The sequence below is a fragment of the Budorcas taxicolor genome, chromosome 9 (assembly GCF_023091745.1).
Source record: "Budorcas taxicolor isolate Tak-1 chromosome 9, Takin1.1, whole genome shotgun sequence".
In the NCBI taxonomy this organism is placed as follows: domain Eukaryota; kingdom Metazoa; phylum Chordata; class Mammalia; order Artiodactyla; family Bovidae; genus Budorcas; species Budorcas taxicolor.
This window is the reverse complement of record NC_068918.1, coordinates 87,239,640-87,308,982: the sequence shown is the minus strand read 5'-3', so window position 1 is coordinate 87,308,982 and position 69,343 is coordinate 87,239,640. Positions and strand designations below refer to the sequence as shown.

Genomic DNA, 69,343 nt, shown 5'->3' with positions numbered 1-69,343 from the left:
TGTCCAAACATCATGAAAACTCCACTTGTGAGAAAGAGTATTTTTGGAGCATTGCCTGGGGTCATGGAGTTTGTCCATCCCTCTGGATGTTCTAAATATTACCCTGGGTTCAGCCCTGCATTCTTGGCCAGCATTGTCTCGGCCCTTCATAAAACTGTACTTTCTAAATTATCCTTTGGAGATATTCATCGGCTAACATTTAGAGGCTCTATAAAAAAAAGAGAGAGAGACATAAAAAGATGGAGACTGTGTTCACGTTGGAGCTGGCTAGCAGGCTTCCCACCGTAACTCGAGTCTCCTGTCAGAGATTTCTGCATCCGGAGGGACTGAATTCCTTCTGAGCAGCAGCCAATTTGTTTATGTCAATAGAACACCATAAAGTGTGCAGTTAGGGGTTTTCTTTTCCTTCTAGGAAGCTTGAAGACACGTCTTTGACCTGCCTTTCCTAATGGCCCACAGGGCTACTTAAAAGAATGTCTGAAATTACAAATTTAGTCCAAGGTCAAATTTGGGCACATTAAACTTCTACCCATTGTCCTTTTTCTGCCAATGACTGTGGGTTTGGGCAAACAATGTTTTTCCACCTACAATTTTTTCAAGGAGACTGAAAATATCAGTCATTTTCAAATGACAAAAATTCACATATTGAGAGTACCACAAGCAGCTAACCTGAATAGCTGGGACTTTGGACCCATGCAGAAGAGTTCTCTAACTTCTGTGATTTGTTGTTGCTGTTGTTCAGTTGCTAAGTCACGTCCAACTCTTTGCGACCCCGTGGACTGCAGCACACCAGGCTTCCCTGTCCTTCACCATCTCCTGGAGTTTGCTCAAACTCATGTCCATTGAGTCAGTGATGCTACTGAACCATCTCATCCTCTGTCGGCTCCCTCTCCTCCTACCTTCAATCTTTCCCAGTATCAGAGTCTTTTCCAATGTGTTGGCCCTTCGCATCAGGTGGCTAAAATACTGGAGCTTCAGCTTCAGCATCACTCCTTCCAATGAATATTCAGGACTGACTTCCTTTAGGATGGACTGGTTGGATCTCCTTGAAGTCCAAGGGACTCTCAAGAGTCCTCTCCAACACCACAGTTCAAAAGCATCAATTCTTTGGTGCTCAGTGATTATACCTATTAAATTATTTTATTAGAGTTACTTGTTTATATGTCTGTTTACCTCCAAACACTTAGCCCCTGGAGGCAGAGACAAAGTCTTACTCATCTGGCATAGGCTGAGTGAAAGAGTAAGTTAAATAAATCAATTATGTATAAAGTTAGTACCACGGTTTTATTTTTATTTATGTTTTCATAACTGTATGTGTTTCCTCGTTTGGGGCTGTGGTGGGTCTTCACTGCTGCCTGGGCTTTCATCTAGTCTTGGAGACTCCTCTCTAGTCGCTGCGTGCGGGCTTCTCCTTGTGGTGGCTTCTCTCGTTGTGAAGCCTGGGCTCGAGGACACGTGGGCTCAGTAGTTTCAGCCCTCAGGCTCTAGAGCACAGGTTCAATAATTGTGGTGCACAGGCTTTGTTGTTCCCAGGCATGGGAGATCTCCCCAGACCAGGGATTGAACCCGCGTGTCCTGCACTGGCAGGCAAGATTTTTTTTGCTGTAAATAAAATGTTTATAAGATTTCCTATTAAGTGTTAGGAAGCTTTAAATATCTCTTCCTCAATTGCACCAGTTGTTTTGCCAGTCATTCTTCATTGTCTCTTAAAGGATCATGCATCATGATCAGATATTAAGTAGACTCATTGTTATCCAGGTCGTTTATAGTGAAGTCGCTCAATCGTGTCTGACTCTTTGTGACCCCATGGACTGTAGTCCGCCAGGTCCCTCTGTCCATGGGGATTCTCCAGGCAGGAATATTGGAGTGGGTTGCCATTTCCTTCTCTAAGGGATCTTTCTGACCCAGGGATTGAACCCAGGTCTCCTGCATTGCAGGCAGATTCTTTACCACTGAGCTCACCAGGGAAGCCTGGTACCACAATTTTAAATACTGCTTGTTTTCTAATTCTTTGTTGAATGTTAGTCCAGTTTCCCAGCTGGACTGTACCCCACTTGGAAAAGGAACCACACCTACATTCCCTGAGAACACCAGGGCTGAGCACAGACAGGTGGTTTGACAAATACCTGGCTTCACGTCACTGAGAGGGAAACTTTGAAGCTCTCGGGTGATGGTTTGCTGAACTAATCTGTCTCCACTGATTACAATTAGCACCTAGCAAATGCCTCTGAATATAACATGATGCCATGCTGCTGACTTCTGTTTCCTTAGGGTTTTGAGGGGGTCCTTGGGCATTAGGCCTGCGGTAATTTACAGGGTAAGGGCTTGCGACTCTCTTTTGCAAAACCAGAGTGCCTTATCGTGGCCTACTGTGTAACTGCCAGGCAATCTAGGTGGCAGGTCACAAAGGTGAAAATGGATCCAGCTAGCCTTGCTCCCATTGTTTGAAAACAACCCATATGACAAGCTCATTATTGGTAAGTCAATATGTGTATGTTGCCCCCAAGTAGGACACTCTGCGGTGTCTGCAGCCAGAAGAAAACAATAGTTAAATGTCTCCTGCAACCACGGCCGGGTTAGACCTACTCAGCTGCCCTGTGCTTGGTTATAAAAATTGTATCAGACAAAAACACAAGTGTCCAGCTTAAAGTTGGGACAGATTAAGGCTGATTTTATTTATTTTGCCTAACTCACACCAGAGGTCTGAGGTCATGGTGCAGGCAGGGTCGGTTCCTCCTGAGACCTCTCTCCTTGGCATGCAGACAGCCATCTTCTCTCTGCCTCCTCACGTCACTCTGCGTGTGTCCACGTCCTAATCTCTTCCCATAAGGACCCCAGTCATCTGGATCAGGGCCCACCCTGATGACCTCACTGTAACTTAACCACCTCTTTAAGAGCCTTGTCTTCACATACAGTCACATCCTGGGGTGCTGGGGCTTCGACACATCAATCAGGGGGATGTAACACAGCTCGCAACAGTGACCAGTCAGGTAAGGCCCTAAACTCAGCTCGTGACAGTGACCAGTCAGGTAAGGCCCTAAACTCAGCTCGCAACAGTGACCAGTCAGGTAAGGCCCTAAACTCAGTTCACGACAGTGGCCAGTCAGGTAAGGCCCTAAACTCAGCTCACGACAGTGGCCAGTCAGGTAAGGCCCTAAACTCAGCTTGCAACAGTGACCAGTCAGGTAAGGCCCTAAACTGTCGTAGGAGAGGCCTCTGGGCAGGGGCGGGGGGGTGGGGTGTTCAGCAGCTGACCGCCTTGATCCTGTCCTGCAGGCCCTGGCTCCCCAGCAACACCCTGTGTCCCAACAGCCCCCAAGCCCTCCCTCTGGCCCCCAGCCTTCACCTGTTCACCTCTGAGCAGTCCCAGGACGCATCAGCAGCTCCTCACACAGTTCTTGTGTTTATCCCTGAAAGTAGTTGCCGCTGGGTTAGGATTCCGCATCTCCACTCCTTCCAGATGGAGATGGGCAACCTAGGTTCCCCCCACGTGAGATGTCTCCCAGGGGCATTAAGGACACACAACCGTCCGGCATCTTTGGGAAGTTTCATTAAATCTCCCCAGTCGAGGCCACCTTGGGAGCAGTTGGTGGATGGTTCTAATCTCCACCCTTCCCTGGCTGAGGACCATGCTGCGTGCATCACCCCTGTGTGAGAGGATTCTTCTAGCAGGAGGCCCATACCCTGAAATGTTAGGATTCTGGCCCAGGGGGAGCCCAACCCACACAGGACACGTGGCCTGGGCAGACACATCAGTGCATGCCCAGGCTCACGCTCCCAAGTCCCTCCGATAACCAGGGTGGACAGACAATACCTGTGCCGTGCTGTCTCGAACCGTCAACTCCTAAGTGTCCCTAAAGTCAATATCGCCCTCTGGATATAGCAGTCTAGAGGCGTTCAGCGTGACCACATCCTGCCCTCTTGGACCAAGAATTCTCAGCAGTCTGCAATCATCACTGATGCATCCAGAACAATGAGCATTTATCAAGAGGAAAGGCCACCCTGGACCAGGGCTGTGCAGCACTCAGGTCAACACCGCCTTCTATTCTACTCTAGTTTGCAGTGAAATGTTGAGGCTCCTCGGAGACACAAGCTTCCTAAGGCCCTCAGCTCTGGACCATCCCACCTACATCCTCCTCCATCTCCTGCCCTGGCTGAAGCAGGCCAGAGCTGCCTGGTGCCGTGGAGGGCTCAGTTTTGCAGTGGGGCTCTCTCCCTGGTGGCTCAGACAGTTAAGAATCTGCCTGCAATGCAGGAGTGTCAGTGTTATTCGCTCAGACTTGGGATTGATCCCAGGTCTCCTGTGTTGCCCTGGAGAAGGGAATGGCAACCCACTCCAGTATTCTTGCCTGGAGAACTCCATGAACAGAGGAGCCTGGTGGGCTACAGTCCATGTGGGGCCACAGAGTCGGACACGACTGAGCACACAGAGACAGCCCCCACCTCAGACCGTCAGCATCTGCTTTGGTTTCAGTGAGCAGTCATGTGAGGGGACCACGGCCAGTCCTTACCACAAAGACAGCCCTATCCTCATCCTCTTGCAAGCAGTTTCTAGGGGCCCTACTTGAAGACTTAGGAAATCTAATGTGGGTTCAAGTTTCACGATCAGACAGACTGATACACAAAACCTTCTCTCTGGAAGACCTCTATTTTGGTAATTTTTATGCTAAAATATACATAACATGAAATGTACCATTTTAACCATGTTTGAGTGTACAGGTCATTGGCGTTAAGTACATTCACCTTGTTGTGCAACCATCCATCTCCAGAATGTTCTTCATCTTCGCAAACTGAAACCCTGCCCCTTACACAAAGGTTCCCCATTAGCCCTTTTCCCCAGGCCCTGGCTGCCATCCTTCTACTTTCTCTTTCCATGGATTTGACTGCTCTAGCGACCTCACACACATGGAATCATACAATACGTGTCCTTCTGGGTCTGCACAATGTCCATCCTGGCATGAGGTCTTCAGGAGCACCCATGTTGTCGTGCGTGTCAGAACTCCACTCCTTTCAAAGGCTGCATAGTGTTCTGTGTGTGGAGGGGAAGGTGTGTGCAGGACGTTTGATTTCTTCATTTTGGAAAATGTCCTTTTTAAGAATGCTGCATTGTAAGTCAAAACCCAAATACCCTTTTTCCTACCCAGTTCTCAGGCACATACCTGCAATCAATAACCTGGAAGGCTTCACTTAAAACTACACAGAAAGGGGGCCTTCCCTGGTGATCTACTGGTTGAGAATCCACCTTGCAATGCAAGAGACACTGGTTCAATCCCTGGTCCGGGAACATGCCACATGCCGTGGAACAACTAAACCCAATCGCCCCAACGACCGAGCCAGCCCTCCAGAGCCTGGGAAAGCAACTACCGAGCCCACGTGCTGCAACTCCTGAAGCCCGTGAGCCCTGGGGCCCAAGTTCCACAAGAAGAGAGGCCACCACAAAGAGAAGCCCGTGGACCACAACTAGAGGGGAGCCCCTGCTCGCCACAACTAGAGAAAGCCCATATGCAGTAACGAAGACCCACCATGGCCAAAAATAAAAATAAATTTAACAAAAAAGAAAACCACACAGAAGCTACTTCGCAGGCACTTCTAGCCCCTAAATTCCACGTGTGCCCAGGGAGCTGTTATCAGTCTGGTTTCTTAACTGGCAAACAACAGAAACAGACTCCAGCTAATCTGAGTAGAAAGGCGATTTATTAAAAGCACATTCACCAACTCACAGAATCTCCAGGAGGACAGAAAAATCCAGGCTAAGTTAAAGATGCCAAAAACAACTGCGTGATGCTAAAATCGTGCGGCAGAATTAGCTCCATCAAGACACGCCACTGCCTCCGCCAAGCCCTGGCGATTCCGTTCTTCCCTTGCCCTCACAGCCCTGATGCTGCTGCCCTGGGCTCTGGGTCCTCCCCTCGGCACCTGCCCCCACCAGAGGGGACTCTCAGTGTCCAACCTCCTTGTCACCAGCAGCCGAGGCAAAGCCCAGGCAGGCTGAATCTGGCTGACTGCTCTCCAAGGTCAAATCTCTCAGCCCACTGGAAGGGAGGCTGGGAAGGGGCACCCTCATGAGGCAGGGAACCCTCCTGGGGTGGGAGGGGGGCGGCCAGGGACCCAGATTCTGCAGGGCCAAAAAGAGAAACAGGGATTCAAGTCAGGCTGATGGCTTCTCTAGCCCTTGCCCCATCTCAACACAGATAACAGTGGTCCCCAACTGTCTTATACTGCCCTAGGCCTGAGAAGTGGGCCCCCTACCCCAAGCTCCACATTTTAAAGGCTCCAGTGACCCGCCCCATCAAGTCCCAGCCAACAAAGTTCACAGCCACAGGCCCTGGGCCAGCCTGAAGCCATAGGCCGTGCTCTAAGCGCCCAGGACCCGGGTACTCCGGGTCAAACAGCTCTGAGCCTGCCTCCACGGCCCGGCCCCACCTCCACGAGGGTCAACCGTGCTGCCAGGAGCCCTCATGTGGGGCGAAGGGCATCTACACGGTCGTGCATAAGGCCTCTCAGGGTCAGGGAAGGGGCCCAACGCAGGGAGAGAGGAGAAGGCTGACCACAGGTCAGGGCCCAGCTCCCCAGTGTGGCCGTGTTCCAGCCCAGAACTCCAAGGAGTCCACCAAGTCTCAGCTTGAACCCAGCTGGCCTTCCAGTTGTTACTGAACTATATTTGTCAAGGTCGAACAATAGAACACATTATATTGGACAGTTTGGTACCTTGTGTTTTTTTGATGTGGTTAAATATGCATGACAGAAAATGTACACTTGAATTTAAGTGTACAGTTCAGCAGCACTAACCGCAACCAACAGTACTGTGCAGACGTCACTATTTCCAGTGCTTTTTCATCTTCCCAAACTGACACTCTGTACCCACTGCACACCAAGTCCCCACTGCTTCCTCCTCCGGGCCCTGTAACCTCTACTCTGCCGAGTTTCACTGCTCTGGAGACCTCATGTAAGTGAGGGACACCTCATGTAAGTGAGTCACACAACACTGGTCTGGAGCTGGCTTATGTCACTTAGCATGATGTCTTGGTTCTTGTTCGCCTTTCTGCTGTGTGGCAAGTGGAACCTGAGTTCTCTGACTAGGGATGGAACCCGCTCTCCTGCAGTAGAAGCGCGGATTTTTAACCACTCGACCACTACGGAGGTCCCAGCTTGATGTTCTCCAGGTCCATCCAGGCTGTACCATGTGTTGGAATGTCCTTTTCTTCTTCTTTTGCCCCCTAGAAGGCCCTTTTCAAGGCTGAATCATATTCTATGGATAGCCCTCATGGTGTTGAGCCATTTGGCAGTTGTTCCCAGGTGGACGAGTTTGAGCAAGCTCCAGGAAACGGCGAAGAACAGGGAAGCCTGGCGTGCTGCAATCCATGGGGTCGCAGAGAGTCAGACAGGACTGAGCGGCAAAGCAACACAGTCCTGGAGGCCAGAAGCTTGAGATCCAGGCGCACTCAGGGCCTGCGGCCCACGGAGGCTCTAAGAGAAAGGCCTCGTCCAGCTTCTGGGCCCCCAGCACCCTCTGCTCCCTGGCCCTGTCTGTGGCCTCGTCCCGTGTCTGTCTCTTAGGAGCAGACCCTCAGGGATTCAGGGCTGTACTTTAATCCAGGGTAACCTCAGCTTGACCCTCAGTTACATCTGCAAAGACCTTATTTCCAAATAAGTTCACATCGCGAGGCTCTGTGTGGACGTGACTTTGGGAGGGACACTGTTCAACACACTCTAAGAAGGAATTCCCCTCCCAAAGCTCCATCCCACTAGCAACACAGAGCCAGCCCATTACAAAGGAGCCGCTGAGGTGAGTGGTCACTGGGGCGCCCCAGATTCACAAGTCAAGAGCGACCTGGACAGGGCCCCGTGAGCAACGAATCAGGTGTAGCTTGATTCCCTGACTCAGATATGGAGAACTACATCCCTTTTGAATTTTCCAGAGCCGAGCGTGAACTCCCAGAACCGCTTTGTTCTGGAAACATCCTTAATTTTGGCGCCTCGACTGTACTCATCGCTTCAGGTTTAAATAGCTTCTTTCGGGTATTGAGGTAGTTAAGATGCTCAGCTCAGCCATTTCAATGCCCACCCAGTCCTTTCCTCCCTCCCGCTCTGCAGAGTGGATACAGCGCTGCATGTAAGGGCGGCTCTGGGACCTCAGGGTGTCAGAAGGGGGTGTGAGCGCCCCCCTCTCCGGCCTCTGAGAGGCAAACGAGGTAGGATTCACATTCAAGAACGGTGTGAGGGGAGATGCCTGCAAGAGACGAGAGGGGAAGAGAGCAGCCGCTGGGAGGCGCCAGACCCCGGTCGAGTCTCACCCTGAGCGAAGGGGCGGGAGGACGGCGGGCGGACGCGTCTGATCCGCCTGCAGAAGGCCCGGCGGGGCATCCTGCAGCGCCAGCTGGCTGCCAGGGGAGACCCCGACGGGGAAGCCGCTCAGGTTTAGCTAGGAGCAGCCTCAGGGAGGCGGGCCTGGGGCGCACACGGAGGTGAACCCCCGGCCCCGGACAGTGCCCTCCCCACAGCCCTCCCCTGAATGCTGGCTCCGCAGGGCCCCCTCCTGGCCTGGCTCTGGGACGTCTCCCTGCGGCACCCTACCTCCACGCCCAGCGCTGGTTCTCACCCTGCACAGTAAAGCAGGAGGTCATCCCCAGGCTGCCACGTGACACCCGCCCCACGGCAGCCGCCCCCCCCCCCCAGCCAGGGAGGAAGCAGCGTGGGGCCACCTCTCTGGGGGACCCTACCCTTGGGGTCTGTTACAAGTGTCCCCCAATCTGCTGCCCCCCACCTTCCCATACCCTGGGCCAGCTCTGCTAGGACTTCCTGGCCGGCACTAGCCCCCGAGAGTCTGCAGCCTGTCTTAAAACCAATCCTCTAGCCTATGGTCCCCCAGACCTGCGGGCGTTCACGGCCCCGCCTTAAAGTTCCCCTAGAAGCAGCCCCATCACTGTCTGAGCCGTCCCTTTCTAAGCGGATTTCAACTCCAGCCTGGACAACGGTGTCTGTCCTAGGGAGGGGATGAGGGAGGCACAGGTAACAAGCGCTTCTGAGAACAAAATACATCCAAACATTATTTCAAACAATAGCATCCCTCCTCCCTCCCGCTGGGAAAAATGACGTTTAAACGCCTCCTTGGTCAGCAGTGGGAAGCCCTTCTGGGCTTCTTACTCTTTGGTGCCATCAAGTGGTGATTCAGGTTATTACAAAATGGAGATCATTCTAATGAACATTTTTATTCTTCTGTTGCCCTGTTTCTATAGGATGTTGGATTTTTATCTCTTCAACAGTTATTTTAAGGGAATTTTCCCCAAAAGACAAGGGAAGATTCCTTTACCTTGTATGTGTGCGCTTAATTGCTCAGTTGTGTCCGACTCTTTGTGGCCCCATGGACTGTGGCCCACCAGGCTCCTCTGTCCATGGGATTTTCCAGGTAGGAATACTAGCGTGGGTTGCCATTTCCTTCTCCAGGGGATCTTCCCGACCCAGGGATCGAACCCACCATGTCTCCTGTGTCTCCTGCATTGCAAGTAGATTCTTTACCCACTGAGCCATCACCCCAAATTAAATTTTAAAAGTCATGACAGACATTCTGAATTTCTACGAGGCAGCACTCAAAGGGATTTTAATGAAGTTCCTTTGTTTTCTGCCCAAGATAACATCACAGTATTTAGGCACCACCCACACTGCTCCTCCAGCCTTGTGGGTCTCTGCCCTTGAACTTGTTCCGAAGGTCAAGTAGAGATTGGAGCTGACGCCCGCAACCACCAAAAAGTTCAGAATGATCTTCAAGGCAAATGTGGATGCCAGAGGACTTAAACAAAATACTGGACAAAACAGATCAGAAATTTCACATGTATTTATCAGAAGACGCAAAACCAGAGTATCTGGCTCCAAACGAGCGTGTGGCGATCTTAAAGGTAAGACTGGCTCATTTCCTCTAGGAGTGGAAAGCGGAGTTTTCAGGTCTTCAGGTAAATAAGACTCTACATGGCCAAATAAGCCCACAGTTCTGGTTGTACATCAGTCCCCTGCCTTCTCATCCCCAGCTCTCCTGGGGATCCCTGTCTGCTCAGACCCGTAATATTAGTCCTGTTTCCACAGCAGTTATATTGCTGCAAGGAGTCGGGAGGGTACCCAGTGAAGTCCTATAGACACGAAGTTGTAAGAAATGTCCATCCATAAATATTTACTACTTTGTTTTTTTCCCCTTTTTGGGGCTGTGCCATGTGGGATCTTAGTGGTCTGATCAGGGATCGAACCTGGGCCCCCTGCAGCAGAAGCACAGAGTTTCAACCACTGTACCACCAGGAAAGTTCCTTACTGTACTTAATTACATAAAACATTCTAGAGGACTTGCATGAATTCTCATAACAAATGATAAAGATAAAATTAAGATCTTCTAATATGGTCAACTAGTATTTGTTAAGGGAGCCAAGAACATATAATGGGGAAAGGGCTGTCTCAACAAAAGGTGTTAGGAAAACTGAATACAGCAGAAAAATGAAATGAACCCCTTATCTTACACCACACACAAAAAGCAACTCAAAGGGGGTCAGACTTAAACCTAAGACCTGAAACTATCAAATTCCTAGGAGAAAAATATAAGGAGGAAGCCTCTCAACATTGCTCTTGGCAATGATTTTAGCATATGACACCAAAAGCACAAACGAAGAGGAAAAAAAAAACCAACACGTGGGGCTACATCACATTTAAACATTTCTGTGCAGCAAAACGGACAATCAACAAAACGAAAAGGCAACCTACAGAATGGCAGAAATACCTGTACAACCATGGACAGATCTCCCTCACTTTAGGTTTTAAGCCACTTTGCTTTTACAAAAGGCCTACATTAGTACCTGATTTTCCTAGCTGAAAGGAACCAAGTTTTTTCATTTTTATGGCAAAAGATAAAAAGCAGAGACAGCATTCAGTATCTGTTTTGCAGCAAGACGTCCTAGGGGCAGCGTCACCTCAAGAGCAAGACTGGCGTCACCAGGCTCCTCCCCCAGGAGCTACACTCTAGCACCTCAGCACCCCACTCTATGGTTCGCACTGTCTCTGAGCACCTGTGCTTTATCCCTATCTATCCAGACATTTTACGAGCAACATGTGTCCTCAGGTAACTGCTTCTTCACTTTGCTCCATTGGGGCTTTCAGAAGGTTTCATAGGAAAGCTCTGCTTTCAGAGAGTGGGGGAAATCTGTATCAGATAAGGGGTTAACACCCAAAAATATATAAAGAACTGACATAACTCAATGAAGAAAAAAACAAACAGTCTAATTTTAAAACAGGCAGAGAAACCAAACAGACATTTTTGCAACGAAGACTTTCAAATGACCAACAGGTACATGAGAAGTGCTCAGCACCGCCGATCGCTGTTTGTTGTTTAGTCGCCAAGTTGTGACGGACTCTGTCCTCTGTCCACGGGATTTCCTAGGCAAGAATACTGGGAGTGGGTTGCTATTTCCTTCTTCATAGGATTTTCCTGACCCAGGGACTGAACCTACACCTTCCGCATGGCAGGTGGGTTCTTTACCACTGAGCCACGTCAGAGAAATGCAAATCAAAACCACTCACAATGAGAGAATCCCCTTGTCAGTCCAGGGGTTGGCATTCAGAACTTGATGCTTTCACTGCCAGGGCCTGGGTTCAATCCCTGATCAGTGAACGAAGATCTTCCAAGCCAGTGGCACAGCCAAAAAACAAACCAACCAACCCACAATGAGATAAACTCACATCTGTAAGAATGGCTATACTCAAGAAGACAACAGGTTGTATTGGCAAGGATGAGGGGAAAAGGGAACCCGTGTGCATTATTGGTGGGACTGTAAACTGGTTCAGTCACTATGGAGGACAACGTCGAAGTTTCTCAAAAAATTAAAAACGAAACTACTGTATGATCCAGCAGTCCCACTTCTGGGTATATATCCAAAGGAAACGAAAACAGATTATCAAAGAAAGATATGCACACACAAAAAAAAAAAAGAAAGAAAGATACGCGCACACACACACACAAAAGAAAAAAAGATATGCACACCCGCCGTTCCTGCAGCATTATTCCCCGCAGCGAAGACACGGAAACAGTGGAAGTATATCAGCAAACGAGTGGGTAAGGAAGACGTGAGATACACACACACTCATATGTACACGCAGACTGGAGGGGAGAGTCTGGTTTGTTTCTCGCTTTGGTTCTTTCCTTTGATGATGGGGAAGGCGCGGCACAAGGTGCACCGACGTGAAGAACTAGCTGAGCTGAGGAGAGGGCGGGGGCAGGAGCCCCAGAACTGCCCCCCAACGCCCTAAGGCTCTGCCTGGGGACACAGGCTGGGAGGTGGTACGAGCAGGGCGCTTCCTGGACTCGGCACCTCCAGCGCGGCACCCGTGGAGAAGCCTCAGGGAAGTTAGTAAAGGGAAGCTGATTGAGGTCATGGGTTGAGCAGCTCAGATTCCACCACCGAAGCCTCCTCCAGGAGGGACAGCAGACCATGCAGCCAGCCAGGGTCCCCATGGACGGTCGGACAGCAGGACGCTGACTGCAGCATGGAGGCCCTGCTGAGGGTGTCCGAGGCACGGACTCCGCAACAACTTGTGAAGAGACCAAGAGTTAAAGAGCAAATGAGTAACGTCTGATAAAACCACTACAGGGTCTCTTGCTCCAGAACTAAGACAGCTCAGTGCCCTGACGCCAAGAGGTCAACATGGCCACTGCACAGGCTCAGCTGAGAAATCTGTTTTCACTTCTCAGGTTTGCTTATTGCCTACACGGCTCACATCCATGAGACGGGGTCCCAAGAGCTCATAAACAGTGGGAATTTTCTGTAGCATACACAAAGGAATATCCAACAGGAAGACAAAAACAAAACAAAAACCCCCCGGGACTTCCATGGTGATCCAGTGGCTAAGACTCAGTGCTATCAATGCAGCGGGCCTGGGTTCGACCCCTGGTCAGGGAACTAGATCCTATGTGCTGCCAACTAAGACTCCCTGCATGCCACAGTTAAGACCTGGTGCAGCCAAATAAATTAAAAAAAGAAAAAAATTCCCCTAGGATGCTGTGTGGACAGATGGACAAAGCCCCCTTCCCCCCGACCGACCAAGGGAAGCGTTTCACTGGTCTGAACACAAGAGCTGCCCAGAAGGCTGTAGGGACAGCAGCCCATCGGTCAGCATGTCACTCACACCCCAGGACGACAAGGGTCTTCTGGAATGGCAGCTTTCAAACTCTTCTTCTGGGTGACTGCCATCTCTAAGACTTCTGCTTTTGCAGAGGAAAAAACCTCTTTCGCACAGAGCTCAAGGCTTTGCTGAATAATGAGGTCAAGATCAAGGCTGAGCACACAGCACAGCCAAGTTCAACCCTGTTCTCTGGAACAGCTCCCGATAAAGCCAAGTGAAGTGCACGGCACTGCTGAGGCAGGAAAAGAATCTGATCCTACCTGTCTCGGGACACACACCTGCGCTACAGGTCACTTTGTTTCCAAAGTGAATATTAATGCTTTAGGGTTTATAACGTTTTATCTCAAACGTGGACCATAAAACCTTAGTCTGCTCTACCCCTATTTATCTGAGGGGAAACTTCTTAGCAAAACATCAGGGGCCATGTGTAATCTTATAAATGGGAATCCAATTAGCAAACAAAAACTAAAGGACTATCACCGTAAACATCCGAAAGACACGTTCTAACATCTTAGGCATCATAGAAGTTCAATAAACATTTGCTGAATTAGTGAACAAATGAATGAGAAGGAAAATCAACCTGCCTTTCCACTCACTAGAGCTGAACTACACAAATCTAATGACACGATGTCCTATTTACTTATTCTACATAGTATTTTCCATGATTCTGATATTAACTGTTCTCTTTTCTAACCTATGAAATACTATATTCTGCAACTTAAACATAAAATTTTAACTACAAGTAGCACATTTGTAGGCTGGAGTCTTTTCTCCTCAGTAAAAGCTATTTTTGACCCAGCAAACAAACAAACAAACAAAAAAACCCAAAGCAAAACTCCAAAATAAAAACAGATCAACACCTGTGCAGTGGACACTTGGCTTTACTTTTCCCCTTTACTAAAACTGAGGCTATTTCTTAGGCCTAAATCCCGGTTAACTGATTGGCTAATGATTTCTCTCCCAGAGATAACAGAGCCTTTGGCTCGCTCAGGGGCCAGCTCCGCTGGATGCCTAGCTGTCTGTTCAGAAGACATTCTGGAACGTGAGCTTAAACGCCCAGGAGACATGACTTCTCCTCAGTCATTTATAGAAAGAAACGTTTGGGCCACAAAGAAAGCACTTATAGGTGATAATATTTACAGACTTTTTCACGTTGAAAACAGAACACAGTTCCCTGTGAGGACGGTACCGATCCATCTGCACGATGATGTGAGGCAAACAAACAGGGGGTCACGTGCAGACAGGACGGAGCTGCAGGCGGCCTCGCTGCCCTCAGGGGCCAGCTCCTCCCAGGAGAAACGCGATGAAGGCCCAGGTGGTAATGACGCCGCAGACTCTGCAAGACAAGAACCCGGCTCAGCGGCCTGGCCCGCGCGGAGGCCCCGGCGGGAGAGCCTGGCGCGGGCTCCGCCCCCTCTCCCCTCCCACCTCCGCCGCCCACGTTCTCTCGAGGCTGGAATGGCCCTGGGACGCAGAGGGCATCGTCCCTGGTGGCTTACGTTGGAGGAGGAAAGGCAAAGGGTCTGCTGAGCAGCCAAGCATTTTTTCTCTCTCCAGAATTTTCAGCATTTATTTTAATGGGACTTTGTATGAAGATTTCATTTAAACTTAGTTGTCAACAAACTATCTTGCCTGTTTTGCTAGTTTCATTGCCTATTATGGAAACATTTGCCCAGGCTTCCATCTCTTAAGATTATATTATTTTCCCATGGTTATATTATTTAACATATCTTTAATTTCATATGTGTAGATGCTCAAAAGGAACATCTACAAATATGATATCTTTTTCATATGACATCTATGACATCTACAAAAAAAGACATCTTATTTCAAAATAAGAAAGGTTTAATTTATAAACAAGCAACAAGTAGTATTAATGCATACACAAGCCACAGCGAATAGTTTCTTGGGATTATAACATAAAGAACTACTTATACGCCGACGGTGCGGCTTGCATGGAGAAGGGAATGTCAATCCACGGCAGTAGTCTTGCCTGGAAAATCCCATGGGCAGAAGAGCCTGGAAGGCTACAGTCTATGGGGTCGCAAGAGTCGGAGACGACTGAGCGACTCCACCACCACCATCAATCACCATGCGGTTGACACAGAAGGAGTTTTTATGCCAACTAGACGACGACGTGGTTTTCAGTGGATCTGGCCCCTAACAGGAATCTGAAACCTTTGAAGCTCAGTTAAGAGCAGTCCCATCTTCCCAGTTGCTCAGGCACCACACCCTGGATTTAAACTTGACCTTGCTCCTGTCTGTCGGCTCCCACTTCCACCACTCCCATCACTCCTCTGTCACCAAGGGGCCCAAGCTGCAACGGAACCATGTATCCTGGTGGCCTGGCTTCCTGAAGACTCCTGCCCTGTGTCCCCCAGTGTCTTAGTGAGGAGCAATGCACCACTGCTCTGCCAGGACTGTCGATGGAGACCCAGCTTCCCCAGGTCCTCACCCAGCGCCCTCTGCTCCATCGGGACCTGTCAGCCTTTGCGGCCTCGCCTCCTGCTCCTTCCGCCCTGTCTCAGTGGCTTCTCGCTACCCCTCAACAACACTAGGAGACCCCACTCAAGGGCCCCCCTCCCCACCACCCCCTCTGCCTGGACGGACGCTGGTCCTTCCACTGTCTGTGGGCTTGACTCACTCCCTTCCCCTCCTCGCCAGTCTTCCACGAGGGCCCCCACCTTCCCCTTCGAAGAGCAACCTCCCCCCAGGCCACCCCTCCTGCCTCCTGACCCTGCTCATTTCTCTTTCATCATCTACCAGACCACTCAATTCATCTGTTCATTGTCTGCTACCTCCCACTAAATCTTGAGCTCCATGAGAACAGGGGCTTGGGTTTCACTCACCAATGAAGCCCTGGAACCTAGGACTGCTACTGCTGCTGCTAAGTCGCTTCAGTCGTGTACGACTCTGTACGATCCCATAGATGGCAGCCCACCAGGCTCCTCCATCCCTGGGATTCTCCAGGCAAGAATACTGGAGTGGGTTGATACTTCCTTCTCCAATGCATACATGCATGTTAAGTCGCTTTAGTCATGTCCGACTCTGTGCGACCCCATGGACAGCAGCCCACCAGGCTTCTCTGCCGAGAGGATTCTCTAGGCAAGAATACTGGAGTGGGTTGCCACTGCATTGCAGATGCTTGAGCAATTATCTGCTATTCCCTACAGGAGGGGCTTCCCTAGTGGCTCAGATGGTAAAGCATCTGCCTCTAATACGGGAGACCTGGGTTTGATCCCTGGGTCGGGAAGATCCCCTGGAGAAGGAAATGGCAACCCACTCCAGTGCCCTTGCCTGGAAAATCCCATGGACAGAGGAGGCTGGTGGGCTACAGTCCATGGGGGTCACAAAGAGGTCCACCGTGCTCGTCTACGACCCCTTCACAACACACCCCAGCCAGCAAGCTGTGTCGACTCATTGGGGATCACCAGCCCCGTGAGGCAGGCTCTGTGCCGGCCACTTACTGTAGCAGGCAGTTGACGTTCGGGGAGTGTCTCCAGTAGCGGTACAGGGAGATCCGCAGTGTCGGGTGGCACTTGTACTCCTTCAGGATGCTCCGAGTGCTGCCAAGGGAAGGGCGCGGTCAGGGACACGGGGGCCGGGCCTGCTCCCTGGGGGCTGGGGCGGGCCGAGAGCCCAGGCACCTACTCCTTGAACTTATTGGTCATGAGCAAGAACTGGCTCCGCGTGAGCCTCCTGACGTCGAATTTGCAGAAGTTCTGAAACTCGCGGTAGACCTGCTGCTCGCTGACCCCCGGCCACTTCCTGACGGTGAGGATGAGGATGGGGGGGCGGATGCTAGGGGAGTCTGGGCCCGCAAAGTTCTAGAAGACAGGGAGGAGAAGCAGAAGAGATTTCCCACAGCTCCTAGGGAAGGACCACCCACGCAGCTTGTTCTAGAAGGCAGGGAGGAGAAGAGATTTCCCACAGCTCCTACTGAAGGAAGGACCACCCACCCAGCTTGTTCTAGAAGGCAGGGAGGAGAAGAGATTTCCCACAGCTCCTATGGACTGACCACCCACCCAGCTCGAACATCCTGAAAGAGAAACTAGGAAAGGGCCTGTCTGCCGGGGGTGGTGGTGGTGGGAGAGCAAGAAGGAACAAGCAAGGTCACCTTGCTTCTAGCAGGGAAACACGAGAAAAAAAATAACAGGCTCAGTGTGAGCACCCTTCTTGACTCTGAGTCTGGCTGCTGTCAGAAGCCCTAAAGAGAGCCCAGAGGAGCATGCTGCGTCCTAGCACGAGCCTGTCTCCCTCCCCTACAAAGGGCAGAGTGAAGTCTACTTACGATTTTGGGGACCCCGGCTCGGATAAGATTCACCTGGTTCACATAGGGCGCCAGGACATCCAGGTAGAGCGGGAAGCTGGGCTCGGGGATGGGAACAGCGCTGCAAGGGCAGAAAACGCTGCAGCACTCAGCCTACCGGCGCCGTGCCTGGCCCTCAGCCGCAGCTGGGGCCTGGGGACAGTGGGAAGGCGCTGCCCAACACCACCCTCCTACCCCTCCTTGTAAGCCCTAGGGCTTCTGTTGCTGGACGTTCCCCCCATGACCAGCAAGCTCTCAGCATAGCCCCAGCCCAGGGGGAGCATCCAGGGGTCAGCATCTGCAGGCGACACTTTGGTGAACACCTCTGGGCTGACGAACACCAGCCACAGGTCAGAGAATGAGAGGCAGGTCCCCTCTGTCGCCCCTCAAGAGGGCATCACCCCCCACTTTGTCCAAAGGGCCGTCCCTCCCCCCACGGCCTGTTTCCGTCACCAGCCCCCACCACACGCCCGAGAAAGCACGGGTCGTGGGGTCAGGCAGGCCTGGGCTGCCACAGAACCCCTCTACACCAAGGAGGATGGTTAGGTGGTAAGGAGTAAAAGAAATGAAGGAAGCAAGGCCCAGGTACCAGGGCACCAAAAGGCTCCACTGCTCCCCGCTGTCAGGGTGCAGGGAAGACAGAGATGGGGGCAGGGAGGGGGTGGATTTCTTAAGCTATCAATGTCTCACTTAAGCTACAAGCTTCACACCGGTGTGTCACGGGCTATTTTATGTATAGTGCATGCATGCTTAGCCGCTTCAGTCGTGTCCAGCTCTCTGCGGCCCTGTGGACCATGGCACGCCAGGCTCCTCTGCCCATGGGATTCTCCAGGTGAGAATACTGGAGTAGGTTGCCAGTATGGTGAAAGTGAAGTCGCTCAGTCGTGTCCGACTCTTTGTGAACCGTGGACTGTAGCCCACCAAGCTCCTCCGTCCATGGGATTCTCCAGGCAAGAATACTGGAGTGGGTTGCCATTTCCTTCTCCAGGGGATCTTCCCGACCCAGGGATCAAACCCAGGTCTCCCACATTGCAGGCAGACGCTTTAACCTCTGCACCACCAGCTGCTGCCAGTTATGGTACCCTCTACCAAAATGGACAAGTGCAGGGAGTACCCAGATGAACAGGGTACAGTCTGAAAACGTTTAGGTCAGCCCCAGAGAACACAACTTTGTTTGGCTCCTGCCCTGGGCGTGCTCTATCCTACCGAGCACACATGTGCGGCAAGGGTGGTGCTGCTGAGCATGAGGCACACGTGTGCAGCTGGTGCCCATGAGCCGAGCCCTGCAGGCGTCTGGGAGGCTGAGGCCCTGAGAACACGCCAGCTCCGATTCCAGTTTGGGGTTTTAAGAACCTCCCCTGCAGGTGCCTTATTCCAAGTCCCTGGCCTCTCCTGCAGCCTGACTGTGAACCAGGCATGGATTATCTGTCCCCTGGATCGGCTCTGTTTTCTCAGCTCACTGTGATTCACGTGGTATGAGGAAATAGGAGGGTAATCGATGGAGCAGGCACAGTGCTGGGAGCGCTGGGGCAGGGGCTGGAACCCGAGCCTCGCCCACGGCCTGGCCTGACAGGGGCTTTTCCCAAGGCCGGGACAAGAGGCAGGAGGGCAGGGGCCAGCCCAGGGGTCGGGGGGAAAGGCCGCCCATGGAGGCGAGCTGCCCGCCGCTCATGAACGTGTTGTTTACACAACACATGTGTCCTGCTCTGGGAGAGCGTGAGTGCCCCGAGGCCCCGGCTTATCCCCGACCACGGACCGGTCACGGGATGAGAGCAACACTCACCTGTGTACCTTCCACAGGAGCAGGTGCGCCACTTTCAACAGAACTGGAAGAGAAGAAGCTAGCAACGTGACACACACCAAGGCGTGCCCGCCCACCTTACGTGATACACAAAGTCAGGCTTTACTTCCAAGGGGCCGCCCACCTGGAAGTAAATGGCGGGGAGCCCAGGGATGGTGAGGGATTATTGCAAAGATGACACAAGCTCCCCCCAACTTTGGAAGGGGGTGGCGGTGCTCACCTGACCCGCACAGGAAGGCGTCGTACGCTGCTTCGTGGGGGTACTTGGTCTCCACTGCAGGGTTTCCCCAGAAGCACGAGGGACAGCGGTTACAACACAGCCTGGGAGAGGGCACGCCCCCAGGCCCACACCCACATCGGCTGTGCACACACAACCCACGCACGGCTATTCCTCCAGAGACCATGACCCTTGTCCCAGCCTCACGCCACCCTGACCTAGATACCCCCACACACACGGTGGCAATAGCGCCCACAGAAGCAGGAAGCAGAGGGCTTCCCGACAGACCCATGGCCCCCGGGACTGCTCCTTTCGAGGGAGGGGTTACAATGTGGACAGGGCGCCGGAGAAGCCCCACCCGGCCCCCCCCCCCGCCACTTCTGCGTGGGGACCCGCCTGAGCGCCAGCATCTCAAAGCCGTGCCGACCACGTGGGAGCCCGGCCAAGGGGACCTACCGTACTTCTCACACCTGCTGGCATGAATGATCACCGGCCCGGAGTTCTTGGTGGGGTTCAAGTCACTACGAGAGAAGAAAATGGTCCCTCTGTGTGCTCCCCTCACCCTCTCGAGTTAACAAAAAGTGCCCTCTGTACTGGGACTAGGGGGAGAAGTTGGGAAAGAACCTGCCTGCCAGTGCAGGAGACACAGATACATGGGTTCAGTCCCTGGGTCAGGAAGATCCCCTGGAGAAAGAAATGGCAACCCACTCCAGTATTCTTGCCTGGAGAATCCCATGGACAGAGGAGCCTCGTGGGCTACAGTCCATGGGGTCATAATGAGTCAGACATGACTGTGCACACGTGTGTACACACATACACAGTAAGTACCAGGACTCCTTTTAAATCACAACAAACTGTGCTTCTAATAGAAAGTAAAATTTAAGCAAACAAAAACCAGGGATCTAGGCATGGGCAAATGGGTCTCAGTAACCCAGCAACAGGACAGATGAAAGAACAGCAACTGAGAAGCTGCACCTGCACCCTTCTGAGCATCTATCAGACATGTGACCCCAGCCAAGGCGCCAGAACCAACTCCAGGCCAGCTCTGCCCTCGGGGCCTTACTGTCCAGCGCACCCTAGGAATGCAGTGCCCAAGGTGCTGGTCTTACAGGAGAGCCTTGAACCCCAGGAACTCGGTGGGGCTGAGTGGAGAGCGGACAGCATCAGGTGTTGGGGCGGAGAGAAGAGCAGGCGGTGATGTGAAAGAAAGGGAGGGCCCTGACCCATGATGCCGAGACGTTGAGTGTGGCCGCAGCCTGCAGTGAAAGCAGGGGGTCGGGAAAGAGCTCGGGTGATGCGTAGCGGCATCAGGAACCACAGAAGACAGACCAGAGACATGGTCCAGTCAAATTCATGTTGTAGAAGATCACTGCAGTGGTGATCACTCAGCACAGGAAATAAAGTAGGTCAGGGGCACCCAGCTACCAGGTAGGAGCCCCCGACACCACAGAAATGAAAGGTAAAGGCCTCAGTGAAGGCAATGACTCTTGAGGATGCCAAAAAAGAAACAGAGTGTAGGACATTCAGGGAGTAAAACTCACAGGACTAGACTAGAAGATACAGGAAGTCCGGCTCCAGGACACGTTCCAGGGCTCGGTCCTGGCATGTGGGTGAACAAGGGCAGCACTCAACAGAGAAATCTTCCTTTCATTTGATTCCCAACAAAATCTACTGGCGTCTCTCTATTCGCTTAGCAGCTGTGAAGCCCAGTTTCCTCATTTGCCAAGCAGCATGTGCCTAGGGCGCAAGGGGGCTGTGGAGCTGCCCCGGCAGTGGACGTCCCGCTAAGTATGGACGACACGCAGGGCACAGCCCCAGCTCCCCTCCCACGTGCGAGCTCGTGTAACCCTCAGGGCCAGCGTGGGCATTCCGTGCAATGACTCCCTCTCTTCAGGTGGTAACACTGAGGCACGCAGAGGTTAAGCCATTCTCTCAAGGTCATGCACAAAGCCAGTGAGCCACAAAGCTGGGGTTTAAGCCCAAGAGGTCTAGATTCAGCGCCTGCAAAGATGCCGTCAGCCCGGCACTGGGGTGGCAAAAATTGCTGCAGACACAGCAGCAGGCTTGACGGACGGACAAGGGGACAGGGGGGCCAAGCAGAAGGTGCCTGCAGGCCTCGTGGGGCAGGAACAACAAAGGACAGCAAGCAGGAGTCTGGAGCCCCAGTGGGACAGACGCGGTCGCTGAGGCCGCTGAGGCTGACGAGGTGGACTCAGTCACCCAGGACACAGTTAGGAGGAAGAAGAGAGCTGCGGAGGGGCTCTCGAGAGATGAAGGGATGACAGGGGAGCGCGCAGAGAAGAGAGGAAAACCCTCACGAGAAAATAAGGGTGATGCAGGAAGGGTCTCGACAGAAGGGAAGGGGGAGTGGGGCCCACTGTGTCAGACGCCAGCGAGGCCCTCCCCTCGCCCTGGTCCAAACGCCTCTGTGCATCGTCCCACCGGATGGGGAAACTGCGTGCCCTGGAGAGAAGACAAGTGGCCTCAGAGGGCAGGGGCCTCTGAACAGACTTGCTGTAACGAGAAGGACAAGGACCGCAGTGGAGGGGTGGGGACCAAGGAGAGCGTCATACTTTCTAAGCTAGAAGAAGGGATGCTGAAGCTGAGGACGACGGAGGGAGGGGCTGGGACATGGCAGGCGGTGGGGGTGAGGACGGTGGGGGCGGGGCCGAGGGGACCAGGGGCGGGGCCAAGGAGGGCGGGGGTGGGGCCAGGAGGGCGGTGGGCGCGGTGAAGAGGGAAGGGGTGGGGCTAGGAGGGCGGGCAGGCCGTGGGAGGACAGCCCTTCCTCCCCTGCAGGACACGGGAGGGGATCCGATGTGATGGGAGAGAGGGTGCTGAAGGTGACAACACCGCAGACAACGTCTGCAGGGGAGGAGGGGACGTTGAAAGATTCCCCTCTCTGGCTTCACGAGGACCAGGAGGTCCGTGTGAGAAAGCAAAAAAAGATGAAGCCTAAGAGGCCAGAGGAGACTGTCACGTCAGAAGTAAGTGATGCTGCGAGTAGAGGAAAGAGCACCTCCTGGAAACTCGTGAGACGCCAGTGGGGACCGGGCCAGGCACTCATGGGCATGGCTGGACGACGGTGACCAACAAAGACTGGTTCTTCCCTAAGAGGTCCCACTTCAACTGCCCCCAGCCACCCTCTGTGCCCCAAACCTAGGCAGCGTACTAAAAAGCAGAGACTTTACTTGGCCGACAAAGGTCCGTCTAGTCAACTATGGCTTTTCCAGTAGTCATGTATGGATGTGAGAGGTGGATCATAAAGAAAGCTGGGTGCTGAAGAATTAATGCTTTTGAGGTGTGGTGTTGGAGAAGACTCTAGAGAGTCCCTTGGACTGCAAGGAGATCCAACCAGTCCATCCTAAAGGAAATCAGTCCTGAATATTCATTGGAAGGACTGATGCTGAAGCTGAAGCTCCAGTAATCTGGCCACCTGATGTGAAGAACTGACTCACTGGAAAAGACCCTGGTGCTGGGAAAGATTGAGGGCAGGAGGAGAAGGGGATGACAGAGGATGAGATGGTTGGATGGCATCACAGACTCAATGGACATGGGCTGAGCAAGCTCTGGGAGCTGGTGAAGGAAGGGGAAAGACACCAGCTGGGGAGGGAGGAGCCGGCAGAGCAGCCCCCAGCCACTCCTCCTCCTTGCAGATAACATGTTCCCACCGCACACGTCTGCGGTATGGCCAGGCATGAGGGAAAACTGGACTGCCATTCCTGTGGGAAGGTCAGGAACCTGGCCAGGTACCAGGTTCATTCAGTCACTCAGGAGTTTAATGTGCACCTACTGTGCCTCGCACTGTTTAGGCCCAAGAGAAAGAGTGCAAAGGAAGAATAAAACCTGTTCCCATAGAGCTTATCACGCCAACAATCAAACAGATCACAGGAGAAATAAAACCCTGACCAACAGAAAACACCACGGTTCATGGGGTCGCAAAGAGTCAGACACGACTGAGCAACTGAACTGAAATCAAACAGCTCTAAGTTCCCCGCCAGGCCCTCTCCCCTCTAGAACAGGGTTCCTCAGCTCAGCACCAGTGACATCTGGGACTGGAGAATTCTTTGTGTTGAAGGTTCTCCTATGCATCCTGGCCTCTGCTCACGGGGTGCCAGGAGTGCCCTGAGCTGAAACAACCAAAATGTCTCGGTGCTGCCAAAGGTGCCCTGGGGAACAAAACTGGCCCAGCCGGGAACCCCTGCTCTCTAAGCACCCCCCGAAAACAGCCTCCTTACCTGTTCAGGACTTCATAAACTTCTGAGAGATTTGAAACCCTTGGGAAATTGAGTTCCTGTAATTATGGAAAACAAATGAGGTAGAGTAAGACAGTTGAGGTTTTGTTTTCTCTCTGCTTAATGGACTTCCCAGGTGGCTCAGTGGTAGAGTCCGCCTACAGTGCGGGAAACGAGGGTTCAGTCCCTGGTTTGGGAAGATCCCCTGAAGAAGGATATGGCTACCCACACTCCAGTATTCTTGCCTGGAGAATCCCATGGACAGAAGAGCCTGGTGGGCTACAGTCCATAAGATCACAAAGAGTCGAACACGACTGAGCATGCAAGCACCTCAGGTATTACCAAGTGGCCACTAAAATGACCTTGAAAACTCTAGGTCATCCTGTAGCTCCTCTCTCTTCACGCACACCTGGTCCTTATCCCTTAATTCTGATGACAGAGTACCTAGTGTACCTGCTTGGGACTCAATAACCCAGCCTAGAAAAAAACTGCCACATACATATATACAATGGAATATTACTCAGCTATAAAAAAACAAATGCATGAGTCAGTCCTAAGGAGGTAGATGAATCTAGAGCCTACTGCACAGAGTGAAGTCAGTCAGCAAGAGAAAGACAAATACTGTATATTAGCACATACACGTGGAATCTAGAAGGATGGTACTGATGAACCTATACTCAGGGCAGCAAAGGAGATGCAGACTGAGAAAACAGCTGGTGCACACAGTGTGGGAAGGAGAGGGTACCACGGATCGGGAGAGCAGCATGGAGACAGATGCATCACCGTGTGTAAAACAGATAGCCAGTGGGAGTTTGCTGCGGACCAGGGGGCTCAACCCAGTGCCCTCTGACAACCTAGAGGAGGGAGATGGGGTAAGAGGTGGAAAGAAGATTCAAGAGGAGGGGACATATGCATACCTGTGGCTGATTTATGTTGATGTATGGCGGATACCAACACAATATTGTAAAGCAATTGTCCTCCAGTAAAAAAAAAAAAAAACAAAACTTGCCACAAACACAACTCATACCAAAGACAAGTGTTTAAGGACTCCAAGGCATCAGACTGTGGCCAAGGACTCATGGTCGCTGGGCTGTCTAAGGACCTGGCAGGTCACCAAGTCCCTAGAGTTCACCTATCTTCACTCCCTCAGATCAGCCCCCACATCCTCCCCACTTTGCCCTCTGACTCGGTTACGTAGAGACGGGCAGCGTCACAGCACACTGTCAGAGCTGCAAATATAGGTACGAGCAGTTAAGTGTGTCCCTGGGCAAAGATGTATCAAGTAACCCAGTCCTAGTTCTGTGGCGTCAGCGTAAGGCTCTATTTAAAACACTCGGTTTAACTTTTAAGCAGGATCTTAACTAGCTGGTGCTTCTCTTCTCCATGGGCAGTGCACAACCCCAGCTGCACAACAGAAGTCACCTGGCAGCTGGAGAAACGCCGCTCCCAGCCCCTCCACACCAGAGGAGCTAAAGGTGCGGCCCAGGTATCAGTATTCACCTTCTCAGGTGATTTTGTTATCTGGGTTGAAATTCCTTGACACGAATGCTCTGTAAAAATTTTCAAGTGGGGTCCCTGCTCCCCAACCCTGGCAACTTTCAAGCACATCGAAAACACGCATGAGGTATCTACCAAGCTCTAAAATAAGTTGTTCTGTTGACCCATCTAAATAAGCCCTTGACCTAGACAGCAATAAGTCAAAGCATGAGAACTTGAATGAGGGAAAGAAAAGAAGATCACACATAAGCCAACTGAACTCAGTTCAGTTCAGTCGGTCTTTGCGACTCGTGTCCGACTCTTTGCGACCCCATGATTGCAATAAAACGAAACAGGAATTGAAAACATCCTTGCTCCTCATCATTAAGGATTTCTGAATCTTAAACCAACCTGACATTACCCTTTATTACAGCATAAGTCAAACAGTTTTCCATTAAATTCAGACTATTGTCTACGACCAACCTTAGTCATGTCTGAGTCTCTGCGACCCCATGATCGCAGCACGCCAGGCCTCCCTGTCCATCACCAACTCCCGGAGTTCAGACTCACGTCCATCGAGTCAGTGATGCTATCCAGCCATCTCATCCTCTGTCGTCCCCTTCTCTTCCTGCCCCCAATCCCTCCCAGCATCAGAGTCTTTTCCAATGAGTCAACTCTTCGCATGAGGTGGCCAAAGTACTGGAGTTTACTCACAGGTGGTCAAATAAAAAAACCAATATTGGCTATAAAATGTGAGAAAAGGGTTCATGGAACAATTTCTGAAAACAGTGAGAAAGCTAAATGTTCCTGGGACTAATGAAGTGTTCCTTTCCCAAGGGAGTTTAATTACCTTCCAGATATCCTTTGTCACATTCTTGGTGTCAATGAGAACAGGAAATAGGTTGTGGATATTCAGCTTAAATTCATCGTAGCTTTCTGAAGGGAAAGACCCAGGTAGTCAGAAGTGAGATCACTGGTAAAAATGGGAAAAAATTCTCCAATCTAGCTTGTCACCAACACTGGTTAGTAAAGCAAATAAAACCAAACAGGAATTGAAAACATCTTTGCTCCTCATCATTAAGGATTTCTGAATCTTAAACCAACCCGATATTACCCTTTGTTACAGCAGAAGTCGAACAGTTTTCCATTAAATTCAGACTATTGTCTATGACCAACCTTAGTTAATGCAGTTTGCAAAGTTGTAGTCAATGGCAAAAGGGAGAAAGAGATATTACCGAAAAGACAAATGTGAAATCTGTAAATAACTGTTCAGAGAAAAATCCAGTAAGTTAAAAATTGTAAGTGTCTTGATAAAAATCACCTATTAATTTGCATATTTGTCAAAATTATACCGCATACCTTTTAAAGAGGCTCACTGCAAAACCAACAAACTGAAATCTCTCTGCTCACCCTCTCCTCGCTAACCTCCCATTTCCTATTCCCTGAAGGCAGTGATCTTCAATTTTTTCCTTTGGTGTGTATTCCCACCATTGCTAAACAAAGCTTATACTGCTCAGTGGTCTCCCAGTTTGGGGCATTAACTCTGGACCCCCACAAGGTAAGAGGATCGCCTGCCCCACCCTGGGCCACTCATCACCCCCAGCATCTGCACATCACTCTCCACGGGGCCAGCTGGTCGCCTCCAGGGGCCTTTCTGCCACAGCTTTCGTTTCAGCAATTTGTTTGTTTGCCTGTCTGCTTAGTTTGGGGGGAGTGATTATTTGACCCTTAATTCTTCTCCAAATCTCTCAAGATGCTCAAACTGAGGTGTTTTATTAATTCATTTCCTAGGAAAATCTTAGGGAAACTGTTCACTCCTTTTCAGCTACGCTAGTGTTTCCTAATACCTTGGCCACCTGATGTGAAAAGCTGATTCACTGGAAAAGACCTTAAAATGCTGGAAAGAATGAGGGCGGGAGAAGGGGGTGACAGAGGATGAGATGGTTGGATGGCATCATTGACTCAATGGACATGAGCTTGAGCCAACTCTGGGAGATAGTGGAGGACAGGCAAACCTGGTGTGCCACAGCCCACGGAGTTGCAAAGAGTGGGATATGACTGAGCGACTGGACAACAGTGTTCTCTGTGCATTGTCAGTTCATTTAATCCCCAATTCTGATATTAACACTATTATCACCCTCATTTTACAGGCAAGGAAACAGAACAGCTACATTAAAGTAACTTGCTCAAGATCATGTGTAACAAGGGATGGAGTGAGGATTCAAGCGTGACTCCTGAATGCATGCTGCTAACACTCCATCACACTGCAGTGTGTCCAACGGCATCCGTCATGGAAAAGACCGGGACAGCCATTAGACAGTACGGTATGGCCACTGAAATGATTTCAGGTTCAGTTCAGTCGCTCAGTCGTGTCCGACTCTTTGCGACCCCATGAATCGCAGCACGCCAGGCCTCCCTGTCCATCACCAATTCCCAGAGTTCACTCAGACTCATGTCCATCGAGTCAGTGATGCCATCCAGCCATCTCATCCTCTGTCGTTCCCTTCTCCTCCTGCCCCCAATCCCTCCCAGCATCAGGGTCTTTTCCAATGAGTCAACTCTTCTCATGAGGTGGCCAAAGTACTGGAGTTTCAGCTTTAGCCTCATTCCTTCCAAAGAACACCCAGGGCTGATCTCCTTTAGAATGGACTGGTTGGATCTCCTTGCAGTCCAAGGGACTCTCAAGAGTCTTCTCCAACACCACGGCTCAAAAGCATCAATTCTTTGGCACTCAGCTTTCTTCACAGTCCAACTCTCACATCCATACATGACCACTGGAAAAACCACAGCCTTGACTAAACGGACCTTTGTTGGCAAAGTAATGTCTCTGCTTTTCAATATGCTATCTATGTTAGTCATAACTTTTCTTCCAAGGAGTAAGAGTCTTTTAATTTCATGGCTGCAGTCACCATCTGCAGTGATTTTGGAGCCCAAAAAGATATCTCAGGTGAAAGTGAAAGTGAAGTCACTCAGTCGTGTCTGACTCTTTGCGACCCCATGGACTGTAGCCCACCAGGCTCCTCTGTCCATGGGATTCTCCAGGCAGGAATACTGGAGTGGGTTGCCATTTCCTTCTCCCGGGGGTCTTCCTGACCCAGGGATCGAACCCACGTCTCCCGCATTGCAGGCAGACACTTTAACCTCTGAGCCACCAGGGAAGCTCTGGTTAAGGACATAAATAAATGCTTTGGGTATGTGGGAAAAAAGCCAAACGGAATAAAATACATCGTGTAGTCAAATATGTAAAAGCCAAAACAAAGGAAAAAGCAAGAAGTGTTAAGATTATGTGTGTGTGTGCGACCGACTCTTTGCGACCCTGTGGACTATAGCCTGCCAGGGCCCTCTGTCCATGGCAATGAAACCCAGGTCTCTTACATCTGCACTGGCTGGCAGGCTCTTTACCGATGCAACACTTGGGAAGCCCATGGAAAAGCCAAAACAGAAGAAAAAGCAAAAAGTGTTAGAATTACAGCTGTGATTAAAGCTAAGTTTGTTTTCCCTGCACATCTCTGATTTCACTAAGTTTTACAATGAGACTGAACAACTTCTGTAATGCGGGGGGGAGTATCAATCAAATATAAGTTTTTCTTCCTGAGAAAGTCACCTGCTGCTGCTGCTGAGTCGCTTCAGTCGTGTCCAACTCTGCATGACCCCATAGACAGCAGCCCACTAGGCTCCCCCATCCCTGGGATTCTCCAGGCAAGAACACTGGAGTGGGTTGCCATTTCCTTCTCCAATGCATGAAAGTGAAAAGTAAGAGTGAAGTTGCTCCGTTGTGTCCGACTCAGCGACCCCATGGACTGTAGCCTACCAGGCTCCTCCGTCCATGGGATTTTCCAGGCAACAGTACTGAAGTGGGTCGCCATTGCCTTCTCCGAGAAAGTCACCTAGTTCCAGGAAAACAGTAACAGGCACAGATGCGCCCAACCTCTCTGGAAACCCGATGCCTGTAGGGGCTGCCTCAGGAGCACAAAGCCAGGCCGATCCCCCTGCCTGATAGCAAGCTGAGGTCAGAGGAAGGAGAAGGACGGCCCTACCTGGGAGAGGCCTGAAGAACTTCTCGTGGAGATGCAGCAGGTCCATCATCATGTTATGTCCCACTAAGGGCTACTTGGAGGAAATAGACAGGTAAGAGAAAGGAAATTTTAAAAATAAAACAAATGCCGTGGACTAACTGCTGTCTCTGGCAAAGGGTGCAGCTTTAAAACCCACTGGATTCTGGTGACATGGTAATTCGATCCCCACTCCCATGAAAGGCAGCCTGACTGCTTAAATGCTAGAAAGGCAAACCAGTGGGTCAGAGCAACTCGAGGCCCCAGCCACACTGGGATCTAAGCTGTGAAGCAACACACACGGTCCCCAAGCAGTTTTAGGTCAATTTGTATTGAAATGCCTGTGTGCCCGAAAGGAGCAAGGGAATGGTAATATTTCACAGGGACAGTCTTTCCCCAAATTAGTCTATCATGACTTTGTAAAAGCAAGGTTAGATCCACAGAGTTAGCTAACAAAAAGAAACCACTCATTTTAAGGAATCTGAGTTTACTGTTGAAGGACTCATCTGTCTCTACAGTCAGATACAAAACACTGCGAAAAGATCAAGGAAAGAGAATTCTCTCCCTACCTTCCGGGCTTTCACCAGCATCTGGAAAAACACAGAAAAGCCCCTCGCAGAGAGAAGGATCTTCTCCTTCCAGCAGCTCTCTCGGTCACAGGAGGTGTTCTCCAGATACCAGCGGTGCTGCGTACTCACCTTCTTCACAATCACCTGAGAGCAAGAGGAGGAGACAAGCTCCCACATCCTGGGGATGCTCCCAGGCGCCACTGCTGTGGCGCACACGGGTTTAGGCTCCACCGTGGTATGTGGGATCCTGCCGGACCGGGAATCAAACCCACCTCCTGCGATGGCAGCTGGGCGGGCCCTTCACCACGGAGCCACCAGGCAGACGCCCCGAGGCCTCTCTGGGGTTCCCAGGTGGCGCTGGTGGTGAAGAACTCGCCTGCCAATGCAGGAGACGTAAGAGACACGGGTTCCATCCCTGAGTCAGGAAAATCCCCTGGAGGAGGAAATGGCAGCCCACTCCAGTATTCCTGCCTGGAGAATCCCAAGGACAGAGGAGCCTGGCGGACTACGGTCCATGCGGTCGTGAAGAGGTGGACACGACTGAAGGGACTTGGTACGGAGCATCCCGGGAATGGGGTCAAAGAAGTGGCCCCTCGTGTCGAACGGGAAGGAGTAGGGGGAAGAAGCCTCTCACAGAGGCCAGATTCAGCCACACGGGAAGGAGTTGGGGAGAAGCCTCTCACAGAGGCCAGGTTCGGCCACACGGGAAGGAGTGGGGGAAGAGCCTCTCACAGAGGCCAGGTTCGGCCACACGGGAAGGAGTGGGGGAAGAGCCTCTCACAGAGGCCAGGTTCGGCCACACGAAACAGAAATGATGGGGGCTGGCCCCTCAGGTGGGAACTCACCCCTTGGTCTCTCAGCACCGTCCAGATCTCAGGGAGGGCCTTCCTCAGGACGAGCTGGACCTCGAAGGCCTGGAAGCCTGCAGCAAGGAATCAAGGCTTGCACAGAACCACGAGAGACCCTGGCAGGGGGAGAAGCCTAGCAGACAGCAGCAGCAGAGAGATGGAGGGAGCACGTGGGAAGACAGCTCTTCACTGTCCCTAGGCCGAGTGACAGGGGCGGCCCGGCATGAACCAGGGCAGCTTTCTCTGAGTCTCTGATCTCAGGGCCACCCTCAAACGGAGGACCCCAAGAGCCTTTGTGTGTGTGGGTTACAGGTCTTGATGTCTACCATGTCAGAAATTAAAACCATACACATGAAACTAAAAACTGTAAGGTTTGAAAAATAATAAACCCCGTACACTTTTGCCTATGATTGTGTGACACGATGCACTGGTTATCTGGGGAACGTTGGTTTCCTGAGTTATACACACCACCTTCCAAAGGCTCATATATCATATGATCCCATCAAGAGACCCTTGTACATGTGGCCACTGATCTCATCAGAAAGGTCTCATAAAGCTGTCGAGCTAATCGTGAGAGATGAAGTCTTCTCAAATTTCAGTTTCTGACTGAAAGCTCAAATTTCATCTCTACTAAACACTAGGGATTAGTTTCCCTGAAAACAAGGCTCACTTTTTTCACTTGAGAAGATGACTGAAAATACCCACATCGAAATAACCAGTCAGTTCCTTCAAGTAAAAATTGTATTTCTTCGGGGAATTCCCTGGCAGTCCAGTGATTAGGGTTCCTTGCTCTCAATGCCAAGGGCTCAGGTTCAATTCCTGCTCAGGTGACTAAGATCCTACAAGCCTCACAGCATGGCCAAGAGAAAAAAAAATTTCTTTCTTTAAAAAAAAAAATTAGAAAAATAGAAGGCACCTAACTCAGCTCTCAACACAAATCTTGCCCAAGCGCTTTTCCTCGAGGTAACCACTGTACTTCAGGAAACAGCCATATTTCATGCACATTTATTTCTTCCATACTTCTACTGATGCACAGAACGTTGTAAAAGATGAGCAATGAAATGTTGTAATTTAGTAAAACTAAGAATTATTATTTCACTCACAAGGTTCTTAAGTCACAATTTTTTTTAAACTGGACGTGGCAACCAAGAACATGAGTGCTGTGTGGCCAGATGCTCCCATGCCCACCTGTGCGGAGGCACCAGGGGCATCACTCACAGGGGCTGCGGGACCACCAGTGCAGATGGCACAAGGACGGCGGCAAGCGGCAGCCAAGCGATGTTTTCATAACCATTCTGACCTCATGACCCCGTGGAAAGGGTCTCAGAGACCCCTGGGGTCCAATGACCAAGGCTGAGAACTGCTAATGTAGGGCAGCAATCCCACACTGTACTGTGGGAGAAACATTCAGAGATTAACGGAAGTAAATGAAGGGAGAGTCCAAGGGGCACTAAGGATTGGGATGAAAAGGATGGTGCTGAGCGGAACCTGATTTCCTCAACCTTAAAATTCAGAACAGGCAGACAGCCTTCCAACCTCCCACTCAAGGTCAGAGCTCCATCTAATCACAGGGACCACGTGTCTGCTGAGCCGATGCCCAGGGTCCACCGGAGGAGAAGGGATGCTCCCCACAGGTGACAGTGTCGGCTCCCAGCCCCCACTTGGGGGGCCATCCCCTGCCTACCAGCGATACCAGGGAGGGTCATCCAGTCCCCTTCCTCCGCCAGTTCCAGCCAGCGTGTCACCTCGTCAATCACCACCTTGATCTGGTCTTTGTCCAGAGAGCTGAAAATGGGCATAGGAGACAACACTAATGTGGGAGGGCATCCAGAAGGCGCTGTGTTCACCCTGTGATCCTGGCAAGAAAACGGACCCCAGAAAGACCATTTCTTTTCCGAGTCTTGTGTCGCAAGAGGAAACCAAACACCTGGCCTCCACCCTCGGGTCCGTCCACAGGGGCACGTCCCCCTCCCGCTGACAGGCCTGTGGGGGGAAGGGGCTGGGAGACAGCCAACACTAAGGGGCCCTATCAGGTCTGTCTCCTCAGTACCCCTCTCAGAGGTGGAAAAGCACCATCTGGTGAAGAACGGAAAAGAAAGGAACTTTGGTAAGTACATCTTCTCCTGCGTTAGAAATACAAGAACACTGTGTCATGTGGAGAAAAGGAAAGCCTTTTCTCCAAAGTTTGAACATAACAGAAGATTAAAAATTCAAGTTGCTTTTCTCTTCCAAAGCGGTATTTTTATATAAAACCAAGAACAAGGATAAAATTCCAACGTTACATAATGATTTGGACTAGACAATCATAACATTCCAGAATTAAAAGCTGTCTATTTTAACCCTCTCACCGATAAAGGCAAAGAATCGAAAGCCCAAGGAGCTTAAAGGACTGGTTCAGAACCACACAACGCTCAGCAGACCCGGGCCCTGGTGGCCGGCTCCTTCCAGCGCACAAGGCCACTGAGCAGTCCTGGCCCAAGCCCCACAGCGTGACCGGGTTAACACACAACAACAGGCACTGGAGCCCAAAGAGAAAAGGCAGAGACCCTGCCCTGGGGGAGCACAGCAGATCAAACTCACGGGGCAGAGTGCCCGAGCTGAGCCACGTGGCCACATGGTCAAGGTCACCTGTGACTTGCCTTGAAAAACCCTAAGGCTCTCACAGGAAGTCCCACAGAGCCATTTTCCCCCTCGAGTTCCTGCCTCTTTGAGGACCAAATTAAGAGTCAGTTCTTTTGCCCCTTCATCCCACGCTATGCAGTGAGAGGTTTCTGATCTCAGGCGTAGGAACGGCATACCAGCACTCTGGGCTGTCGTGTGTGGCTGAGCTCAGCTTAAGTGGACGGTATGAGGTCACCACGTCCAGCAAAGCAAGAAACACACCAGCAACAAAGAACCCCACAGAGCACCCGGAGAAGCGGGCTTTACCTGCGAACTTTCCAGTTCCCAGTCAGGATGTTGTGCTTAATTTTCTTCTCCTGTTCTTCGTTCATATAGGGGATTCCATTTTTGAGAAACTAAAGACAGGGAGAGGCCAGGAAACAAGTCAGTGGCATCCTCTGTGCAACAGGAGAGAAAGAAACCTTTGTCGTCCGCTTGTACGTGACCAAGTCAGAAGGGCGACAGGAAGCGGACTCGGACCAGGGGGACACCCAGCCCCTCAACCCTCCAGGCCCCCTCCTCCCAGGCCATACCTTGTTATAGTCGAAGCCATACTGATTCAAAAACTGAACACTGGAAGCCTGGAAAGAGAACTCTGAGTCCAAAACCCCAAATGTTGTAGGGAAGAGGAAGAAGTTACAAGAATGAGCTACATACCTAGAAACAAAAACAAAAGACAGAGAAAAAGACAGAAAACACTTTTAAAATTCTGGCTCACAGAGCAGGCTTCCGAGTGGGCTCCTCCTTGCCCCTGAGAAGTCCAACTGACCCCTGAACAACACAGAGGTTAGGGGCGCCAGCCGTTCTTACAGCCAGAAATCTGAATATAATTTAGAGCCTGCCCTGGGTCTAGCCACAGGCCCTCTGCACCCACAGACTCCACTGTGGATCATAGAGTACCACAGTGTGTATTTAATATAAGCAGACTCATGCAGTTCAAACCCTGCGTTATTCAAGGGTTCGCTATATGTGAATGCCAGCTGTGTTTCAAGTACTATGGCTGGTGCAGGGGGCCAGTGAAAAAAGGCAGACCCCCATCTGAGAGAGAGGGGCTGCCATTCACATCCTTTCTGACCACTGGGGCCTAGGAGCTACGTCACCCTCATTGTAACACTGCTGACTGCAAGCCTGAAGATATACACAGGAGGGAAGGATGCGTGGCAAGGGGCACTGAAGGTCTGGGGGTGTTGGGAGAGGCCCCCAGGGATGGTGCTGCTTTGAGAGACTTGAAGGACCAGCCGGCATCTGCAGGGGATGCGGGGTGGAGGGCCCGGAAGCAGGAGAGACTATGGAGCATTCAGGGCCAAAGGGGTTCAGAGCCTGAAGCAGAATTTGAAGGGGGAACAGGTAGAGAAGAGAAACAGGTGAGAGCCAGGTGTTTTGCCAAAGGTCTTTATACATACTTGTTCAACTCGCCTTCAATACTGGAGAACACAGACAATCCTAGAAGAGTAACAGTGGACAGAATGAATACCAAGAGAAAAGCTACTGGAAGCTAACTCAAAAAACATTCTGAACACATCCCCTCTAGCACTGGAATGGGGTTCTTGCCTCTCTGAGTATCAAATTAAGAGTCAGTTCTTTACACCCAAAGTTACTACACAGGCTTTAGGATAACTTCTCAAAAAGAAACAAAGGAAGGAAGAAAGGAATGAAGGGAGGAAGGGAAAGAGTCAAAACAGGAGAACCGTCGAACTGTAATTCACACAAATTCCTGAAATAATTGTAAATGGCTGTTCAAACACAGAATATTGACACAGTTTTATTATTTTTTAGTTTTTTATTAATTTTTATTGCAGTATAGTTGCTTTACAAGACACTTTTTATAGTTTTAAAACAAGAAGAAACACTAAAATCTATGAAGATTTATACAATGAATAATTTTTAAATGTTTGTGTTGTTACAAAATCACAAAGTAAAAGACTTTGAAGAAGGGTGAAAACAATACGAACGTATTCAAGTACTGTTTCCCATACTTTCAAAGAGGCCTCACAATTAAGAAACATATCGCAGCAGAAAAACAGCAGGACTTCCCTCGTGGTATAGTGGACAAGAAAGTGCAGGCCGATGCAGGGGTCATGGGTTTGGTCCCTGGTCTTGGAAGATTCCACACGCCTCGGGCAACTAAAAGTCTGTGCTCTGCAACAAGAGCATCCTATGCTCCAAGGGATGCACAAAGAACAGCCCAGGGCACTGCAACTAGAGAAAGCCCTCCAGCACAACGAAGATCCAGTGCATCCAAAAATAAATAAGAAAACAGCAAAGGACAAGTAAATAAGAAAACAGCAGACAGACAGCAAACACACAGGTGTTACTCATTCACAGGAAAAGCAGCAATCAGTAAAATAGCTCAGGACCTGTTTTTTTTTTTAAACAAAGTTTTACTGAAATACAGCCATGCTCATTCATTTACGTATTAACTACAGCTGATTCCCTATTAACAACGGCAGCACTGAGTTGTTGTAACTTCATAGGTAGACCATATCATCACCCACAAAACCTAAAATATTTACTTTGGTCCTTTACAAGTACACCAAACACATACACTCAGGAGTGCACAGGAATATATAAGAGCTAAGACAGTCAACGAAACCTTGTTTCATCACATACAAATGGCAACCAAAGTACTCATCATTAGGAGATAGAGCCAAAAGATACACAGTTAGGAGTGCTAAACAAATAAGTTACCACATGTAAAGTAGACAGCCAATGGAAATTTGCTGCATGATACAGGGAGCGGAAATCAGGTGCTCCGTGAAAACCTAGAGGGATGGGGTGGGAGGTTCAATACGGAGGGGACATTCGTATACCTATGGCTGATTCATGTTGATGTATGGCAGACACTGATGCAATATTTAATTTCCTCCAATTAAAAAAATTAAAAAAAAATTTTTTTTAACTGAACCAGAAGTCTGTATAAGTTGATATAGAAAGAGCTCTAAATCCCTTTGTTGGGGGGGCGCTGGTGGGGAGATGCAGAACAACATATTTATAGTATGATCTTGCTATGTATGATTTTTGCTTAAAGGAAACATACACATTTTCCCCTTGAAGATGGTCCCAGTGCCTTAATGTTGATTCCGGCATGGAGATCAAGTTTCTGCTTATTCTGAAGAGTTAAGTCTCACAGGCACGACATGGACAAAAACCAAACGAGCATGCAAAATGATAGCCAGTATCTAAGAACAGCGCCAAAGAGGTTTTACCAGTAGGAAACAGAGACAATTAAAAAGAAGTTTTTTTTCAATAACTCGTAACAAACAGCTGAAGATTAAACTCACCGATCTGACAGATGGTGAATTGCTGAATACTCTGACGGGTCTTTAGGTACCACTCTGATGGCAAGTCAAACAGACTGTGTAAAAAACAGACATCTCAGTCCAGAGGCAAGGAGATGCTATCAAGGCAGCAGCCTCCACGCTGGGTTAGCAGCTCTCAACCAGGGCAGTGCTTTCCTTGTTACAACTAGGGAATCTGCCTTTTGTGGAAAGCCAGCCAGGTCCGCAAACCCCCACACAAAAAGCTGTCCTGCCCACCCGCTGCCAACAGGGTGCCTGCTAATCAGTAACACTGGCCAACCAGGGCACAGAAGAGGCTTTCCAGCCCAGCTCTAAGGCAGCTTTAGCTTTACCTGATCTGCTGGGGCCCAGAAAGGTTAGAACGAAGGCCGGTGAATTCTATGTCCAGACCTGCAGGGGAGGGAAAAAAAGACAAGAGTCCCCAGGCACAGACTATCGCAAGGCTCTTCATGCTATGAACGCTGCAGGTGGCAAAAGTACTGGCTCACCTTCTTGGCGCTCGAGAAGCCAGGTGAGGTTGAGAAAGAAAAACAGAGGGAGCCAAAGCGAGGATACCAGGCCACCCCATTCCACCTGGACTACACGGGGGCTACGAGTGAACTGCTGACCAACATCCCACTGCCCAAACTTGAGGAGTCCCACTGTCCTTCCGAGGGGCCCTGCTTGAGTCTCCTGCGGCCTGGAGACCACCCCGCTGGGCCTCACCTCTCTCACCCGGTCCCGCTAGAGAACCATACCTTCCCCAGGCGCACCAACCAGCCGGGTCCCGCGCCAAAGCCTGAGATCCCGGGGCCTTACCCACGAAGTCCGCGCCCAGGACGAGCTCCTGCAGCAGAGGGAGGCTCTGCTCAAACTCGTCGGCGCCTATGTCCATGGCCACGCAGCAGCTCGGGGGAGGGCGCCCAGTGAGTGCGGCCACGTGTCGCTTCGCTATTACACGCAAGCGCCGCGCCGGCGCCTTAAAGGGCTCTCGGAGAGCGGGTGCGGGAGTGAAGAAACGCACAGCCCCCGCGCGCGCCCACCAGCCCCGGATGCGCAGCGGGCGGCGCGGCCACCTGTCTGCCCACAGGTGTTTCATCTTGTATTTGATCCCCTAGGGTTAAGAATCGCTTAGACCCTCGCCCTAGCAATCAGAGGTCGTTTATGCTCCGCAGCAATTCCTTTGCAATCCCTATAAGAGGAGAATGTCATTTACGTAGACCTGGAATATTAAGAGGCAAGGTAGGACAAAGTAGAGTCCGAAAGAGTAAAAATAGACCAGTCAACAGCGCCTGAAGAACTGCAATAAAGCAGGTACTGCAGCCAAGGTGCGGGGATGGGGGCCCGCGTCGCCTCTGGTTTTTAAATCGACACCTCTTCCCACCTTGGCCATCACTGTTAACATACGTCTGCCCTGTACCCTCCTCTCCTCCCCGCCCCCTTTTCCCTACTTGGCATCGCTGTTGCCTTTGTAACATCATTTATCAAACCTGCTACACCAAGTCTCAAAAATTGCCCAAACTGAAGGAATTCTTGATACTGAGATGATCTACATCCTATGCCTCGTAGAAAAAAATCCCCACCAGGTGGTGCAGTGGTAAAGAATCCACCTGTCAGTGCCAGAGAGGTGGGTTTGATCTCTAGATGCCCAAGATCCCCTGGAGAAGGAAATCACAACCCATTCCAAAATTCTTGCTTGGCAAATTCCACGGACAGAGGAGCCTGTCCAGCTATATATAGTCCATGGGGTGGCAGAGTCAGACTCCACTAAGCAACTGAACCACTATCACTCACAGGTGAACCCTGTTTTTGTCAATTTCCAAAGCCACACTACCCCAGTCCATGGTCTTGTGTCCTCCCTTGAATTCTAGACTCGTTCAACAGCCTTCTAGAACTGTGGTCTTTAAGATGAGGGAAGAAAATATTAAAATCATCGTGGAGGTGGTGTTAGACACTCAGTCGTGCCTGACTCTCTGTGACTGACTCCATGGACCTTGTGAGGATCCTCTGCCCATGGGAATCTCCAGGCAAGAATACTGGAGTGGGTTGCCATTCCCTTCTCCAGCGGGTCTTCCCAACCCAGGGTTCAAACCCAGGTCTCCTGCATTGCAGGCAGATTCTTTACCACCTGAACCACCAGGGAAGCCCAGAACTATTAATATATACCTATAAATGTCTTTACCGTAATATCCACAGATCAAAAGGGAAACTACTAAGCATTGCATTCTGAAGGCCTCTTAGAATGTCAAACTTTTAAAAAACGTTGATTGCATACGTTTTCCCTTTTAAAATAGTACCCTGAATACTCAGATTGATGATAGCATTATTTCACGTCTATATAAATACAGAATTGGAGCACACATTTAACATGCGGGGGGAATATGCTAGAAGCCACTCTGCTTACTTGCTCTTCCTCACCACGTTTCTTAGCCAGTTAACAGCTTACTCTGACTTAATCACTCATTTAAGAGACCTGCCATGATTCCCATCTACCCTACTTCAACTTTAAACTAACCCAAGTGCACTTCAGTCTCCATCTCCCAACAGCTTCCCTAGATGGTATAGACACCTTGTTTCCTTTTCTCACTGCATTCCTTTCTTCAGATCGGGTTCTGTTGGGATTCAGGAGCCCAATAAGGTTAGGATTTGCTCTTATCTTCGCATTACTGTTTATAATAAACTGATACTGACATCTATTTAAAAAAAAGCCTCCACACCTGAGCAGCAACAGCTCTCATTAACTGAGACCACCTGCTATGACCTAGCCACGGTGACAAGTGCACAAACCTTTAATGTGTATCCTTGCCACATGGAGTTCACAGTTGGAGAAAATGTCATATAACTAGAAAATAACAGTCAATAATATACCTTTATTCTTTAACTTATAAACAACAATTTAATTTGTCCTTCAGAAGTTAATTACAATCGGCAACAGTTTTTCTCAGATACTTCTCTCATGTCCAGGAGGGGAAGAATTCAGCCCTGGATTTAAGACAAACATACTGAAGGGGAGAAGACGACGACCTTAACTAATAACATTCTGCTCTTAGATTTTTGTATAAAATGTCCAAGCTGGCAGTTCTTCCAGAGGCTCTCTTCTGAAGAATGAAGAGCTGACAGCTTTCATTTACAAGCTCCAAACAATGCTTCTGCTTCATTCATAGATTCTCCGAGGCTCCTGCAGCACCACACCACCCTCTATTATGGCAATCTGTAGTCGTTTCATCTGGTTTTGAAGATTAAGAAAGAAGCAGAAGATGAAGTTAACACTACAAGCTGACTAAGCGACCGAACAACAAGCTGACCGTAAACAGCTCACTTCATAAGAGGAAGAGAAATAAACCACCAATCTGCTCCTTGCTAACTTCCCAGCCTACAATGGTTTTTTCAGAAAATGATCTTAATAATGACACAGATAAAAGAAGGTGTAGAGATGTTAAGGATTAGCAGTATTTGAAAATATTCTGTAGACAAAATGATACTATATGAATGGCAGAGAAGTCAACATTACAGCTATAGAATTGGTCGTGTGGGTTTGAACCCTGCCCAGCGCCACACTGAGCCAGTCAGCCAACCTCAGCTACCTTACAGAAGAGAGACCATGAGTCCTGACGCCAAGGCTGCTGTGAAGCCGAAGTGAGGTACCACGCATCAGGACACTCAACTCAGGGTCAGACACTTGGAAAGAACTTTATAAACAAACTACAATTATGTAAGTATCTAATGTCAAGAATTAACATGACACCTTTTAACTAAGTAGTGAGAACAAAAATACCGAGTCTGATGTTGCCTCCCAAGGAGTGGGTTGGTAGACCATGAAGTTGATTCCTGCTTCCAAGCACCGCTGTGCCAGCACTCGTCCTACACTCTCACAAGCCACCACACTTTTGGTGCTATACAGGTGCTTCTTAATGGCCCATTCACGAGTGGATGCCGAAACCACAACCTGGCCATTGCGATGCTCAACAAGTGCTTCTATGTGATGCTGACTCCTTATAACTCGCAACCTAAACAAGGTGAGAGGAGAACAAAAATCATAGAGGAATTCTAAAGACATATGACTTCAGGTGAATAAGTGCAAAAGTATTTCTCAAGAACGCAACGTCTGGTTCATTTATGTCAACGTACCCAACCTGGTTTTTACTTGGGAGAGGTGTGTTTCCTCTGCCTTTATGAGGATATCCTCAATAGTAAACCAAACATTTCTACTTAGCCTCAAATATCCGGAAGAAAGTTGGCCTTTCTTTAGAGCTGAGATTTACACAGTATCTACTTCAAAAAAGGAACTGAGGAGGCAGAGCTTACTTGCTGACTCTTCACTGGATAAAGATATACTTACTCTATATTTTCCAAAATAAATGTAAGATGGATCAAACATTTAAATATAAAAAAAGAAGTCATGTGAGTACTAGAAGACAACATATTTTTAAACAATCTCAAAGTAAGATAAACCTATTTAACTGTATCAAGCTAGTTAACCTAACATCAACCTGTATCATATGGTTTTTATAAAAAAGAAACAGTGACAGTTTTCTGCATGCTGAGAAAAACAAACAAAAAACAGTAAAGTCAACAGGCAAACAAAGAAACAAAAAATACTTTAAAATCATATATTGTTCAAAGGGCTAATTTCCATAATATATAAAAATCCTCCTATAATCAATACGAAAATGACCAGTAACTTACTAGGCAAAGGATTTGGACAGACTGTTCACAGAGAAGGAAACTATTAATGACTCTTAAAACCCATATATATGCCCAATCTCAGTGCTAAACTGCATGCACGAGACAATTAACTGCAACACTGGTTGAAATGATAAAAGATAATCATCAATCCAGAATCAGTGAATTAAAACAGTCATGCAATGGTACTTTACAGTAACTTTAAACAGTTATTTTACACAGTTAAGAACAAAGTAGCACTTTATGCTGCTACTGCTGCTGCAAACATTTATTGAACACTGACTGTACCAGAGAGTCCTAATTGTTTACAGGTATAGCTCACGTCTCAAACTAATCCCATTATCCTTTCTTTCCTTTTGGGCTGCAGAAAATGACACAGAAAGGTTAAATAACTTTAGCAATATTACAACTAATGGTAAGAAATGGTCATAGGCAGGATTTAAGTCCAGGAGACTGGCTCCAGAGCCAATGTTCCCAACCAACACAAAACTTCCAAGACGTATTCTATGGTGGAGGTGGGGGTAGTGGTGAAGGAATGGGTGGGGAAATGCAGAACAACATATATGGTAAGGTAAGATTTATATTAAAAAAAAATACAAGTTTATACTTATATGCACAGACTACCTATAGAAGGGTATATGAGAAACTATTCCTTTTTGGATTTTATAATATCTGCATACATTACACATTTAGAAATAAAGTTCATGATAAAGAAAATGCTGGGAGGGGGGAGAAAACGCTGAAATTAGACTATACTTAATTTCTTAGTATGAAACAGCATTAAAAGCACTAGATTTAGAAATGTGGGTTCTACTCCTGGTTTTGCTGTTAGTCTTAGTGAAAAATCACAAACTGTTAATCCAGTGGTCAACACAGTTTTTCTATAAGGGATCAGACTGAAAGCAGAAAGGGTAGTGGGTCCCTGGAGAAAGAGAACCAGGCGTGGCTTTCTTGACCTAAGAGAATACATTTTTGACCTAAGCCATTTTGTGATCTAAGATTGGCCACTGTACCTGCTCTTGAACAGGTCTCAGTAATTAATGATCTTAAGGGAAGTAAGGGAATGAAGGAACAAAGGAAAAACAGTCAAGAACCAAGAGTAAGAGTCTTGATTCCTCCTCAAGGGACACAGAGAACAACCTGACACCGCCTTTGAGTTCTGCACTCAGGTGGAGGATGGAAATGACAATGTAGACCCTGTGACTTCAACAAACTAAACCTAGGGCTCTGTAGACCTTGGTCCTGATTCTATACTGAGTGCTCCTTTGCTCAAGCCCCTTCATGAATGTGTGTGTAACCTTAACTTAAAACTTCCCCAGTTATGCTATTTGGGGAAACAGTGCTTTGAGAAGACACCCAGTGTTCTCTTTACTTGCTGCAAGTAATAAACCCCTCCCTCTCCTGATCTTGGTTGTGCCTTCTGGCCTTACACCCACCAAGAGGCGAACCTAGTTTTCAGGTAACAATATAGATCAACTGCTCAACTCAGCCACAGTAATACCAGAACAGCCAGGTTCTGGTTTTTATTTTATAACATTCTGGTTTTTTTCCACCACCCATTCTGGAATGGGTGGTGGCTGTGTGCCAATAAAACTTTCTTTGTGGATAAAGAAATTTGATTTTTACAGTTTTCATGTCACAAAATATTCTTTGTATTTTATTTGAACCTTTCAAAAATGTAAAAACATTTAGCTACCAAGCCAGCTTTGGCCAGGAGCAAAAGTCTGCTGATCCTTGTCTTAAACCATCTGTGCAATAAAAGAGTGGGACTCATTATCTCCAAGGTCACTTACAATTTTCTACTGGTAGTACTGTGAACAGGACAAATGGGGGGAAGAGGGAGGTAGGTCTCCAATTATTTAAATATCCAAATATTAACAGAAAGTAATAGTTTGAGTGTTTCAAAAAAAATTCTAGACTTAAGAGCCAGATTATTTCAATATGAACTGCCCTGCCCTCCTTCTTTGAACCCTGTTTCCATCCCCAAGCCTCAATTCCCCTGCTCTATAAAATGGGGGAATTTACTGCACTTGCCTCAAAAAGTACTTTTAAGGAGTAAATGAGAAAATGCATACAAAGTGCCTAGCATCAGGTTCCTGGCAAATAGAAAGTATTCAATAATTAGCCATCTTTATAACAAAGAATAAACCCCTAACTGCTCTCCTACCTTTACCACTGCCCCCTTAAAAATCTGATCTCCTCAAAGGAACCAGAATGATCTTCCATTCAGGCTTAAACTAAAGGAAATCCAGTCAGTTTCCGACTACAATAAAAATAAAGCCTCAAGCGCTTCCTTGATTTACAAAGCTAACAATGTGTGTCCTACCTACCTCTCCATTCACCTCTTGGCCCAGAGCTCTAGGTACACAAGCCTTTCGGTTCCTCAAACACACCAAGCTCATTCCCACCCTAGCTGTTTTCCTCTGTTGGGAACCCTCTTCTTGGCTGATAGTTTGGCTTTTATTCTATTTTCGGAGGATTTCGCAACCAGTCTCCTATTCTTTACATTTTCTCCATGACACCTATTTATTTACCGTTTCCCTCCCTCTTCCCCTCCTAGACCCAGCACAAGTCTGAGAGGAGAATCGCCAGCAGTTACCTGGCCCGCTCCTTAAACGAACTGATGAAAACAATTTGAAGTTCACCGTGCAGGGCTGTGTGGTCAACACGGAGCAACTTAATTACCTGTGCCAGAACTCACGGGAGGGCCACACGGTCCCCCAACCCCGCTCTTTCCTGGCTACAGCTAAGAGCTCCAGATTCCGGGGGTTCCGGTTGGTGAACTCTGGGGCGACGGCTTCATTTCCCACGGGGTCCGCCTCAGGCTTCACCGCTGGCTTAGCACTGGTCGAGAACGCTGCCACCAGACACCCTGAAGAACAAGAACCACCACATGGATCTTAAAAGAATGACGAATACGGACAATCAGGAATATGATATAAACTGTGCCCATCTTCCCCCCCTTGGGCCTCGCGCCCTGGAAGAAGTACAAGAGGTATGTTCAGTAACGGGGTGTCGTCACCACAGAACCTGGTCCTTAATTTTCTACTAGTGTCGTCATCACGCTACCGTTAGCTCCTTTACTTTTCCGTCGGAAATGATGGCTTCCCAGGTGCCTAAAGAATCCGCCTGCCCGGGCAGGAGACGCCAGAGAGGCAGGTTCGATCCCTGGGTGGGGAAAGATTCCCCTCGAGAAGAGAATGGCAACCCACTCCAGTATTCTTGCCTGGAGAATTCCATGGATAGAGGAGCCTGGGTGGCAACCGTCCACGGGGTCGACAGAGTTGGACTCGACTGAGCACGCATAACGCATGCTGCATATATAACGACCACTTGCCACTGCAGACCCTGGGGTGTAACCTGAGAGAAGTGGTAAGACGAATTACCGGGGTTTCTGCAAACCGGCAACAACTCCCAGAACCGCGACCGAAGCGCCATCGCTGAGGAGAATCGCAGCCAAAGCCTCGGACAGACCTCGCCCTCCTCTCCTCAACAGCGTCCCAGAGAGCCGCCAGCCGCAGCCATACTAACTCAGGGAAAAGCCTTCGAATGACGTAAGCTCATAGATGACTAGATCGCCGCGCTAACAAGCCCCTGCAGCTGAGTGGCGGAGAGTGCAATCCGTCATCTCCGTTCCTCCAATCAGCGCATACGCTGTGGCGCACGGAGACGCCGGAGCCAGCCAACCACCTCGCAGTGAGCCAGGAGAGGGGTTGGGCACGGTCCGTTAAGCCGGTCCACGCTTGTCTGCCGCATCCCGCTTCGCTGGCCCGCAAGGCGTTTTGGTAACTTACTTGGGCTCGATAGTTGTCGGGCACGCGCACACACATACACGTTGGTCTCTGCGAGGAAACGGCAGCGCGAGGCGGTTTTCTCTTCAGATGTTATGGTTGTTTTCCCTAATGACTCATGGAGAACCCTTAGGCGGTCCCACTCAGCCTCCCAAGCCTAAACGCTTGAGGCCGGGAATAGAGCGCTTGTTTTGCGCGCTCTCCGCTCGAGCTCATACACTTAAGGAGAACAAGGACGCCGATTTATAAATAACCAAAAACCGTACAGAACCTCGGTCCTACCTCAGACACACCACCTTACCCTACCCGCCCGCTTTCCGTCACACTCCAAGCTCCGCCCTACCGCCCACCTTTTCTAGAAGGTACCAGAATGTGCAGAAGCGCACGCGCAACTTGTACCTAGGGGGAGAAAGCATCAGTCGAGCACCGCCTCCTCTAGCGGTCCAAGATACTGACTTCCGCTCTCCTACCTTCGCGCCCTTCTCATTAGCTCTCTAATTGGGCGAACGTGTTGGGACCGCCCCTTCCGTCTGTTCACTTCCGGCGCGCTCTCGCTTCTTCACCCTCTTCCCCGTCCTGCCCCGCGGCGCGGCCCAGGAAGGTCTGTGTCTGGGGAGGGGAGAGGCTGGGAGAGGCGTTCCCAGCAGCCCCCGCGAGAGACGTCTCTCGGGTCTTTTCCACGCCGTCGCGGCTGCAGTGGCCACCGCCCGGCCCGGGGACCGTGAGACGCTGGTTGCCCGCGGTGTGAGGGAAATTCGACTTGCGCCCCGCCGCCAGGATGGAGGGTCCTTTGTCCGTGTTCGGGGACCGCAGCACTGGGGAAGCGATCCGCTCCCAAAACGGTGAGGGTCTGAGCGAGGCCTAAGGCGGGCCCGCGGCAGTGCGCGTCCCCCTCACCCCCGCCTCGGCCTTGGCGGCCGTCTTCGCGGCTTCCCTTCTGTCCCCGCCGACAGGGACCCTGGGAGTGGTGGGTGGTCTCTCCGTCCCTCGGCGGGTCTCGGCCGAGGGCGCAGCGCGGTTTGACCGGATGCTGCGGAGGCCGGGGCCTGGGAGAGCGAGTTCCGCGCACCGGCACGTGCCGCCGCACCTCCAGTCCGTGCCGGCCGGGGGCTCCTGTGCTCGCCCTTTTGTTTCGGTTCTAGTCCAGAAAGGCGTCTCTGGGCCTCGTTTTACGGCCGTTAACCAGACAGAACTATCTCTAATTGCCTTTTTTTTTTTTGTATTATTGATGAGTGCGTGACCATAGACCGCTATTCGGATGACTTGCGCATTGTTCTGTTCCGTCGCTCAGTCGTGGCCCAACTCTGCAGCCCCATGGATTGCAGCACGCCAGGCTTCCCTCTCCATCACCAACTTTCGGAGCTTGCTCAAACTCATGTCCATCGATTTGGTGATGCCATCCAACCATCTCATCCTCTGTCGTCCCCTTTTGCCTTCAATCTTTCCCAGCATTAGGGTCTTTTCCAGTGAGTCAGTTCTTCGCGTCAGGTGGCCCAAGTATTGGAACTTTATTTTCAACATCAGTTCTTCCAGTGAATATTCAGGACTGATTTTCTTTAGGATTGACTAGTTTAATCTCCTTGCAGTCCAAGGGACTCTGAAGAGTCTTCTCCAGCACCACACCTCAAAAGCATCAATTCTTCGGTCGCTCAGCTTTCTTTATAGTCCAACTCTCACATCTATACATGACTACTGGAAAAACCGTAGGTTTGACTAGACAGACTTTTGTCGGCAAAGTAATATCTCTGCTTTTTAAGATGCTGTCTAGGTTGGTTATAGCTTTTCTTCTAAGGAGCAAGCTTCTTTTAATTTCATGGCTGCAGTCACCACCTGCAGTGATCTGGGAGCCCCAAAGAATAAAGTTTGTCACTGTTTCCATTGTTCCTCATCTATTTGCCAGGAAGTGATGGGACCGGATGAGGACTAGTAGGTGATTGTTTTTTCTTTAAAGCAATCAAGTGAGTACTCTTAATAACACTTGGTGTCTGTCTGCAGTTTAATTAAAACTGTATATTACTAGGTGCACTCTCCTTACTTTTCAGATTAGGACAGATTAGATAAATTTGAAAATCCAGAGGCTGTCATTTACTTCTTTTGGACTGAAATGATTGTCTCTTGGGATCTTGAGTTTTCAAAATTTTTTTGTGTCTACAGTCATGGCTGCAGCTTCAATTGCCAATATTGTGAAAAGTTCTCTTGGTCCAGTTGGCTTGGATAAGATGTTGGTGGATGACATTGGTGTAAGTATATGTCTGCACGTAATGTTCGTTACTTTAAAGAATTAAAATTCATAAATAACTCACTTTGTAAATCGTGTTTGTCAGAGTGCTGATATTGGAAGGTATACAGAAGGTGAATGTATCATAACAGGGTTGGGCTAATTTAGGGGATAGTCTGTTTCTGTGGGTGATTATGTCATTTTTTTCTCCCCTGGAAATTTCTTAGGATGTAACCATTACTAATGATGGTGCAACCATCCTGAAGCTGCTGGAGGTAGAACATCCTGCAGCCAAAGTTCTCTGTGAGCTAGCGGATCTGCAAGACAAAGAAGTGGGAGATGGGACCACCTCCGTGGTAGGTAAAGACTGCTAGCTGAGGACTAGTGTTTTTCCCCCCCTAAAATCAAAGTTTCGGAAAATGAAGCCCTAACCATAAGTAAGTCATTTAAAGGAAAAGGAAAATGTTTTCTTTTTCTCTCACAACCTGAGGCTCAGAAGAAATTCCTAAAACTTTACCAAGTATTAAAAAAAAAAACAAGATGTTTCTATATTTTAAATGCTGACAAGTGAACTCATGAGTTCAAACGGGAGTTTGAGAGAGTTGGTAAACATGATCAGTAACATGATATAAACTCGAAGATCACCCAGCACACTGATGTGGTAGAAATACTTATTATTTGATAAGGGAAAAAATAATAATTTGCTCTCTTAAAAAAAAAGCAATGGTTTGTGGGGAAATGTTTAATCTCTAAGCCATGGAAGAATAGAATCCACCTCTTCTGAAAGAATGATCTTTGCTAAGTCACTTGTTCATGAAAGCAAAGCTTTTTAAATACAATTAATTTTCCCCCCAAAGATGCAGGCAAGAATTTTAAAGTCTTTTTGATATAATTTTTGGTCTCTGTAAAAGGATAGTTTTCTAAATAACAATCTAAAATAGCACAGATGAGGCATTCCCTGGTATTCTAGTGTTTAGGACTCCAAGCTTCGCTGCTGAGAGCCTGAGTTCAATCCCTGGTCCGAAAACTAAGATCCCAGATGCTGAGTGGAGTGTCCAAAATAAATAAATAATAAAACAGTACAGATCATTGAATCGTCAGGCTCTTCATTTAGCTTATGTTGAAAGCTTGGTGAGCACTTCATCTTCAAAAGGAATGAATGTATCGTCTCTACTGTTCTACTGCAGAACTAGCTTATTCTAGTTAAGAGCCAGAACACTTTGCTGACTCCTATCTGGCTTTATCCATTTCCATATGAAATACTGTGTAGGGTTGTCTTTTTCTGATTTCTAATAAGGAGTTAATCTCATCACCCCTATCATTCTGATTATTATTATCTGATGCGTGTTTGTATTTGTACATATGTGTTGCCCATAATGTCAGGCTAACATGAGAGCAATGGATGTTTTCTCTGCAGGTTATTATTGCAGCAGAACTTCTAAAAAATGCAGATGAACTAGTCAAACAGAAAATTCATCCCACATCAGTTATTAGTGGCTATCGACTTGCTTGCAAGTAAGATCGTTACATTCAGAAAAAAAATTTTATTTGCTGTTTGATGTAATAGTTGAGTCTGTGTTCTTTAAATTTTCCAGTTGATGACTATACTTTGATAAAGCTGTGTTTTAGTGTATATGTAATAACACTTGAAATAAGAACTAGGGCCAGTATCCCTTTTTTCCCATTTGACTACCACATTATCTCCTGATAGATTTTAGTGGCTATGCTTATGGGATAGATGAGAACTGCCGTGATCTGAAGAGGGAGGATTTGCTCGTGTCCTCCTCCTATATGAAATGGCTGAACAGAGCATTGATGCCCTAAATATTGTGACACACTGATAAAACAAGATTCTGAGTAGTAAATTGTTTTCTCCCCCACACTTCAAACAGGGAAGCAGTGCGTTATATCAGTGAAAATCTGATTATTAACACCGATGAGCTTGGAAGGGATTGCCTGATTAATGCTGCTAAGACATCGATGTCTTCCAAAATCATTGGAATGTATCCTTGTGATGGTCCAATGAAGTTTAGGCTTTTTAAAAGTAGAACCCTGTGTTGGTTTTTGTGCCAGATGATACTGTATTGAAGTTGCCTATTTTCCTTTTTCCGCAGGGAAGGGTAATATAAAGCATTGTGAAAGTAGTATGCAGATAGTGATGAACAGTTTTCTAACATTCAGTGGCATGTGTAATGCGTGTTTCTTTGGTGAGATTGCAAAAGGGAAGTGCCTCTGTGTTACCCTTGATTTTCATGTGCACCCGCTCTCCATCTCAAGTCGCCTGTTTTCCTTAATTGCTGGCTTAGAAATGGTGATTTCTTCGCTAACCTGGTGGTAGATGCTGTGCTTGCTATTAAATACACAGATATCAGAGGCCAGCCTCGCTATCCAGTCAACTCCATTAATGTTCTGAAAGCCCACGGGAGAAGTCAGATGGAGAGTATGCTCATCAACGGCTATGCTCTCAACTGTGTGGTGGGATCCCAGGGTAAGGCTTGTGATTTCACTTGGTCATATAACCAGAGTGCTAAAGGATACAGCTGGCTATTTGTGGATTATCTACTCCATCTTCAGATGAACTATCCAACATGTGCACTTTTGTTCTTTAGTGAAATCCAGAGATAAAGGAAATGGTACATCGTGTTGCCAGTTTCTTTGTCATGTAATTGCATATGATTAAGACAGACAAAAGAAAGCACATGTGTCTAATGCCATGAGTGTTAGTTTATAATGTTAAAAGCAATAAAATCTGAATTTGTGTGTTTACCTATAACGATTTTAAATCTCTGTACAGTTCTTTATAAAGATAGGTATGTTTTATAAAATATAGCACTGTTAATTGCAAAGGTACTTAATGCTATGTTCAATTTTAGGCATGCCCAAGAGAATAGTTAATGCAAAAATTGCTTGCCTTGACTTCAGCCTGCAGAAAACAAAAATGAAGCTTGGTGTACAAGTGGTTATTACAGACCCTGAAAAACTGGACCAGATTAGACAGAGGTATGTTGAGAGATTCATATTTGATCTTGGGGAAGGCGACTTTGTAAATGGCCCTTTTTTAGAGCAGGTGACAATAAGCTAAAAAGTCTTAATGGGTAGCAGGGTACGATGGATTATGCATTTGGACCTTTTTTTCCCAACTGTGAGTGTCTTCAGTTCAGTTCAGTCACTCAGTCGTGTCCAACTCTTTGCGACCCCATGAATCACAGCACGCCAGGCCTCCCTGTCCATCACCACCTCCCGGAGTTCACTCAGACTCACGTCCATCGAGTCAGTGATGCCATCCAGCCATCTCATCCTCTGTCAGCCCCTTCTCCTCCTGCCCCCAATCCCTCCCAGCATCAGGGTCTTTTCCAGTGAGTCAACTCTTCGCATGAGGTGGCCAAAGTACTGGAGCTTCAGTTTTAGTATCATTCCTTCCAAAGAACACCCAGGGCTGATCTCCTTCAGAATGGACTGGTTGGATCTCCTTGCAGTCCAAGGGACTCTCAAGAGTCTTCTCCAACACCACAGCTCAAAAGCATCAATTCTTCGGCACTCAGCCTTCTTCACAGTCCAACTCTCACATTCATACACGACCACTGGAAAAACCATAGCCTTGACTAGACCGACCTTAGTCGGCAAAGTAACGTCTCTGCTTTTGACTGTGCTATCTAGGTTGGTCATAACTTTTCTTCCAAGGAGTAAGCGTCTTTTAATTTCATGGCTGCAGTCACCATCTGCAGTGATTTTGGAGCCCCCAAAAATAAAGTCTGACACTGTTTCCACTGTTCCCCATGAAGTGATGGGACCGGATGCCATGATCTTTGTTTTCTGAATGTTGAGCTTTAAGCCAACTTTTTCACTCTCCTCTTTCACTTTCATCAAGAGGCTTTTTAGTTCCTCTTCACTTTCTGCCATAAGGGTCGTGTCATCTGCATATCTGAGTGTCTTAGAGGACTTTAAAAATTAACATTTCTAACCAAAGTCTAATTATGTTACCTAAACTGCCAGGGAAATTAGAAAATGTGACTGTCTTAAGAGAGATTGGGGTAATACATGAAAACTGACATTTTGTGAAATTTTCGTTTTATGAGTATAGTAATTAGGTCTTTGAGATATGTCCAGGAATGCATTTCCTCAAACAGTACAAGAACCAAGCATATAGTATTGACTGCCAGGTACTAGGCAGTGCATATGGCCTAAACTGGTTGACATGCTAGAGAGCTAGTTGTGAAGGTGTACCTTTTTTTTTATTTTTTTGCTGTGCTGGGTCTTCATTGCAGTGCCCCGACATTGCGATGGTTTCTCCTCTGGTATCTGCACGTGTGCTCTTTCCTTCCTTTTAGTAACCAAAGGTGTCCTTTTTTCCTTGAAAGGCAAGTCCCTTTAGAATAAGTGTGTGAGATCCTGTTCCCTTCTGCCTTTACAGTCTTGCTTCATTGATGATTCTTGCTCAATTGCATGTTCAGTACTGACTCTATTCTTCATTCCTTTCTAGATTGCTCTTGCAGCGCTCTTATCCTTAAATATTACAAAAGCCTCTTGAATCTGCCTGCAGTGCAGGAAACCAGGATTCAATACCCAGATTGGGACGATCCCCTAGAGAAGGGATTGGTTACTCTCTCCAGTTTTCTTGCCTGGAGAATCTCATGGACAGAGGAGCCTGATGGGCTACATATAGTCCATGGGGTTGCAAAGAGTTGGACATGACTGAGCAACTAACACTTTTACTTCATTTGTAGCTCTTTTATCCTTAAATACAATAAAAAGCCTCTTGTGTACACATCCTGTTGCAGTTACTCCCTGTCCTTCCTCATTTCTGTATAGCCAGATGTTAGAAGAGTGATTGGCACAAAAACTTTTTGGTGTTTTATTCCTTATGCCCTTTTCAGCTCCTCCAGTGGAGAACCGCTTGCTAAGGTCACTAGTGACCACTACTGTGAAGCTCATTACACACATCCAGTTTCACTTGACCTTTATCAAGCCTTTGGCTACTTTTTGAAAGACTTGGAGGATGGAGCAGCTTTTGCTTCTGCACCATCTGTCCTCCTGTGCCTGGGCCACGGCATCCTCTGTGCTGGAGACTTGGAGTCTTGTTTCTTGGAGCTTGAATTGATTGAATGCTTCTTAAGCATCTCAAAGTCATTATGTCTAAAATTGAACTTGTGATGATACCCACAAATCTGCTCTCTGCTGCTTTAGTACCTCTCTACTGAGGAAGACAATTAGGAAATGTCCTTAACTCCTTACCTCTCTACTGAGGAAGACAATTAGGAAATGTCCTTAACTCCTTTTTTTTCTTTTCTCTGCAAGACCACTTGATATCTCTCTATAAATTAAATCTCAAACTCACCCACTTTTTGTTTCCATTTTCTTGCCCAAGCTGTTGCAGGGGCATCAAGCTGGTCATCTTGGTTCCAGTCTCATCACCTCCAAGGCTGTTTTCTACACAGCAGCCAAGTTAATCTCACCCCTTGCAAGGCCAGAGCCTTTTGGAGATTTCCCATCACTCTGGGTTAGTTCAATTCCTTACCTGCTCTGCACTGTGGTCTAGCACAGCCGAAACCAGAATCCATCAAGCTCCTTCTCGAAGAGCTTCAGTGCCTAAGAGTAGAATGTTCCTTCCTCTGCCCAGAGCATTCTCTGCCTGCTTGTTTTGACTGGCTAATTTTTTTACTTGTTTTTCAGTTGGTAACTTTCAGAGATGCTTCTCTTTCCCCCTCAGTCTGAATTATGCTGTCCCTTGAGTTACTGCAGTTTGTCTTCTGGGGCTTACCACATTTTCTAACTACGTAATAATACTGAGTGTAAGCTCTATAAAGGTAGAGGCTGAATGACTTAGTTTCATGGCTTTGACATACATACAGTATTTGTCTAGTATGTAGAGAGGTTTATTGTGAGGTTCATCTTTAACTCATTTCAGTTTATAAAGATTCTTTGATCTTGAGACTTGCAGTGGTCCAGTGATTAAGACTCCAAGCCTCTAATACAGGGGACTCGGGTTTGATCCCTGGTCAGTGAACTAAAAGTCCACATGCTGCACAGTGTGGCAAAAGAAAAAAAAAAGATTCTTTGATCTTACCTACTGTACTTTGAATAAGTAAATAGACTCTTTTTCAGATTTGTGTATCCTGTAGGTTGCCTCTTAATTCCCGTGCAGCTTCACCTGAATATCATGGGGGCTTCAGATTCACCTTGTTGAAAACCGAGCTTTTTTTTTTTCTCATCTTGCCCCCAACCTGTTAGTATTTATTTACTCCAGAAATCAATCGCTGAATCTCCCAGTCACCCAAGCCATAAGCTTTGCCTTCTCTGTTAAGGCCATCTGTTCACATCAGATAGACTCATCTCCAGTTATTGCCTCAGAGTGTCTTCATTCTTTCATCCTTTGAAAACACAGATTAATACTACTCTCACTTTAAAATATTAAAAAGAGAAAAAAAACTTCTCGATTCAGACTCTGACATTGCTACAGGGGTCTTCATTTTCTGTTTAAACCTGGGGTTCCAACTCTGGGCCCCTCTCTAACTCCAGACCTTCAGGCTTTCCTTGTCCCACCTGCCAGCCTGGACCCGTGCTCTTGTGTGCTCGTCCCCTCTGCACTGCGCTGTGGTGACACTCACCTTCGAGTTTGGTTGACGGTCTGTCTCGCCACCAGCTCCGTCAAGCTTCCTTCTTAGGCGCCATTCTTAGTTAGAAACTAAAGTTGGGGTCGGGAGAGCTAACTAGTATTTAATTCCTTGAACTTTTCTGTTAACTGGACTGATGTAAGTTCTGCTCATAGAAAGGAGAGACTTGTTAGTATCATTTAATCTGTAGTTATTTTATGAAAAATACTTAATGGAAGTTCAAGCTCTATGTAATAGTAAAAATACAGAAGATAACTTTGGGTTACTACTCAAGTACTGCATTTTTGTAGAGAATCTGACATCACCAAGGAGCGAATCCAGAAGATCCTGGCAACTGGTGCCAACGTTATCCTAACCACTGGTGGAATTGACGACATGTGTCTGAAGTATTTTGTGGAGGCTGGTGCTATGGCAGTTCGAAGAGTTTTAAAAAGGGACCTTAAACGCATTGCTAAAGCTTCCGGAGGTATGTCTCCTGCCAGCTGTCATGTTCCTTATGTTGGATGGTAAAATAAGCAGATCCAGAAAACTTAATGTTTTGTGTACAAATACCGGTGTGAAATCCTTTTTGTGCATTTGTAACTGGGAAAGTTCTTCAGTGTTCTTCACCTCGAAGTAACATAGTTTGGTTAGGATAGGGCGGTTCCTTGAATGTCCAACTGTAAGCCTTAAACTTGAGATTACGTGTCACTTCTATGGTAAATTCCATGTTTCTGAATGTTGAAAGCAGGGTTGAAAATATTCATGAGAGAACAGTGCTTACAGATGTTTATAATTATTTTTAATAGCAACTATTCTGTCAACGCTGGCCAATTTAGAAGGCGAAGAAACTTTTGAAGCTTCAATGTTGGGACAAGCAGAAGAAGTGGTACAGGAGAGAATTTGTGATGATGAACTGATCTTGATTAAAAAGTAAGAGCTACTTTCTAAATTGTAAGGCTGTACAGATTTTATTATTGAGTAAAAACAGACCACCTTCCCATTTATTTGCTGCTATAGTCCTTCGGTGATATGAGCAGTTACACGCATGGGATAAAACAATACTGGGCCCTTGTAAATGGAGGTGAAGTTGCCATTTCATCTCTTCTCCATGGTCTAGACATTGCTTCCCTGTCTAAACGTCCTGTGTAAGTAGAAGTGAATTTCTTCATGGACTTACTACTGTTAAATTAGACAATCGCTGTTGTTTTAAATAGCACTAAGGCTCGTACCTCTGCATCGGTCATCTTACGTGGGGCAAATGATTTCATGTGTGACGAGATGGAGCGCTCCTTACACGATGCCCTTTGTGTGGTGAAGAGAGTTTTGGAGTCAAAGTCTGTGGTCCCAGGTGGGGGTGCTGTCGAGGCGGCCCTTTCCATTTACCTTGAGAACTACGCCACCAGCATGGTGAGAGCACCCTGAAGCCTGTTCTGGTTCATCACCTGCTGCTTTGGGTTTTCTTTCTTGTTTTGTGAAGACACCTCATTGTCTTTCTCCGCAGGGCTCCCGGGAACAGCTCGCTATTGCGGAGTTTGCAAGATCTCTTCTTGTTATTCCTAATACTCTGGCAGTTAATGCTGCCCAAGACTCCACAGATCTGGTTGCAAAATTAAGAGCCTTTCATAATGAGGCTCAGGTTAACCCAGAACGAAAAAATCTAAAATGGTAAGCATATGTTCCCCTTTTCACTGTCATTTGTGTATCATGTACGGTAGTTTGGTTTTTCTTAACTCATTAAGGGGATGACTAGTGATTACTAGCATTGGTGTGTCTTAGTTATCAAAGGATTCCTCACCTCTCTCTAGATAGTCATTTACGTATAGTAGGAAGGTTCCCCAGAGAGAAGATACTACTTTTGGGTGGTCCATGCCTATTTTTAAGCAGCCTCCCTTTAAGATACTAAGTGGCATTTAGAAATATTTTACTACACCCAGGCTTTTTATACCTGTTTCAGTGATGAATTTGTATATCCATAATTAAGTTACTTGAAGGGATCTGCCCTCAGGTTTCTCAAGGTTAACATTTTAATGGAATAGCTGGCATTTGTAAGCCAGCTTTTAGAGGGGTAAAATGGGATGGATATGAATTACAGAAGAGGCCATTTAATTGTTTTTTCCCTAACTTGCAGGATTGGTCTTGACTTGGTCAATGGTAAACCCCGAGACAACAAACAAGCAGGGGTGTTTGAGCCAACCATAGTTAAAGTTAAGAGCTTGAAATTTGCAACTGAAGCTGCAATTACCATTCTTCGAATTGATGATCTTATTAAATTACACCCAGAAAGCAAAGATGATAAGCATGGAGGTTATGAAGATGCTGTTCACTCTGGAGCCCTTGATGACTGAGCTGTTTTATTTATAACAATGTTAGATGCAGCTTGCTTGTACCTCAAATATTACACATTAAAGTGCAACAGGCTGCCGAGTCTTGTGTTTCTTGTGAAGGGGGAGATTGTTCCCACCCTCACTTTGGTCCTCTGGTTTCACATGACTTAGTATTATTAGTAAATAAAGCAGTTGTGGTTTAGTTTAACTCAGCCTAATTAGCTGTTGGGCAGCAGTTTCACCCTCTCTGTACACACATTGCTATTCCCATCCCACCCCCAATGCATAGGGCAGCAACACCACGACGTCCACCCTTGCGCTCCAGTGTGTGTAACAGGGTGACAAGGATCCGACAGCCAGATGCCCCAAGAGGATGGCCCAGGGCTATGGCTCCTCCTTCAGTGTTGACCTGAGGGGCAGAAAGATTTGTATCATTTACAGTTTTCTCTGGACATAGAGTTAAAATCATTAATGTCGTACCAGTAAACTACCTTCTCAAATTCTGTTTTTACTTCAGTTGCTTAGAAAGTGATTTTACCTTCGTAACATCCATTCTGACTAGTTTAAAGGATTTAAAATATGGGATTTCTTCGGCACTCCGGTGGTTAAGACTTCCCCTTTCACTGCAGGGGGTTGCTGGTTTCAATCCCTGGCCAAGGACTTAAGATCTCACAACAAAGATTTAAAATGCACTCTTTTCTGTGGGAAGTGAACTAACGCAGGTAAGTCTTTTGCCTTAGGAAACAAAAAAATGTCATCTTCCCTGAGAGTCCCAGTAGGAACCCACCCAGTGCCCACCCATTACTGTATGGCCAAGACTTGGGGCACAGCCTGTATTTTGGTACTGACAGCCTTAAAACTGGGGCTTCCCAGGTGGTGCTAGTGGTAAAGAATCCACCTGCACTGCAGCAAAATGCCAGAGACCTGGGGAAGATCCCCTGGAAGAGGGTGTGGCAACCACTCCAGTATTCTTGCCTGGGGAATCCCATGGCCAGAGGAGTCCGGTGGGCTACAGTCCATGGGGTCACAAAAAATCAGACCCAACTGAGCATGCATGTACACACAGTCACATGCAATTCCTTGCACTGTGAACATTCATTTGCAAGTTCTCAGGATGGCTTGCTTATGCTTACCTTGTCTGGGTTTAATCCAAGTTCTTTAGCTATTGCAACAGAGAGGGCTGCAAAGGCTTCATTGATTTCGAATACATCAACATCCTCCAGTGACCACCCTGCTTTTGCCACCTAAAGGAAAGGTGAAATGGAACAGAGGTTTAAGAACTCAGGCGGAACCGTTCTTTGTTGTAGATGTAAAAGCAGGATATATACTGTATGATGTTGAAGGATCTCTTAAAAACCGCCCACTTAATCTGAACCAGTTACATTTGTTAGATCCACATGAGGTTATAGAGCATGTGATCCAAATGTTGCCTGCTCTTTTAGTAAAGAACAGCGGAAACTAGATGAATAAGCTCATTTAAGGCTAATAGGCTCAGAGACAGGCAGGTGAAACCTGATAGGAATAAAGATGAAAACAAAATCAAGCCTCGTCTCAGCATTTTGGAGTGGGAAGGATCTGAGCAAAGGTTTTGGCAACAAAGGACAGGTACCAACATTCAAAATTAAACTCACAGCTTGCTTTATTGCTGGAATTGGTCCTATTCCCATAATGGAAGGCTCCACACCTGCTTGTGCCCAGGAAACTATCTGTGCTAAGGGTGTGAGCCCACGGTTGCCAGCTTCCGACTTCTTCATGAGAACCACTGCTGCAGCACCGTCATTCATTCCTGTAAAATAGGAAACCGTCTTCGTTAAGTACCTGTGTCTACTTTACCACCAGCAGACGTGAGATAAGTAAACCTTAATACATCTTGGCAAAGTCATTTACTGTTTAGGCTTTACAGTGTAATTAGAAACGGTAGGTTTGACAATCTGATATAACCGACTACAGAATATTTCTACGGGAGAACAGGAAGATGAAAGCAGTGGAGGACAGATTAATGCATTGGAAGAAGTAGCCCTGACATCACAGAAGGTAATTGGAGTTTCTGGTTTTGGAAAAGCACAAAGGTAGTAGATAAAATCTGACTGGCTTTTTTCACTTGTGTGTCCCGTTAGGATACTGCAGGGAAGCCAAATCCATTTTTTGGTATATTACATGAGTCTAATATAAAGAAACAAATGGTCAAGACTACATTTTTCCCTAAAGCAACTGAAACAAGTTTTTAGAATAACCTGTACAGAAACCTCCTCGGTGGTCCAGTAGTCAGGACTCGGTGCTCCCAATGCAGGGGGCATGGGTTTGATCCCTGCTTAGGGAACTAAGATCCCATGGGCCACAGGCACAGCCTTCCCACCCCAACCCAAAAAAAAAAAAGGAAGAATCTCAGTACATGGTAGTCCTTGCAGAAGATGGTATTCCCCAAACTGCCCTTCAGATAATCTAACCTGAAGCATTAGCTGGGGTGACAGTCCCCGTTCCATCCATAAGGAAGCAAGGCTTTAGCTTAGACACGGCCTCCATGTTGCTCCCATGGCGAGGAAACTCGTCTGTTTTAACTTCAGTAAGACCTGAAAAAAAGGAAAATAAATGACCCAAGGTTAGTACAGAAATGGCAGTCAGGGTACTAGAAACGATGGGTTCCTCAAATGTGATACAGAAAGTTCACATTTGGAAGAAAAATTTATTATGAAATACTTCTAATAGGAGGAAAGTCCACAGTAATACAAATTATTGTGACATTATATTGGCACCGTCTTCAGTATTTTCCATCCCAATACAGCCCTTTCCGAGGAAGGCAGTCACAGGGAGTTCGTGTAAGAGGTTGCTAAGGTTTGGGTTATAGGTCTTGGCTGGTTACAGCTGATTGGGTCTAGGGTGTCAAAGCCAATCTCTCACAAAGGCTGGACATAATTGATGTCAGTCAGTAAAAGAACTTAACCGTTGTGTTCCATACTGGAGAAGAGCTAAGTAACCCCAAAAGATGACACCCTCAAGAAATATGAAGTGCACACAGAAGCAACAGAAATGAATGGACAGTCGCTTCTGAAGAGAGAACCGTAGGGGCAGAAAGGTGGGCTTGCTGCCTTCCAACACCCAGGGGCCAGCACGCCTGTCTCATTAAACGCTGTACCTACACAGCCGCGTGGAGACCGCGGGCCAGGAGAGCCTCCTCCCCACCTCATGTTCAGATCGACCCTGAACACAGCTTTTCTTTGCATCCCGAGAGACATAACTAAGATGACAACGCACAAACATTCTTGTATGGTGTCCTTTGGACTATTAATGATATCCTTATAGACTAGTAATAACTGCCTTATAGACAGCCCTGTTGACCTTTAAACCTTTACGACTGACACACCCACCTTTTTTAGAAGATACAAAAACTGGTACAATCTCTTTGTCAAAATGACCCGCCTTCTGTGCATTCTCTGTCCTGTTTTGGGACTGAACTGCAACCTTGTCCTGGTCTTCTCGACTCACTTGCCATTGTTTGGCCACATTTTCAGCTGTGAAAGAAAAAAAACAAAACCCAAACATTTTCAGATGGCTTCTGGAGGTGGCTCAAGCGCTGATGGCCAACACCGGCAGGCCCGCTGGCGGGCTGAGACAGTCCTCTGTGGCACTCCTGCCTCCCACCGGGTGTGGAAAGGTTGCAAGGATTCTTAAGGAGCCGTTTTCTTTCTTTGCTGCCTTCCTTCTCTTTTCCTTTCTACAAAATACCTCTCAGAAATTTCCTTTTCGCTGCTTCACCAATTGTTCCTATTTTTTGGCCCCATCTGCTTTCTCATTCGGTTTCTGAACCATTTTTGGAAAGTTGTAGGTATCATGCCCCTTTATCTCTAAATTTTAATGTCAGTGTATATTTCCCCGCAAGAAAGGCCAGCTTCTTACATAACCACAGATACCAAAATCAGGAAATGCAACACTGATAAAATACTGTTATCTCCACGCTCAGTCAACAATCAAGGTCCACCTGTTGTCCCAGGGATGCCCTTTATAGCTAATTTGTTTGTTCAGTATCATCCAATCCATGACCACACACTGCATTTCACTGTCAATCTCTTCAGTTTTTATTTGCAACTAGTCCTTAGCCTAGGTCCATGTTTCTTAACCTTGGTATTTTTGAAGGGTAGGGGCCAGTTCCTTTGTCAGATGTCACCAATCCTTCTAATGCATTAGAATATAATGTGGGAAAGCATCGGATGTTGATGATGATATTTTTTCATTGAATCTTATCAGGATACATGTTGGAGTTTATCTCAGGTTATGTCAACTTTGCTCAATTAAAGTGATATCCACCATATTTGTACACTGTAAAGTATGTGCAGTGTATTAAGTGTGCAATAGCACTATATCTAAAAAAACAACGTACATACCTTAATTTAAAAATACCTTATTGCTAAAAACATGCTAACCATCATCTGAGCCTTGGAGCAAGCTACAGTGGTGATACCAAAGATCAAAGCTCCCTCTGTTTCCTGCTTTGTCGAAATTGTTTTGGCTTATTCTAGGTCAAACGGTTATTCAGATCACCATAATGAATACAATAATGAAAAGGCAGTTGAAATACTGCAAGCCTTGTGGGTGGATGAAAACCTTCGATACCGGAAGTACTAGCTTATCTCTGATCTTGCCTTTGCCACAAAAGCCACTATTTGTGAGCCCTGTTTCTTCATATGATAAAATGAGAGATTGACCCAGAGGAACTCTGAGGTTCCTCCCACCACCAACTTCCCTGACAATCAAGGAGTCACAAAGGAGAAAGGGAATATTTCCTCAACTTGGCTTCATCAAATGGGAACTATCCCCGTCATCACGGATACAAAGTGATGAGGACTTGGTCCCTACCCTTAAAGAGGAAAAGCACCTGCAAAACCAGCTGTTACAGACCTTCTAACCTTTTCACAGTCGGTATGTTCTCAGCCATGTCCGCCTCACCTGTAATGCCCATGTGGTAGTTGTGGAATGCGTCAGTGAGCCCGTCGCAGAGTATACTGTCAGCCAGTGGCTTTTCCCCAACCTTGACTCCCGTCCTCAAGTGAACCAAATGAGGAGCCTGGAAACAAGAAATACAGATGGACCAGGCGTGGTTGTAACTAGTCCTCTGCTTAGGCTCCCACTCAAAACCATCCAGTGGTTCCTCAGTCTTCACTGAGTCCCCCTTGTGACCCTTCTCCTCCATCCCAGCTCATCTTCCTCATCACCCAGGGCCCAGGGCCTGAAGACCCCTGGAATTAATAGGCTACTGCACCCTACCTGCCCTTGGAAACCCACCTGTAACTCTCTTCCCTATGCATTTGCAGCTTTCCATCAAATAATCCTGTGAATTTTGTCCTATTTCTTTAAAAAGCTCATTTATTCTTTCCAAAGCAACCAGCAATCTGTTACACAAAGGGCTGATCAATGGGCTTAAGTGATGCTAACAATGTGTTCCTTATTTTAATGGGACGTACAATGCCTAGAGTGAGAATAATCAGGTTGCCTGATTAACCGATGGGAAGAGATTTCTCAGTGGAGGGATTTCAAGGGATTTCCTCTTGAAAGTGAAAGTCGCTCAGTCGTGTCCGACTCTTTGCAACCTCATGGACTATACAGTCCATGGAATTCTCCAGGCCAGAATACTGGAGTGGGTAGCCTATCCCTTCTCCAGGGAATCTTCCCAACCTAGGAATCAAACCGGGGTCTCTTGCACTGCAGGGGGATTCTTTGCCAACTGAGCTATCAGGGAAGCCCCCTCTCAACTCCTACCAACTCAACAGCAGCTAGAAAGGAAAGACTGAAGAGCCTGAAGATCTCTATTTTGAAGCCTGGCTCTGGGCCTCGGTTTCCCTACCTGTAAATTGGGAATAAAACCCAAACCCAGGGCTGTTATGACTGCCTGTGTGAAAGCACCCCATCAAGCATCACACAGGTGCTGCTATGGCCCCACTGGAATCTCTGTGCTTGCTACTCTCGCCCTGTCTCCTCCCAAGCCTGAGCAAGGAGGGCTGAACCGGCCTCTGCCCAGGGGTTCCCCAGGGGAGAGCTTGAATTGCTGCAGGAAGCAGGGGTTGCACGTTTTCCTTTTTCCCTACTGTGTCAGCGGGAGGGATGGAACTTGACGAAGCCAATCCCACCTGGCAAGCCCACTGGAGATGGGCACCGCTCAGTGGGTCCTCTCTTCCACACTGTGTACCTACAAAAGGTCGACAGGCTGTGGTCCCCAGGAATACCCTTTGTCCCGTGCAGGACGGTGAGTGCAACATCTGGTTTTTGACTTTTCCTCACAATGAGAAAGAAAAGTAAAACTAAGGACATCACATCGGTTGACCAGCTTTTTCTTTAACTTGAACTTCCCAATCACTGTGAATAATTAACATGCAGGCAGGGATCAAGGTTCGATCCAAATTTTCCTTGTTCCCTGTTTGGTTCCAGCTCTCAGACCATCAGTTAACCCTGCTGTGGCAATGGACAGGAGCGGTCAGAGAGCGCCATCTCTTCAGAGGCCTTACCTTGCTCATATTTTCCATGCCTCCTGCAACAACAATGCTGGAGTCTCCTATCCTTATTGACTGGGCTGCGAGGCACACGGCTTTCAGGCCTGACCCGCAGATCATTTGGCAGCTCCACGCAGGAACGGAGTAGGGGATTCCTGCACCCACACTGGCCTGTCGAACAGGGTTCTGCCCACAGCCTGGAAGAAGAATCAGAGGCCTCTCAGCAGCCAAAGAAAAAGACAGCATGTTGGGGTGAAAGTGCATGCAAAGTTCAAAAGGCTGCCAACTGGGTCTCCCGCCACTTCCCAGCCAAGTCAAGTTCCTGAAACAGAGAACTGTGTGGACCTGTCCTGGCCTGACCCTTGAATACATATTATCTTGTGCTGTTCCATAGAAACTTCATGAATATAAGCTTTCTCCTCCACAAAGAAGTTATTAATACTGTAAGAAGGAACTGTCTTCTTGATCTTTTGCTTGATCTTTTGATCAAGTGTGTACTTGAATGAGCACACATGAAAAAAAAATAGGGCAGAAATTTGCCATTATTCCTGTTTTTCACTAGGACTATTTGCTTTCTTGATCATGGCTTAAGATACCTGGGAGGATAAGCGTGCATGCATGCTCAGTTGCGTCAGTCGTGTCCAACTCTTTCCGAGCCTATGGCCTGTAGCCCACCAGGCTCCTCTGTCCATAGGATTCTCCAGACAAGAATACTAGAGTGGGTTGCCATGCCCTCTACCAGGGGATCTTCCCAACCCAGGAACTGAACCTGCGTCTCCTGCATTGCAGGCGAATTCTTTACCCACTGAGCCTCCTGGGAAGCCTGGGAGGATTAAGACTGTTAATTCAAAGAGGAAACCTCTGCTATGAAGCCCTCTTTCCTTGCTTAATATTGATCACACCATGATTAACTGGTTATATAACAAGACGTACAAAATCAGAACTGACAAATACTTTCCCATAATTCAATTGTGGGCACTATTATTCATAATCCCCATCTTCAGGTGCATGCATGTTCAGTTGCTCAGTGGTGTCTGACTCTTTCCAATCCCATGGACTGTAGCCCACCAGGCTCTGTCCATGGGATTTTCCATGCAAGAATACTGGAATGGCTAGCTATTTCCTACTCCAGGGGATCTTGCAGACTTAGAGTTAAGAAATGAGTGCCAAACAAAATTAATTAATGGTCTGCATTTAGCAGAAAGTGAACTCAATGAGAATTGAGGATTTCCATCTAACATGAACATTGTTTGTCAGCTGATAGAAAAATGTCTGGGGTGCAGCAGTTGCTCAGTAAATATTTATTAGTTACACAATCGTGGAGGGGACTGGGGCTTAAGGAGTAGGACAGATGTGGGTTCAAGGCTGTGATCCTGTGTTCGTCACTCAACCTCTCAAGAGGAGAACAGTGATGTGGAAGAGGTAACAGAAACCCAGAGCGGAGGACCCGAACGCAGCGGAGCAAGTCTGAGCCTTGGGTCTGGGAAGAAAGGAGGGAGTGTTCCAAAAGATTAGTTAACACCTGAGGGTATGACTCAAACACTTCAAAGCCTTGGACAGTTAGGAGAAAAGTAATGTGCTTCAACCTTAAAGCCCATGAGGACAAAGTGAAAAAGGAGAACTAGGAAGAGGAACTACAAAACTACAAAGTAAATGTACAGAAAAATGGGTCGGGTCTCAGATACGGTACAGACAAAAGTTGGCAGTAAGTGAGTGTGACACCATTATCACTAGGAATAATTAGAATTTATCATGCTTCTGAATAAGCATGAAACTCGTTATGGATAACTAACTTGGAACTGTCAGTGGGTGTGGGCCTGTAAACCTAGTGGGAATCAGAAGTGAGTTGGAACACTCCTGAGATTCATCTACAGCAGCCCCTCCAGGGGTGATGCGCCCTTCTCTGGGAGCCACCCACCACGCCAGCACAGAAGTGAGCCCAGTGGAGGCCAAGGACTGACTTGTGTCGGTGAAGCCCTGTCCCAGCACCCAGAACAGAGCGGGACACAGAAGAACTCAATGCATTTTTATTGAACGTGAGAAACTTTAGGGAAATACAGAAGGCTCTGCATCCTCTCCCATACCTCAGGCTGGTCCTGCCTCTAAAGAATGAAAAGGCAGCGGAGGACGGAGATGTAGGATCGATCAGGAAACGTATATTAAAGACGCTCAGGGTTAAGTTGGAGAGAAGCTACTGATGGGGAAATGCAGGGAGGCAAGAACACATGTTTCTGTGTGTGAAGTGGGGAGCAGGGGTAGGAGAGGTTATTGCTTCCAATTATCCTGATCTAGGCTGGGGGTCACTGTGGAGTTACCTGCTGCCAAAACGTGTCCAAATATGACCTCCGAGACCTCTTCGGGAGCCACAGCGGCCCTTTTCAGGACCTCTCTGATGACAGTTGAACCCAGGTCATGGACAGGAACGGTGGATAAGGCACCATTGAAGGAGCCTAGAACAGAAGGGAAGACGAGGTCAATGGAGAGGGAGCCCGGGGCGGTGGAGAAGCCGGCGGGCCGGTGCTCTTTCCCCCGGAAAAGACGCCCCACTACGGGCACAGAGAGGAGCGCGGGGGACGTGCAGCAGTCGAACCCCAGGCAGGCAGTCCCCTTTGTGTGCGGGGAGACTGCGGACCCGCAGGAAACCTATCCATTCACTCCCCCAAATCCGAGCTTGATAGGCGCGGCCGAAAGCTTCCCTAACAAAAGAGGGCGCCCACTCCAGCGTGCCCAGGGCCTCTGAAATCTATATACCGCTAAGGACATTCGAGCAATTCTCTCTAACTCGCCTTTTAAGCTACGCGACCCCCTCGCCCGGCGTCCCCCCACCCTGCAACTCAGACCACCCAGCGACCCCGCCCCCGGTAGCCACAAGGCTGAGGTGGTGCCTTCCGAGGCTGGCCAATCAGGGTGCTCGCGGCAAAGCGTCTCTCCCCGCCAACCAATAGGAAGCCAGGGAGGCGCGGTGGCTCTACCCAAGACGCCAATCAGAACACTCAGATGAGAGCGAGCGAGGAATGGGCGGGGAAGGCAGGCCGGCCTCAGAGGCGCGAGGCGCGGGGTTCTGAGCGCCCGGGAGGTCCTGTGGTGGGTGGGTTGGGGGGGCGGGGGGAGGGGGTCCCCGCGAGCAGGCCAGGCCTAGCTCACGGCTCAAACCCCACGCCAGGTCCGTCTTTCCACTCACCTATGATGGTGCGCGCCGCCGAGACGATGACTACCGGGTCCGAGTCTGCACTCATCCTGCCGCACTACGGCCTCTCGAGCAGCTCCTGTGGGCCCCAGAGCTTAGTGAGCGAAGAGGCCCAGCCCCGCCGCAGATATACCGCGCTGCGGGGCGGGGCCTCTGGAAGCCCCGCCCACTGCCTCGGCGGCCGCCGGTGCGCATGCGCGAGGCGGGCGGGGGTGGGGCTGAGGGCTGCCGGCGGCCGGGCCTGGGCCGGAGGGCGGGGCCTCTGGGCCCGGAAGCAGCCGACCACCTTTTATCTGGATACCCACAGAGCTGTCGTTTCTGCCTTGACCATTTTTGTCTTGGGGGATGGTGGTGGTGGTTTAGTCGCAAGCCGTGTCCGACTCTTTCGACCCCGTGGACTGTAGCCTGCCAGGCTCCTCTGTCCATGGGATTTCCCTCGCAAGAATACCTGGGTGGATTGCCATTTCCTTCTCCAGGGGATCTTCCCGACTCAGGAAGGTTGTCTTTTTTTGAATTTAAGGGTTTTTTGGAGTCACTGACAAGTGAGGCGGCAGGCGTATCCCGCGTTCGGCCCACGCTCTGGATCTCTGCAGTGAGAATTCGGTGCGAATCCAACCAGCTGCAGGCCTGCGGACCTCTCTGATGCGTGGTTTTTGCTCTCTGGGCTTCTCAAGTTCCTCTTTGTTTTTGTCTGGGCATCCATAATCCATCATTCATTTACGTAGGGGGTTAGCTTGGCTCCTCTCTGCAAACGGTGGGAGGACTCCATGCCCTTCTGTGGGGTTGGCCCCCTTGCCTTCCTTATCCTGGAGGATCAACCATAGCAGCGAGTGTGTGAGCAAAGTATTTCTGCCCCAGAGATCAAAAGGATTTCCCCTAGTTGACCGTGTAGACAGTCTGAAAGGCAAGGAGCATGTACAATAACAACAGTTGGATGACATCTGTTTTAAACCCTTTCCAACTTCCTATCCCTTGTTGGGCAAAGTTCAAAATCCTTCAGAGTTCTAGGAACCTCAGTACCTGGCCCCGCTTTCCAGCCTCAGCTCTGGCGATTTTGCCCTGGACTCACTCCAAAAATTTAGTCTCCCAGAGAGAAGTCTTGCTTTGTCTTATTCTCTCTAGCAATAGAACAGTGTTGGACACACGATAAGGGCTTACTTAATGCTTGTCAAATAGATATTAATGCATTTTTCATGGTATTATCCGAGAGCTTTACCCATGCCCAAGGGTTGCATACAAAGAGGTTAGAGTTGGCAATAGACACGGAGTTTTACAAGTATTTGTGTAATAATTAACACTAAACCACCATTAATTTTCTGTATTGACAAGGTGTTTGAGTAAAGGGTACTGCTGGGGTAATCAGTGATGGCTGGGATTTCCAAGCTGAATAGACTTATCCTGTTTAAACTATTAAAAAAGATGATATTTTTCACCTTTTTCCCATGAGCCCAGTTTCATAGTGATTGGATCCTAAACATTCATTTTACTCTAAATAGTCTTAGCCCTGGCCAGTGGTTTTGGAATGTACAGTGGCCTAATCTCAGCCACAAAAATGTGAAAGGAAACTTGCTGGGTCGCTCTGGGAAAGGTATTCTCACTTCCGAGAGATTGAGATGGATCCTTTTTCCCTGTGGACATTATGGTGTCTGGGTGTGAAGCCTGGAACTGCACCCACATTTTGATCACGAGAAGAGCCAGCGTGATTGCAAGGCCAACTCTCTGAAGATCTGAGCAGAGATGAACAAACTATGGCCTTTGGAGGACATCTTTGAGAGCAACTCCAGACTTCACTCAACCTCTGATCTTCCAACCGTGTGAGAAAAGTTTTCCTTATTGTTTAAGTCCTGGCTTCCCTAATGGCTCAGCTGGTAAAGAATCTGCCTGCAATGCAAGAGACCTGGGTTCAGTCCCTGCGTTGGGAAGATCCCCTGGAGAAGGGGATGACAACCCTACTCCAGTATTCTTGCCTGGGAAATCCCACGGACAGAGGAGCCTGGCAGACTATAGTCCATTTGGTCGCAAAGAGTCAGACACGACTGAACGACTAACGCATACTATTGTTTAAGCCCGTCTTAGGTAAGCTGTTCTGTTAAATGTAACTGAAAGCATCCTGATTCATCCAGGCTGACTCCCTAGAAGGAAGTTACTCTGTGTGGTAAATCAGAGAGAAATGCCTAATATACTAGGAAGCATAGAGTTTCCAGGCAGGCAGTGCAACTTGCTGAGAACACTGGAGGAAGAAAATTTAGTTACAGGTTGTGGAGGGAAAACTGTTGACAAGACAGGGGGTAATCCTCCTGAAGAGCTTTCAAGTAGATTGAAAATTCATTAGCTCCTGGGAACCCACATTAAGACGTTGCAGAGATATGCACTAAAGCACAGGCCCTGTGGAGAAGGAAATGCTTGGATAACGGTGGTCAGGAGAATCCTCAGCGTCTGGAATCCTGATGGAATCAGCAGTCTTCTGACTGGAATGTGTTCTGTCCTGAAACATGAGTCTCTAAGGAATTTAAGGAACCTGTCCTTCGATTTCACGCTCTGTTCTATACCAGCATCCCCTTACATCTCTGGCCACTCTCAGCCAGGCTTACTTTGCCCCTTTACTGACTGCTTGGAAATCTCTAATTTGTCTTCTGAGCTGACAGACCCTGTGAAAATTTGCCATAAGCACATCAAATTTAACATGCCTAAACCAAACCCATTTTACCCACCTCTTCAAGTCTTTATTCTATTCAAATCTGAGTTTCTGTTTACCAGCCTACCATGTAGTACTCCACTTAGACATCTCTTCCTCCAGGAAGACTTCCTATTTAGTACCTCTGAGCATGTTCTATCTTTGTCTTCCTACTTACTGTATTAAACTTCCTACTTCTGTCTTCGCAAGATCTTGCTGTACTGCCTTATGCACAGCCCTGGCACATATAATTAAATATAAATGAATACTAATACATTCTTTAAGCCCAGGGCCTTATACATCGGAATGACTATATTCTTCTGAATGCAAGGAATGTATTCACTTGTTTCCCACCTGGAGGCTCTATTCAGAACCCACCAACCTAACAGCAAAAGTTGAGGACAAATTTTGTTGAGTGGCCACTCAGCATCTATCCTCAGGGGAGTCCTCACAGTTCTGTCTACCCCAAAGCTATATATGGGCCAAATAGGGAAGTGGCAGCAGAGAAGAGCAGTAGGCCATGGTTGGGCACAGGGAACAAACTGCTATCAGTGAGCAGTAAGAAACATCTGAGCGAAAACTGCCAGAATGACTTTACGTTATGTTTGCAAAAAAGTGTCCCAGAAACCTGAGTGCTCTGTTGCATCAAACATAGCCGAGAGGTCAAGAGAACTAGTCTAGTGAGCCCTATGTAACAAGCACTTTTCCATTTTTTTCTCATTAAAATCGTCCCAGCAGTGGTACCCACTAAATCTTCTTCTGTGAAGAGATGGCAACTGGTATATCCCCTAGTAAT

General features: G+C 48.2%; 4 protein-coding genes and 2 non-coding genes across 6 annotated transcripts; 3 read left to right on the top strand and 3 right to left on the bottom strand.

The window, feature by feature from the left end:
* Nucleotides 1-14,424: 14,424 nt before the first annotated feature.
* On the bottom strand, nt 14,425-37,697 carry PNLDC1 (PARN like ribonuclease domain containing exonuclease 1). Its single transcript, XM_052645912.1, has 19 exons — nt 37,418-37,697; nt 36,952-37,009; nt 36,602-36,675; nt 34,724-34,763; nt 33,854-33,977; nt 33,588-33,676; nt 32,344-32,444; nt 30,657-30,733; nt 29,812-29,955; nt 29,228-29,297; nt 26,041-26,126; nt 23,718-23,773; nt 19,936-20,000; nt 19,483-19,536; nt 19,245-19,287; nt 17,444-17,543; nt 16,804-16,979; nt 16,620-16,718; nt 14,425-14,488 (listed from the first exon to the last, which is right to left on the bottom strand). Exons 1-19 carry the CDS (start codon nt 37,695-37,697, stop codon nt 14,425-14,427), a joined length of 1,800 nt encoding a protein of 599 aa, XP_052501872.1.
* Nucleotides 37,698-39,448: 1,751 nt separating this feature from the next.
* Nucleotides 39,449-44,816, bottom strand: MRPL18 (mitochondrial ribosomal protein L18). The gene is made up of 4 exons (XM_052645864.1): nt 44,668-44,816; nt 43,967-44,153; nt 40,374-40,605; nt 39,449-39,824 (listed from the first exon to the last, which is right to left on the bottom strand). The coding sequence occupies exons 1-4, from the start codon at nt 44,717-44,719 to the stop codon at nt 39,753-39,755; spliced, it is 543 nt and encodes a 180-aa protein (XP_052501824.1). The 5' UTR covers nt 44,720-44,816; the 3' UTR covers nt 39,449-39,752.
* An 841-nt stretch (nt 44,817-45,657) lies between these two features.
* On the top strand, nt 45,658-56,300 carry TCP1 (t-complex 1). The gene is made up of 12 exons (XM_052645462.1): nt 45,658-45,914; nt 47,227-47,312; nt 47,518-47,646; nt 48,708-48,805; nt 49,183-49,293; nt 49,597-49,778; nt 50,164-50,290; nt 54,192-54,367; nt 54,690-54,813; nt 55,098-55,290; nt 55,385-55,548; nt 56,012-56,300. The coding sequence occupies exons 1-12, from the start codon at nt 45,851-45,853 to the stop codon at nt 56,226-56,228; spliced, it is 1,671 nt and encodes a 556-aa protein (XP_052501422.1). The 5' UTR covers nt 45,658-45,850; the 3' UTR covers nt 56,229-56,300.
* On the top strand, nt 48,968-49,104 carry LOC128053640 (small nucleolar RNA SNORA29). The gene has a single exon (XR_008199956.1). It is a non-coding gene; the product is annotated as a small nucleolar RNA SNORA29 (small nucleolar RNA).
* Nucleotides 54,877-55,006, top strand: LOC128053639 (small nucleolar RNA SNORA20). Its single transcript, XR_008199955.1, has one exon. It is a non-coding gene; the product is annotated as a small nucleolar RNA SNORA20 (small nucleolar RNA).
* On the bottom strand, nt 56,069-65,985 carry ACAT2 (acetyl-CoA acetyltransferase 2). Its single transcript, XM_052645463.1, has 9 exons — nt 65,868-65,985; nt 65,002-65,136; nt 62,702-62,883; nt 61,149-61,266; nt 59,573-59,716; nt 58,655-58,777; nt 57,839-57,993; nt 57,341-57,451; nt 56,069-56,616 (listed from the first exon to the last, which is right to left on the bottom strand). The coding sequence occupies exons 1-9, from the start codon at nt 65,920-65,922 to the stop codon at nt 56,446-56,448; spliced, it is 1,194 nt and encodes a 397-aa protein (XP_052501423.1). The 5' UTR covers nt 65,923-65,985; the 3' UTR covers nt 56,069-56,445.
* Between the last annotated feature and the right edge of the window lie 3,358 nt (nt 65,986-69,343).

Excerpts from the sequence above, each read along its gene's own strand:
- PNLDC1 (XM_052645912.1), bottom strand. The coding sequence starts at position 37,697 with ATGAAACACCTGTGGGCAGACAGGTGGCCGCGCCGCCCGCTGCGCATC. Across the intron at positions 23,774-26,040 it reads TGACAAAGGATATCTGGAAG|GAACTCAATTTCCCAAGGGT; the intron begins GTAATTAAACTC and ends CCATAATTACAG. Across the intron at positions 19,288-19,482 it reads CGCCTTCCTGTGCGGGTCAG|TTCTGTTGAAAGTGGCGCAC; the intron begins GTGAGCACCGCC and ends CTTCTCTTCCAG.
- MRPL18 (XM_052645864.1), bottom strand. The coding sequence starts at position 44,719 with ATGGCGCTTCGGTCGCGGTTCTGGGAGTTGTTGCCGGTTTGCAGAAAC. Across the intron at positions 40,606-43,966 it reads TCCCGTGAGTTCTGGCACAG|GTTGCGAGTTATAAGGAGTC; the intron begins GTAATTAAGTTG and ends CACCTTGTTTAG. Across the intron at positions 39,825-40,373 it reads GGGAGGCAACATCAGACTCG|ATGAAACGACTACAGATTGC; the intron begins GTATTTTTGTTC and ends CTTCAAAACCAG.
- TCP1 (XM_052645462.1), top strand. The coding sequence starts at position 45,851 with ATGGAGGGTCCTTTGTCCGTGTTCGGGGACCGCAGCACTGGGGAAGCG. Across the intron at positions 48,806-49,182 it reads GGCTATCGACTTGCTTGCAA|GGAAGCAGTGCGTTATATCA; the intron begins GTAAGATCGTTA and ends CACTTCAAACAG. Across the intron at positions 54,814-55,097 it reads GAACTGATCTTGATTAAAAA|CACTAAGGCTCGTACCTCTG; the intron begins GTAAGAGCTACT and ends TGTTTTAAATAG.
- ACAT2 (XM_052645463.1), bottom strand. The coding sequence starts at position 65,922 with ATGAGTGCAGACTCGGACCCGGTAGTCATCGTCTCGGCGGCGCGCACC. Across the intron at positions 62,884-65,001 it reads TGGACACGTTTTGGCAGCAG|GCTGTGGGCAGAACCCTGTT; the intron begins GTAACTCCACAG and ends TTCTTCTTCCAG. Across the intron at positions 61,267-62,701 it reads GCATGGAAAATATGAGCAAG|GCTCCTCATTTGGTTCACTT; the intron begins GTAAGGCCTCTG and ends TCTTGTTTCCAG.